At 35.2% G+C, this 57189-nt stretch overlaps 7 protein-coding genes and 2 long non-coding RNA genes across 9 annotated transcripts; 6 read left to right on the top strand and 3 right to left on the bottom strand.

The window, feature by feature from the left end:
- Positions 1-264: 264 nt before the first annotated feature.
- LOC144431997 (uncharacterized) lies at positions 265-3716 on the bottom strand. The gene is made up of 3 exons (XR_013480342.1): positions 2759-3716; positions 1523-1606; positions 265-772 (listed from the first exon to the last, which is right to left on the bottom strand). It is a non-coding gene; the product is annotated as an uncharacterized LOC144431997 (long non-coding RNA).
- A 5657-nt stretch (positions 3717-9373) lies between these two features.
- LOC120341428 (uncharacterized) lies at positions 9374-14649 on the bottom strand. Its single transcript, XM_078119674.1, has 6 exons — positions 14512-14649; positions 14170-14303; positions 13727-13800; positions 13497-13565; positions 12021-12104; positions 9374-9972 (listed from the first exon to the last, which is right to left on the bottom strand). The coding sequence occupies exons 2-6, from the start codon at positions 14187-14189 to the stop codon at positions 9830-9832; spliced, it is 390 nt and encodes a 129-aa protein (XP_077975800.1). The 5' UTR covers positions 14190-14303; positions 14512-14649; the 3' UTR covers positions 9374-9829.
- A 4179-nt stretch (positions 14650-18828) lies between these two features.
- Positions 18829-22870, top strand: LOC120340493 (uncharacterized). The gene is made up of 4 exons (XM_039408769.2): positions 18829-19142; positions 20571-20660; positions 21100-21326; positions 21999-22870. Exons 1-4 carry the CDS (start codon positions 18863-18865, stop codon positions 22185-22187), a joined length of 786 nt encoding a protein of 261 aa, XP_039264703.2. The 5' UTR covers positions 18829-18862; the 3' UTR covers positions 22188-22870.
- Positions 22871-22974: 104 nt separating this feature from the next.
- Positions 22975-25009, bottom strand: LOC120340499 (uncharacterized). Its single transcript, XR_013480273.1, has 3 exons — positions 24853-25009; positions 23936-24049; positions 22975-23440 (listed from the first exon to the last, which is right to left on the bottom strand). It is a non-coding gene; the product is annotated as an uncharacterized LOC120340499 (long non-coding RNA).
- A 5669-nt stretch (positions 25010-30678) lies between these two features.
- LOC144432169 (uncharacterized) lies at positions 30679-32833 on the top strand. Its single transcript, XM_078120314.1, has 4 exons — positions 30679-31005; positions 31314-31403; positions 31599-31825; positions 32375-32833. Exons 1-4 carry the CDS (start codon positions 30726-30728, stop codon positions 32561-32563), a joined length of 786 nt encoding a protein of 261 aa, XP_077976440.1. The 5' UTR covers positions 30679-30725; the 3' UTR covers positions 32564-32833.
- A 4930-nt stretch (positions 32834-37763) lies between these two features.
- Positions 37764-40870, top strand: LOC144432154 (lactadherin-like). Its single transcript, XM_078120265.1, has 5 exons — positions 37764-38867; positions 39049-39090; positions 39441-39596; positions 39968-40137; positions 40649-40870. The coding sequence occupies exons 1-5, from the start codon at positions 38618-38620 to the stop codon at positions 40802-40804; spliced, it is 774 nt and encodes a 257-aa protein (XP_077976391.1). The 5' UTR covers positions 37764-38617; the 3' UTR covers positions 40805-40870.
- A 1066-nt stretch (positions 40871-41936) lies between these two features.
- Positions 41937-46075, top strand: LOC120340494 (lactadherin-like). The gene is made up of 6 exons (XM_039408770.2): positions 41937-41984; positions 42804-43069; positions 43251-43292; positions 43643-43798; positions 44166-44335; positions 44847-46075. The coding sequence occupies exons 2-6, from the start codon at positions 42820-42822 to the stop codon at positions 44940-44942; spliced, it is 714 nt and encodes a 237-aa protein (XP_039264704.2). The 5' UTR covers positions 41937-41984; positions 42804-42819; the 3' UTR covers positions 44943-46075.
- A 6969-nt stretch (positions 46076-53044) lies between these two features.
- LOC120340495 (HAUS augmin-like complex subunit 1) lies at positions 53045-54785 on the top strand. The gene has a single exon (XM_039408771.2). The coding sequence runs from the start codon at positions 53062-53064 to the stop codon at positions 53776-53778; it is 717 nt and encodes a 238-aa protein (XP_039264705.2). The 5' UTR covers positions 53045-53061; the 3' UTR covers positions 53779-54785.
- A 14-nt stretch (positions 54786-54799) lies between these two features.
- On the top strand, positions 54800-56587 carry LOC120340490 (tRNA pseudouridine synthase Pus10-like). Its single transcript, XM_039408767.2, has one exon. It carries the CDS (start codon positions 54805-54807, stop codon positions 56353-56355), a length of 1551 nt encoding a protein of 516 aa, XP_039264701.2. The 5' UTR covers positions 54800-54804; the 3' UTR covers positions 56356-56587.
- The last annotated feature ends 602 nt before the right edge of the window (positions 56588-57189 follow it).

The following is a 57189-nucleotide window of genomic DNA, read 5'->3' as shown; positions in this document are numbered from 1 at the left end:
AGGAATACAATAGGTTCCCTGCTGACAAGCAGCGGGAAGCCTAATAATAATAAATAATAATAATAAAACACAGGAATACAATAGGTTCCCTGCTGACAAGCAGCGGGAAGCCTAATAATAATAATAATAAATAAATAATAATAATAAAACACAGGAATACAATAGGTTCCCTGCTGACAAGCAGCGGGAAGCCTAATAAATAATATTAATAAAACACAGGAATACAATAGGTTCCCTGCTGACAAGCAGCGGGAAGCCTAATAATAAATAAATAATAATAATAATAATAAAACACAGGAATACAATAGGTTCCCTGCTGACAAGCAGCGGGAAGCCTAATAATCAACGATTGAATAAAAATGATTTATGAGAATGATTGATGTGACAAATATTTGCAAGAATGACCAATTATGAAACATGGCCCGCCTTCTACAAGGATGATAACAATAAAAATACATGAAACAGCTACCACGGATTTGAACACTTGTCTATTAATTAGGTCTAGGACATGATAAGGTATTTTAGTTGACAATAATCCAATGAAAACTTTCGATGGAAATAGAAACTGGTTATACGAAATAGAAGAATATATAGATTGTGACGGTATCAAACGTTTGGTCATTTATCTTCTATTTAGTGAAATATTTTTCATTGCAACGAGATGCATGAAAACGAGCAGAAACACCAAGTTCATGAAGTTTGTTGTAGAATTTGATGACGCTATTGAGAGATGGCTTTGGTTGGTTGAAGTAATTCCAGAGGAGCCATTCTCCTGTAAATGAGCCATAAATATGTGTAAAATGTACCAACTTAGAAAGTTTACTCTATCAAGATAAAAATAAAGTAATGTTCCTGATGTTCACAGCAAACCTATATCAATTAAATATGTAGCAGGGGAGATATTCGATCTTTAACTTATAGTAAGTCACACCCAACAATAATAATCTTGAACCATTGTGCATCAAAGACCTAGGTTATTAGTTATTCAAGTGAATTGAAAACCATTGAAACATTTCCAAGGTTCGACGACTCCCTGCACAATGGTTTACTTGTCCTATGCAAAACATCATTTGATTAATAATATTAAAATACTTATGTTCAGATCTTTGTAGAATAAAAATACGAACTAAATAAATTTACATTTATTCTCATATAAATCGATGATAAACTTGAGTCTGTCGTTAATTGCCTTCTTTTAAGATTGGGTCTTGTTTTTGACAGATAGAAGAATTGTACAAACTATAAATATGTATAAAAGCAAGCCAAATACTGGCAGAACAATAGGTATTTGATTATATTCAAATAATGTTCATATGATGATATAAACTCTAGGGTTTGCAAGTAAACTGGTGGGACCCATGGACTACACTGTGTTTGGAAACCCGCTTAATTATCACATTGATTTCTTCACATAATGGATTGCTTATTGGTTAGTATAACTTTTCACATAGAGTTGAATTATAATTCTAGCTCAATGAAAGAATGTTAATAATACTCAAAAATAAAAATACAGTTTACTCACCTTCTGCGGGACATAGCATTACTCCAAAGTAATTGAAATAATCGGTTATAAATAAGTAATCCTTTTTGAGCAAGTTTTCCTCATCTAAGTAGGAACAATATCAAATTATAATAGCACCGGGAAATTGAAATAATACCAATTATAATTTTGAAATGTAGTGGTTATCACTATGAAGTGTTCAAAGTGTAGGATATTCAGCATAAACGTAAATAAAAAAATTTCGCCATTTGCGCTTTTTTATCCATTGTGACATTTTTATTTTACGGCTGCAGTTCAGCAGAAATTAATGTGGATGACGAAATTCCCAATATCATCAAAATCACCTAAATTGACTTTTTTGCAACAAAATTATGCAATGCCTGGAGATAGGAACTTGTGTATATAAGTCGGCTGAAACGAAAAAAAAATCCGTTTTTTAAAGTGTGACCACCTGTATTTGTAAACTTATATTACCGTGTACGTTATTTAATCTACTGTTAAATTTTGTATTTTATTGCTCGGAACACTACTGGCGCTGACGCACTGTCAATCTGTCTTCTGGTATTCTAGGATAGGCTACCAGTTGCAGCTGTGGCTACCAATGCAGCAGTGGTTACTTTGGAGCATTTTATGTCTGTAAAATTATTTTAGGTCCTATGTAGCATACCAACTGTGTTTATTTCTGATTTTATGGTCTTTAGTTTTTGATGGGCATATTTATTTTGTTGTCAGTCAGTAGGATGACATTACTGTAAATACGGGTATTTTGGTGTTTTATTTTTGGTTTTATTACAGAATTAGCTATTGTCCGTACTATTCAAGTGCTATCTATTTAGAGTTAGTTAATTAAAAGATGAAAATGTCATTAACTGAAGTGAATATTGAGAAGACGATTGACATCAGACCATATTAGAAGATATTTCGAACTATTAAAATCCACGCATAGACTGACGGTATGCTACAAAATGGATGGCCATATGTAAATGTAGACTCTAAGTTTTCAATTTTATCTATTTCCACACTCATCAGATATCACTCTTCATAACAGAATGAGTCATTTTAAAGCCAAATTAGGTATTTTTCATCTAGATAGGGGTTGTCATTTTTTTGGAGAGGGTAGGGGACAATTTCATTTTTTGTATAATGTCGTAATACGACGCTTACACGTGCCTTTTGCTCCATACAAGGCTAGACAAATACAGCCACCGGTATTTAACAATATCCTGAAAAATTTGCTGTCGAAGTTTCCCAACTTACTTAGGCTTTAGGATAAGTGTCCTAAATATAACTTGAGTCGGCGTACGAGATCTTTGGTAGCTCTTTAGTCGGAGCACGGGCTCTTGTCTTCTAGACTTGTTCAAATTATTCTTCATCTCGTTGTTCGGTTATGTATGCGCTCGCCCCCAGCAGACAATAGATGATAGCAGACAAACGACAATTGCGACAATTCTTCTTTACTTTATTGTACAGTAAACACAACATCAAGGTTGTACTACAAGACTGGTTACTACAAGACTACATCTTACAAGACTGGATATTACTACAGCGATAGCGACCCTTATATACAGAAAACCAACAATAATCATGTCTCTCCCAGGAGTTTAACCTAATCAGAATTGTAAAGAATAGTATAAGGATTTGATCTATAAATCTATATTCCGAGGATTGGAATGGTGCTATCGATCTCATTAGCCTTATTGATCGAAGTTTTGAATACTAATTACCACCTGGACGTTATTGATCCAGTTGTTTTTCGTTGCCATATGTTGCCTAATTTAAAATGGGTTTTTTATCGATCTAATTTACGAATTCGGAGAATTTCGTCAATACTAATAATTAGCTTTTTTCTATGTATTTAAAAATGTTTGTCCAAATTACTAATCTTTCCCTATAAAATACTCCCTTCTTTTGGAATGGAATTCCGGGTTTTGAGACATAATTATGGTGCCTATACGTTCTAAGAAATTCACTATAAAACATTAAAAAAACGAAAAAAAAAACACAATTGAAAATATACACACTGAAATTCAAAAATATGGGACAAGAGGATTTAAGAATGAGAGGGAAGTATAGGATGAGAGTAAGAGTTAGAGATTAAAAAGAAAAGACGATTTATTGTTTTTTAAATTTGATTTCGACAGATAAAACTGATCTTTCAATCCAATATACTTCGTCACACTGAATTACTGATCGCTCATGTTTTTGAAAAAATAGCGCTTTGAGAATGCCAGCTTCGGGCTTTGAAAAAAAATAAAAAATAGCGCTTTGTTTGTTAAAAAAATTGTCATATACTCGTTTTTTGACGAATATATTGATGAGCTCATTTATGCACCGTTCTTATGACGATGGTATAAACGCTTAAAAAGGTGACTCGTTTGAATCATCTTTTAAAAATAGTTCAGTGTTAATGAAATCTATCTAATCGAAATAGTTTGCATCCGTCAAATTTTAATTATTAAAAATGGCAAGAATTCAACTCTGAATATTCACCTCTATTGCATAATCAATTGGCCATAAGATTAGTTGCAATTTGAGTAAACACCCAAAGTCTTTTATCAAACAATTTATAGAAATTAAGATCCGAATTAATATCGCCACAGAAGTTAAAGAAGGACTATACATTAGGAACAGAAGAAGTACAACGAATGTCCCAGTAAGAAAAAAATAGTATGCAACTAAATCAAACTAATTGATGGATAATAATTTTACGTTAATCGATTTTCGATCATGTATTCTTGCTTTGTTGTTTATAACAATAAGTAAAAACACGCATTTCAACCTTGTCTTTTATAAAGCTCTCTCGTAGTTTTACATCATCAGTTTAATTTAGTTTGATACAATTTTCACCTTGTATTTTTGATTTCGAACAGAAGTTCATATCTTTCATTGTGTGGAGTTGGGTTTATCCGTCGTCAACCTACCCTGGACCAAATTCTTCCACATGAACACTGAATCAAGTAGAAGTCATCGTAAAATTGTTCACACGAGCACAAGTCACAATAGCCGGAACGGCGACGTTAGTTTGAACTCCGAGGTACCAAACTGTGTCTTCTAGCTGTAAGTACAAATTGAAATAAGTTGGACTTTTTATCTTGCGTCAAAGATTTATTTATATTCATAAATATTTATTCTACTTATGAATAATACGTATCTCGATTGCATATTAGGTCATTGATCAAATAATAATATATATATGAAAAATTATTTGAAATATATATAGAAATACGGTGAAGGGTATTCTTTCGTTTCATAAATGAGTGAATGGCTAATCTATACCTTTGAAATATCAAGCTCTTCTTGTGGGATGGGCAGCGCGCATTTCTCCGCAAATACCAAAGAAACTGACCCACACAGAAACACAGCTAACATTAAGCAATTAAAACCCATCATTAGTGATTAATCAATTCCAAATTATAAACACTACTGCTAAAATTAAAAAAAAAAGTTGAATAAATTGGAGGAATGGTTGATAAGAAATGACAATGATGGGTCTAGCTAGATTGATACGGACTCAAGTCTTATCATTAACTTCATGCTTGGGTCCTTATGTACCATAACTCAAACTTCTTGCTTTATCTCCTCTTACTCATTCCCATAACATAAAGGATTAATAATGAAATTTTTGCACCGCCTCCATCTTAATTGGGTCCGCACCTGTTATGTAACAGTTGCTGTAACGCAAGTAGCCTAGCCCATTTATCTCTCTTATTTTCGCATCATACATATTTGCTTAAAATGACGCAATTGCATGAAACTGACAAATTATATTTTAACTAAATCGCAGCGAATCCTAGATATTCTGATGAGGTTTTGCATGAAAATAAAAAATCTTTCGATAACCAACACTTTCACCACGAGCATCCCATGTAGTACTTTACAAGCGTAGAATCTACAATCAAATGCAGCCAGTAAAGACATAATAAAAAGGCCATTTCCTATATGATCTCACTTTTGATGGATTTCACCGTGACCTGTTTTACATAAACACACTTGGAGGGATTTGATTGACAGTATAAACAAAATTTTCGTTCCTGAAGAATCGATTTATTACAAAGCTTTCTTTAGAACTTACTTACTGTGTCCGCACTCCGCAGCGAAGCCATCCGTTCAAACCTGAACTCGAGTCTCATTCTATATTTTATTTAGAAATGTGCATCTGGATGCGGTTAATGAAGTTATATTTAACAGATTAATCATAAACATTCAAAAAATATTTGTTCAATTAAGACTAAACCGCGAAAATGACCAGCAACATCAGATTCAATGTTGGATAGTTTGCAGTGTACTTAAGACTCTATTTGCTTCGCTGATATTGCAAAATACTAAGGGTTTACCCAGCGTTCAGTAGTTTTACCATTCTGTGTTTCCCTAATCTGAGTTTGGTTTGCGGATAGACCAGGTGTCAATTTATTTCAACCCTCAACGGCGAAATACATAGATTTTTAATGCAGTCAATTTACTAAAATTTTCCTCATGAAATTGAGCAACTTCCTACTAAATAATTGATTCTGTAGCAGAATTATCAGCAAAGTGGTATTGTATTTTTCTCACAGAATTTGTTCAAACGAATAAACGTGTCAGTGCGCACTGGATACACAGTTTTTATCACTTAAGTTCTGAGAAAAAGCAGATTTAACTTCTCTGGTGGATCTTATTCCTTTGCTAATACATTGCTTTATATGCAATTGACATCTTGGTTTAGGTCACTCAGGCAGACTGATTAATCAACATAACATATTTCGCTATGTTGTCAAATGTGAAAATTGGATGGAAGATTACTTGCCATAATTATACACTTTTTTTTTATCGAATTCACACTACATGGCGGTGAAGCCCATACCAATTATGAAATGATTGTCTTTCTGAATGCGAGTTCAAAAAATGCGCTTCAAGCCAGTTGCGGGTTTTAACAACTCTGAGATGTTGTTCGGCCTGAGAAACATTAGGATAGATTAAGATTCAAACAATTTATCCCGGGGGAGATGGAAGCTGATAGAACGGCGTGTATTAATATGGCGAGCCGCGGCCCCTCTTCCGATTACCAGTCCATGCATGTCTGGTATGGAAATAGTTATCCAGTTATTTGTTTCCAGATGCATGGACTTGATGGCGAGGAAGCCGTAACCGACCAGCGATTTGATTTTGATTCGAAGGTGTTGTTTGGCTTACAAGGTCTGTCCAAGAAACCTTTAGTCGTTTAGAGCAGTGGTCGGCAACCTTTTTCAAGTGACGGACCGGTAAAGCTTGACCAAACTTTTGGCGGACCACCTTTATACAAACGAACTAAGCCTATGCAATAAATTATACGCATTAGGAAATTTATGTTGACAATATACTAAAAATGACGGTGATGCTATTTAATGTGATGTCTGTATTTGTTTGATGGCCATTAACTGTTCCCACATTCGAGATATGGTCGACATTGACACACGTAACGTGTTTCTTACTTCCAGCCTATTTCGTTTTTGTAGTTATCAATATTGAAAACCAGGCCTCACATTAAGATTTCGGGAAAGTTAACAATGTTTTGTTGGGGAGATCTTAGTCGGACTGATGAGAGACATTCTCATACGGGCGTAGAGAAAACAATTGACCCAGCATTATTGCGACATACTGACATGGCAATTGTTTATGAAATCAGACATGTTGCTCAATAGTGTTATGCAGTGGTCGGCAAACTTAATGTACTTGCGGGCCAAATATAAACATTTCTGGTAGCGCGCGGGCCGCAACATTTCCGCCTTCGAACAATCGCTACCATAATTAAACTTCAAATTATGGCGTATCCGCATTGCTACCCTTCTATTGCTGTGTTGAAAGTCTGTCCCAATGAGATGTATATGTGGCTTTTTTTTATTATCCAACAATACATTGTTTTTATATACTTATTATCAATGTGAAAGATGATGTTTTTATTGCAACTCGTCGTCCAAATGACGAGCGAGTACGAAATTTAATCTAAGTGTAATGTATTTTAGATAAAGCTGCTCAAGGCCATATGTTCTTCCGAACGTGCACATTACACGTTTTGAACTGTCGCACAGATGATCTGTGGCGCAGTCCCGGGTGTCGGGGTCGAATTTTCGACGACTCGTTTCGTAACGAGTTTAACATTGAAACCCTTAACAACTGCGATGCTGACTGGGCATATCGAGCAAACTGGTTTTGGAATGCGCAAGAAAGAAAAATATTTTTCCGTTCAAGCACTTTGGAATGGTCGACCCGCGTCGCTCCGTTTTCCAGACATTTTCAAATTTTAAAAATCAAAATTAACTCGAACAACATACGACCGACACCACTTGTTACATAAGAAGCGGCGTACAGCAGCACTTGTCACCGCATAAATCCGTGTAGAGACAATATTAAATTTGGGATTAATTTTTGTTTTATTTATTGAATGTCGGGTCGTTCAAGGGCCGCAACAAATTAGCTCGCGGGCCGCATTTTTTCCGACCCCTGCTGTTGGGTTTGTCTGGTTTTCTGTTGGGTGCTGTTTTTTAGTCGTAGGGTTTGTGGTGAGATTGTGAAGGGTTTTATTACGGCCTTGTCCGTTTTTGTGTCACCTCTCTGCGGACCGGCAGTAACCTTTCCGCGGACCGGCGATGGGCCGCGGCCCGGTGGTTGCCGACCACTGGTTTAGAGTGTCTGTACTACAGGTATGTATCGATATTAGCTAAATGTACACCGATATATTGAGCTTTCTGGTTTTAGAATGTTTTATGTTAGTATGCGGATGTTGAAATTATTTATTTGCGTGAAGGGCTCATGTTCGCCGTATCTTACTCAGAGCTATCTTTGTATACAGTTGAAAAATGACCAAGCAATTCACGATGCAGTTAATTCAGTATTTTAATAAAAACTCTCGTGACACTCCATGTACTTCATAAACATCAATTTCTTTCTGAAATATTAAATTTTTTAAGCTGAAATATTGTGCACTGTAAATATTGCTCGTATAAACTGTTTTATTCCGTCTGTACCGTACACTTATAATGATAATTACGGGTGTTGTCCGAATACACGGCAGGCGCTGAACGCATCAGATTCGCGACGTCATCACTGATGAAGTCAAAATCACTGATGCGAATTTTCTTGTTAAAGTATATTGGAAGTCTTAGAAAGATGTTGTTCAGGGACGTCATTGCTCATTACGTCAGAATCACAAACGTGATTACTAGAAATATACTGGCGAGCATTATACCGAAACTTTAAGTTTGTGTGTTGTTCTTGTTCTTCATATTATAATTTTTCTACCTATCGTTATGAAAAAGCGCTTTTTTCTTTAATTACTGGACCAATTGCTTTAAAATTTGGTTGAACATGTATTTTTTGCAAGAAGGCTATTACTTTCATTTATTCCTAAATTTTCGATGAATCCAATGAGATCTGATATTTTATCAAAATTTCGCTGTATTATTTTTTTATTCATGGGAACACGATTTTTATTTCGCCAAGCGTCACGACTGTCTTGTGCCTTGATTTGGCAAAATCTAGCTACGCGAAAGTCGAAAGTTTTTCAATGCCGACATGATAAGTTACTGTAAAAAAAGTACTGTAAAGTATTCCAAATTAATAAATAATAATTACTACAGTTGTGAGTCGAATCATTTAGTTTTTTTCATTATCATTGGCACAAGAATCATCAGCACATGTACCATCATTGTTTCAGGGTCTGAAAAAGATAGGGCAGCCCGGGTATCGATACTGGTAAGCTATGATGGTCCACAGGTTAAGTTTCGTACAGTATATGATTTTTGGGAAATTGTGGGTAAAATATTTCGTTTTGACCTTCGTGTTAATGTATTTGAGCAGTGCTATCTTGTTTCAAATATGATATAAACACTTATGCGTCACTGTGCGATTTATTCGGCATCAGAAAAACATTTGGGACGACAAACAATTTAGCGGATAAATTTTATTAATTAGCCTATGTTTCGAATAACATACGCGAACTATAATAACTCTAGATTATACAGTAATATAAGATATATATCCTAAACATTGACCATCACCTGAACAACTAGAATGAACTTTAAAAATATATTTATATCTTTTACAAAGCAAATATTAATCTCTTCGATACCGAACTTTGAGCGAGATGTTATCACAGAGCACTAATTATCGCAATCATCCGAATAGAATTAATCAACGATTGAATAAAAATGGTTTATGAGAATGGTTGATGTGACACATGTTTGTACGATTGCGAAACACGGCTCAACCTCCAGCAACAATGAATATTAAATATCTTAGTGGAGGTAGTAACTGGTTATCCGAAGTAAGAGAATGTATAGGTTGTGACGTATCGAACGTTTGGTTATTTATCTTCTACTCGGTGTAATATTTTTCGTTGCAACGAGATGCATGAAAACGAGCAGAGACACCAAGTTCATGAAGTTTGTTGTAGAATTTGATGACGCTATGTAGAGATGGCTTCGGTTGTCCGAAATAATTCCAGAGGATCCATTCTCCTGTGAATAAGCGTTAATTATGAGTAAGAATGCTAAGTATGATCTACAAGTATTCGAGTCTTATCGGATTCCTAAATTTTCGATTCCGAATCTCGAATCCTCGACATATTTTACCGAGAAAACATACACACTTAAACAATATATACATATATATATGGAATTAAACACGAGAGCTATGTTCAAATATGTGAATAGAAAAAATCGCACAAAACAAGAAAACGAAACCCACAGAGACTTTTGAAATAAAGAAAGGTAAATACTTTCTAACGAAAAATACACACATATATTATATATATAGTGAAGTTTGCGACGTCGTAGCAACTCAGCATAGTAGTGAAGCAGTTTATACATATATATATGTGGAGGAAATGCCAAAAAACGTTACACATTATTTGCAATCCACCTTCTAACCTTAAGAATCGATTCCAATGCATCGGAATCGATTCTAGTCGATTCCGCGGAGAATCGATTCTGTTATCGAATCCAGACTCGATTCCACCATCCCTAATTAGGAGTAAAATGTACAAAGTTAGCTTACTCTGACAAGTGACAACTTAAAAATAAATACGATGTCACTGATGTTTACCGCAAAACTTATCAATCCAATAGTCACAGATATTCGATCTATAGCCTACTTCTCGTTTTAACTCATAGAAACCTAAGTTACAAGCATCAAAAATAATCTTGAATCATTGTGCATCAATGGATAGTTTGATTAATAAAATAAAAATACACATGTTCAAAACTTTTTATATTAAAAACACAAACTGTAAAAAAAAATACATTTATTCTCTACGATTGTATCGTAATTACTTATCGATCTTAAGATCGGTAAGTATATTGATAGGTATTTGTCTGTATGTATGTCTGTATGTATGTCTGTATGTATGTGTGTATGTCTGTCTGTTAGATGCACGCGATATCTCACGAAGGCGTGGTTGAATCTGCTCCAAATTTTGCATGTGCATTCATCATATCTCGGACCAGAAGCCTATTGATTTTGGATGAATTATGTCGTATAATTAGCGAGTTATTAATTAATTAGTGATGAAGAGATTTGGATTTTCACAAATCGAGAGATTTTCGAGACGCGCTGAATGTGTGTGTGCGTATCAGATGCGCAAGTTTTCACGCTAGTGAGTCAGAGCGAAGGATACACACCGCTAGATCGTATCTAGTGATTAATCTTTGAGCCTTGTCCATATCTCTCTTGTAACTTTGACGTCGTCGCGATGCGCAAGTTTCCTTCGAGAAATTTTCCACACTATTGAGTCAGAGCGAAGGATACACGCCGCGAGATCGTATCTCGTTACTTATAATTAAATTACTCCTTAAAGTTTAAGCAATGTCCATATCCCTAAATCAGGTTCGGGGTTCCAGAATTCCTCACCAAAATATCGCTAGGCTGTGTTTGAATAGCCGTCGCAACCTGGGTTAGCGCCGTTGTATTTAACACAAACTATAGGATTGGTAAATACAGAAATAGGCTATTGGCTGGAAACTAATCGAAACAATCCAGTTCGGATTTGCAGAATTCTTCATAAAAGTATTTTCTCGAGTAGTATTTCGACGACATGGGGAGTTGGCTATTGTTTCCTGCATTTCTGATATTGGCTGAAAACTAATCAGAATGCAGAATTTTTCGAATCGAAACCGCAGTTTCTGTTTTGGGGGATCCCCTAACTTTCGATCGATAAGTCTTCGGTCTCTGACCGATATTCTCGTTTGACAGTTAGAAGAATTGTACGAACTATAAATATATATAAAAGCAAACCAAATACTGGAAAAACAATAGCGACAAATTCAATACGCATTTGACGCAATGATAATATAAACTCTAGGATTTGAAAGTAAACTTGCGGAACTCATGGACTGTACTCGGCGGACTGTAGGGTTCGGCGGAACCCCGGTTATGAACCACTGACTTAGTCAATGAATGGCTCGCTTGCTTATTGGATATTGTAACTTTTCATATGAAGATGAATTATAATTCTATCTTAACGGAAGAATGTTAATGATACTCATAAATAAAAATATAGTTTACTCACCTTCTGTGGAACAATATATGATTCCAAAGTAATTGGAATAATCGGTTATGAAAACGAAATCGTCTTCGAGCAAGGTTTCCTCATCTAGGTAGGAACAGTATTAACGTATAATAGCGCCGGAAAATTGGAATAATTTTAATTTTGAAATATATGGTTATCACTATACAATATGAAAAGAAAAGTACGGTATATTCAGCATGAAAATAAAACATATTTGTCCATCGGTTGCGCTCATTTATCGATAGTAAAATTTTAATTTTATGGATGGAATTCAGACTAAATTAATATGGATGACGAAATTCCCAACATCATTAAAATCACCTAAATGGACTTTTCCGCAACAAAATTATGCAATGATTTTCTGGAAATTTAAATTAGTGTTCATAAAATGGCTGGAATCAAAAAAATAAATCCGTGTTTTAAAGTGTGACGACCCGTATTTATAAATTTATAACACCATTATTTGTTATAATGTTAGATTTTGTATTTTATTGTCCGAGACACTACTGGCGCTGTAGCAATGTCAATCTGTGGTAATCAGTTAAGTAGGCTAAGCAAGTTCTTAGAATACCAAGAGTATTTATTTCTGATTTTATAGTCATTAGCTTATGATAGATATTTCGTAGTTCGTCAGTAGGATGACATTACTGTTTGATCATAGTGCAATTACAATTCTGTGGTTTTATTCAAGGTTTTACGACGGAATTCCCTATTGTCAGTGCTGTTCAAGTGTTATGTATCTGAGGAAGTGTTTATTGTCTTTTAAAATATTGAGTTGTTTTCAGCTTATTTTGTGAATAATAAGTTAGTTAGCTGTAATGCGCCAGATTTTAGTTTTTTTCACGATTTTGTACTTTCTTTTTGGTTTTGTCTTCAAAATTCAGGTCTTTTATTGAATATATATATATCTTGTTTTTCTTACGTCGGGATATCAGGTATTTGTTATTTTCATTGCATCATTTTTGTTCTAGTGATTTCATTAGAGTACTTGTTTGTATTGAGATTCTTCAGGAATGTTGAGAATACGATTGACATCAAACCACATTATTTTCACCTTAAGCGAAAATCGTTTTTTATACCAGAATGAGTAATTCTAGAACTAAATGAGGTAATTTTTTATTAGGATTTTTTTATCATGAGGTAATACTAGCCGAACACGGCTAGATAAAAGCATCCAAGTCATTCAAGCTACAAAAGAGCAAGTTTTCATATAGCCTATCTTGGTTGGTTTATTTGCAGAGAGGATTAATGGTAGTAATGTAGGGCTAAGGATTGGACCACTCCCATCTGCCTTCAGTACACAACAACAAAAATATTATTATAAAGGCTATAGTAAGTCAGGAAACGTCGGGTTTTTGGTAAATCGTTCAAGAATAGAGAAAAATGGTGTGGAAAAAGACGTGAGAATTTATGTCTTACTGCAAATGCCGCAGAATTTCATTAGAACATGTTGGTTAAGCCTATGTATAGACATACCTATTTTACGCGCTTCGGCATTAAATTTTCCATTTAACGTGTACTCGTGTGCGGCTTTTAAAGACGGTTCTGTAATATAAAAGTTCTACAGTTAGTTGTATGCTAGAAATTAATATAAATTAATATTATGTTTTAAGCTAAAAGATTGAAAGTATAAAAATTGGAGAGTATCGTGTAACTATCTATATATATACATTGTAAATATATATTAATTAATGCATACGCCGTACCTTCTTCGGGACTTCGGTGGTAAACTCCCAGTCTATGGCGTATAACGTGACTGATAAAATCAGTTCTGTGAGACCTAAAATGCATATATTACTTGATTTGAGGACAAAAAAGTTTGTACTAACACCTATTACAAAAAACTCATTGGGCGTTTTTGGGTTGAATTTTGACAGCTTATTCGACACGAAGTGTAAATATGTTTCGTTCTGTTATGATTTATGATATTATTTTTTTGTTCTTGTTGGTATTCTTCTTCTTATGGTCATGAAAAACCGGTCGAAGATCACCATGTGTCTATCAATCCTCTCTACATATTGGTTGATTAACTTGTATATAACGATTAGTGAAACAGGAAATGTATCGAGCGTTTCACGAGTTAGGTTAAGCTGTTGAGGACGATGAAAGTTATGATATATATGTCCGGAAATGGATACAAGTAACCTACCCAGCACTAAATTCCTCCATATGAGCACTAAATCCCGTAGAAGTTATTGTAAAATTGTTCACTCGAGCACATGTCACGGCAGCCGAAACGGCGTCGTTAGTTTGAACTCCGAGGTACCAAACTGTGTCTTATAGCTGTAAGTAAAATTTGAAATAGGTTGGACTTTTTTTCATCTTGGGTCAAAGATGTATTTATATCCATAAATATTTATTCTACTTATGAATAATACGTACCTCGATTGCATAATAGTTCATTGATGAATTGATAACATTTTAAATAAAGAAATAGGGTAAAGGAAGGATACTCTTTCGTTTTAGAAATGGAATAATAGTAAATGTATACCTTTGAAATATCAAGATCTTTTTGTGGTATGGGAAGCGCGCATTTCTCCGCAAATGCCAAAGAAACTGATCCACACAGAAACACAGCCAACGTTAAGCAATTAAAACCCATTATTGGTGATGAATCTATTTCAAATTAGCAATCCACTACTGCTAAAATTAAAAATCAAATTTAAGTAAAGTTAAGTAACCTTGAGGAATAGTTGATGAGAAATGACAATGATGTGGTAGATTGGTACGGTTCAAGTCTTATCAATATTCAATTACTCAAGATTTGGGTTTTTTGGGTTCACTTCCTGATTTATCTCTTCTTATTCATTACCATAAATGACAATAAAAGTTCTGCACCGCCTTCCTTTTAATCGGGTCCGCCTCGGTTATGTAACAGTTGCATATTGTTGTAACATATTGGCTTACAATGATGCAATTAAATGAATTACGTGATGGCAACATTATTCTTGATCTCAAACTAAGACTGTCAAATGATATTTTAAATAAATCGCAGCCAAGTCCGGATATTCTGATGGGGTTTCGCCTGAGAATAAAAAATCTTTCGAAAACCACGCTTTCACCACGATGATTCCAAAGCACTACTTTACAAGCATAGATGAATCCACAATCAAATGCAGTGAAGACGGAATGAAAGCGACATTTCCTAGGCCCTCTACTTTTGATTGATTCCACCGTAATCTTTGACGTGTTTTACCTAAACACGCTTGGATGGATTTGATTGACAGTATAAACAAAATTTTTGTTTCTGAGGAATCGATTTATTACAGAACTTTCTTTAGAACTTTTGTCTAAAGAATATGCAAAACAAAGCGTCTTCGAAAATCCTTGGCCCAAAGAAGAGATACGTAAACCAATGATATAGGAAGAGCTTCATCATAAGTGGGTATAATATATTATAAGATATAGCTGCAAGGAAAATCACTGTATCCACAGCGAAGCCATCAGTCCAAACTTGTATTTAAACTCAGTCTCATCCTATATTTTATTTAGAATTGCGCATCTGGATGCGGCTGTGAAATTAATGTAATTAAATATTTTACAGTTTATAATGATTTAAAAAATACATATTTATTTAATACTCAAGCGCGAAAATGACCATCGATAGTTTGATTGCAGTGTAATTAAGACACCTCGCTGAAACAAAACTGATAGTGTTTGTAAATATATCTGTAGTTATTACAATTGTTGTAGATAAGGCAGGTCATAATGATGAAAGGTGTTGATGGAACATATGAACCATAAACGTTGTTGTTAAAAAACTTTTCACAATACCTTTGTATTGATCTAAGGGGTTCCTGGCGTTTTGATTTGATGTATCGGGCTGTATATTATGTATTAAGATTTCTATGAGCAATGTTTTGAGCGGTACCGTACCGCTAGCCTACTGTGACAGATTGCATACACGTACTATTTTGTTTTGACTTTCGTGTCCAAATATTTGAGCATTGCTCAAATTGGAGCATCGAGCAGGGTGTAATTTGACAGCTGGGGACGTCTAAAGGTCACAAAAAGGAAGGAAAACCGGTTCCAAGTTGATACGTTGTGAAGATTTGGCTTGAATGCGACCGTAAAATACTTTTTGGACCTGGAAAACCCCCATGCGGGCCGGTATAGACGGGATGAAGTGTTCCCTTTGTAGATTCGGCACGAATGTGTACGTGTGTTGCATTACTGAGTTCTTTAGAGATATGAATTTGGTTAGGAGGCTGCTCTCAAGTTGCTCTGCTCAAAGCTGGCATTTGAATTGTTTTCCACGATCTGTGACGATCTTTTTTGTTGTCCCAAAACGTGATTGGCAACAACGTGAGAAACGGTCTACGCACATCCGAATGTAGTAGTAGTCTCTGCTTAAACCAAATGGACCTAATATATCAACGTTGAACAGTGTTAAAGCATTCATTCTATTCAAATGTATGTGGGATTCGTGTGTGTGGGTTCGGTGGGATTTTTTATGGATTTAACAAGAGAATAGTTATCTATTACTAGCTGAATATTCCTGCATTTCAGTTTTGTGCTAAAATGACGTATCACAGCGTAATCAGCTAAGAGCTCACGATCAACACGAAATAGTTACTTTGTGCTAAATTGAGTGATTTTGAAACGAATCCTAGAGGCGACCATTCGCCGCCAACTCATTCCTGAAGAACGGCTGTAGTGCCAACCGGCTGGAGTCGATTACTAAAGAGCGTCGATTACTGAAGAGCGTTGCAGAATTAATTGGATGTACGTATTACAAGTCCGCATTTTCGAAGGATTAGGAAAAGTTTTCTCCGTGCTTGGCGATGTTGTCCATCAGTTTTGGTTGCAATTAATATATCGTCTAAGAATAGGAATCTAAATTTCAAACCTGAAGTTACTGCCGACAGAAAACGAGAAAATGATGAGAAACAATCATTCCACAGACCAAATGGTAGGATTATTGGTCCAAACAATCCCTCAGGACAGACGAAAGCAGCCTTATTTATATCAAGGTGGGCAGAGGTATTTGGTGATATGCTTTCGAAAGGTCACATTTGCTAAAATATAGTATTTCATTTGCGCATGTGTGTAATCGGTTATATGTCTTAAATACAAAATGTCGTGAATTAAGATGAATCATCTTTTTTTCTGCAACTTTACCGCAAGGCGAGTATTCATGTTATGCTCAGTATACCGCGAAAAACTCGTTCTAACTTAGACCTTTAGTCAGTCTGCTGTGTGCTGCTATGCTGTTACGTTACCCCTAGTTAACTCATCTGTACTTAACGGTGCCCGGAGTCTCTTTTTTGTAACGGATTTGTTTTTTCGGACATTATTGTTTTTATTTATATATATTGTTTGACTTCTTTCTATTCAACCTGTATCAAAGTTAGGTTTTTATCAGGGGTGTCGCTGCCCGATGTTCGCATCAAGACTATTTTCATTTTGGTGAATTGCCTCCTAGGCATATTGGGCTGCAATATTTGATTTGACCTTAGGTTTGATATTTAAGGCGTTTAGACAAAACTTGCACTCAAGTGCAATATACCTGTGAAGACCTGTTTTTCATGTCAATAGGTTTTCACTCTAAATAAAAAATTGTGATTAATATGTCTAAAATGCATGAGTTTTGTTGTGACAAATTTGCAAATTGTTTGGTGATGTGCCATGTCTGGTCCTCGAGGTCCTCGCTAACACCCATAGCAATCGCTAAGTAGCTCATAGATGTTTTATCGTTGTTCCGTATTTTGTATATATTGATTTTTGAGTTGTCTTTTTGTTGCCCCAGTTTACAGTTTGGTATTTTAACGCCACAGACATAAAAAAATGTAGGTCTAACTCAAGCAAAAGTTATGAGACCTCTCCATGGAACCAGACGTACATTCTGATCATTTTTTGTGTATATCAATCAACCAAGCAAAACACACAAATACATCATAACTTCTATATCGTTGAATGATGACATTGTTCAGTTCTGAATTGGCTTTGAAAAAAATCTTTCAAATCATCATATTATAACGAAGTAATGAAATTCTGCCAACTAGGTTTTGTTGAGTTCCAAAAATTAAAAACAATACGAGTTGTTGTTCGGATGAAAAATCTCCAAACGCGGCCTTTTCCTGGGCGTCATTCAGTCTGTATTGTAAACCTATAGAAAGCATTAACGAAACGCACGACTGCCGAAATGGAGCGAAATCTACTGAACCTGAAAAATCTGAAGGAGCGAGGACCTATTATTAACTCGATAGCAAACCATTATTTGGAAATGCATTTTTTTGTAACGTAATTGAGGCTGCAAAAATTTTCGCCTTTGTCATTCGTTGCAGGCAATGAGAGGGTGAATCAAAATCAGCTGAACCTGGAAAATCTGAAGGAGCAAGAACCTATCAATAACTTCACAGGAAACCACTATTTTTAAAACTGCAAAAATTCTCGCGTTTGCCTTACGTTACGGGCAACGAGAAGGTGCATCGCAAATTACCTAAAGTCAATTTTGAAACTTTATTTATATAGTTAAGGATGGTTTTTAAAGTTGAGGTAAATTGTGTAATGTCGAATAATGAACAATTGTGATTGCCCATATAATACTAATATCACTATAGCCTACTATATATATATGTTATTTGCTTAAATGTCAGGCACTAGTTTGGGATATAAATATTCAAAGCTTATCAATACGCAGATGGTGAAATGTAAAAAAGCCTAATGTAAAATATTTCGACCAAGTGTTGTTTTTTGAAATTCACTGCTGACTAGAACTCACGCTGATAAAAGAGTTTTTTGAGGTGTCGTCGCAATTTTACGAGTTATGCTTTCGCACCGAAAATTATTTTTATATTCATAAGTCTATATAAAATAGAATCATTAGATAGCTCTGCATCATGTTAACGATAAAAATGCTGAGACTGCTTTCACTTGTTAGTTGGTCAAATGCATTTGATGATACTCCAGCTTGTGCACAGATTGAAAATTTATTTCAAACACTTTGTGCCCGAGACGGGACACATACATCAATCGGGATGAAAACATCTCAGGGTTCTCCGGGGAAGAGAGGACCAGTTGGAGAAAAAGGTGAAATAGGCCGGCCTGGACCCGTCGGGCCTCCGGCTATTGTGGATTACGAACGCATCGAGACTGAGATAGAAGAGAAGGTTGCGCCAGGTAAGATGATTTTTCAGCTGACGGTACAACTGATATATTGAAAATCACCAAAGACACTGTTCCTAATAGAGATGTACCGATATATCGGTATCGGGTATAGGCATCGGCAATATCGGCCATTTTTCGGTATCGGTCATGTATCGTTATCGGCTAAAATATTACCGATATTTCCGATATATTTACCTTTTTGATATGACCCAGAATGTTTTAAAAGATAGGTTAAAATACTAGTTTTTAATTTATTTTTTGTCTGGAGAGATCTTGCATGTCCCCACCTCCGCGAGTAGTAACGAAAATAGGATTCACCTGTTTTTAGATATTCATAGCCAAACTACCTCAACTAATTTGGCTATTTTCGCTTCCAAATTTTTATATTGACATTTCAACATTACATACTATACATAGTATTTATGAATAAATATATCAAGAAAGCCCAGAAAAATGAGCAACTAGGTGCCCAGTTTTAAATCATACAGTGGAATCGGAGTTCTTTTTTACAGCACATGCACTTTTTGACATGGCTATGAATTCTGACAATTTATCGTCAAGCGCGAGTGTCATTTAGTCCGTCGTCGTCGTTAAACTAAATCCAACACAATTATTCCCCTACGCAGGTATTAAATATTGTGATTTCAGTTATTTTAATTTTGTTTAAAACACAATTTCTTCATAGATTTATTGGCGTGGCCGCCTAAACTGTATCAAAATATACGATAGTAAATATTATATAAATAGTAAAATAGAAAACATTCTCGACGTATTATAGGTACATCTAGTCGGCGCTGATTGAAATCCTTTTACTTTGACTGTAATTTATTGCCGCGACGATTACGATTAAACACAAATAAAATATTTTAAAAATGCTTTAAATTGAAACGTAGGACGGCGGCGCTAGAATGAGCGGGCGATATTCGTTATTCTTTTGAACACGAAAAACGATAATCGAAGGGCGCGATACTAATATTAAATTGGAATTGCACATCCCGGCTTATAAGTTTCCTAATTCAACACCGAGATTACTAGCGTCGGTGCACAATGCTTCTGAATCGATTAATGCATCTGGATACCAAACATCAATTTCTTATCTGATATATCTCTTTTTCAATCTCAAATAATGTGTACTATGAATAACGCTCATAGACCATTGTTTAATCGGTATCGGTATCGGCGACAAAAGTGGTATCGGTACATCTCTAGTTCCTATTCCTATGGTCGAATATGAGGACTCGACTCTTTGAAAATCCGTATTGCTTAACTTGTTATTATTTTTAAAACTGAACTCATAATAATACCGTTTGATTTTCGACATTATACACATCTGCAACAGATCCACTTTATAAAATAATTATATAACACGTGGAGCAATTTTAATTTTTTTTACTAAGCTGTTGACTTCATGCTGTTCAAAAATATTTACATCCTTTTTAGTTATCAGTCAATCAGCTGCGAACAACAACGTCCTCATCTTGGTGATTGAGAAATTGGAAGAACGAATAAATATTCTAGAAAGCAGAGAAGGTATTCAGAAAAATACAACATCAATCTTTAAACCGGTATAGAGCTGCGTTCATGTAGACTTCGGCCAATAAAAAAAGGTCCAAACGAAAATTCATCTCCTGCACAATCTTTGTAGCAATAAACATCGATTCTTTGGTACACCCGTAGTGTGTGTACCAGGTTTGGGTTAAGGCATAATTTTATTCCGATTTGCCTTATTTTATTTCTATTATACGACTGTATGTGTTAGCCAAGTGAATATACCTCCTTCCCATAGGTTTTAGTGCGTACATACAACTCAATGTAAAGTAGGCGAACAAAATTAGTTACCTCCATATTGGTACACATACTTCTGGGACGTTAATTCTTTGACATAAGCTCATGCCCGCTTTTATCTCGCCGAGAGTATATAATTCAACTTGACAGGTAATCACCACATGTATTTTCCTATATTATTCAGGGGCGTGTGAGATAAAGTTCGACGGTAAATGCTACTGGGTGAAGAGACTTGATCATTTTGTCACTGGCTATGAAAGATGGGTCGCAATATGTGCGGAACGGAATGGCTCACCAGCGAATATTTATTCGGAGAAACATTACGAAGTGATCATGCGATACCTTCGAGCGAAAATATTGGCAAAGAGGGATCTGATTGCCCTATGGGTGGGAATGCGAACAAACCCAGCTGTAAATATATTTATACTTTTTTCAATTCAAATTGTTAAAAATGTTTTAACAAAGCCCACATTCTTAACACATTTTAACGTTTCTTGACATATTTTTATTGAAAATGAAGTGATTATTTTGTAATTTTGCATCCTTGTTGTTACCGTATAAAAAAGTCGCCTTTCTCATCAGCTACAAAAGCAATTGCTTTAAAATTTTCAGTGATCAAAGATTGTTGTTGTCGCTAAAAGGCTATCATTGATATTCCATCCAAAATTTCGTTGTATTATTTTTCTTTCTTGAAAACACGCTTTTTAATCCGCCAAGCGTGACGGCTGTTTTCCGTTTTTTTACGAACTGGTACTATGCGAAAGTCGGAGGTTATTTGATACCGGTACCCGCTGTACACTATAGGTACTAAGATGCGGTAAACTATAGACTACTTCGTTTTAAACTTCGTGTCATTATATATTTAATCATCGCTCCCTTGTTGTTCTCTGTTAGTGATATATTAAACGAGCGTTTGCAGAATACCAATTTTATAATTTGTGATCACATTGTAAGAATGTCCAGGATCCCACACGTATACTGAAGCAAAATATTTTGTATTTTCCCTTGTCGCTAATTCTATGTTATGAAACGAAAAAGAGCTTGACTTTGTTGCAGGGAACATATTATATTCTTTTCTTACAGACTGGAATCGTGACACTTTCCGATGGAAGTCGAGCTCCATTTATGAAATGGTATCCTGGATATCCTTCTAAATCTTCTGCTTATACGCACATGACAATTGTTCAAAGAGTTCCATCAAGTTCTGTCAACATTGGTATTCACAACTGGCCACCAACGTCCAGCAGAGAAGGCGTATTATGTGAATTATAGAGCAATAATATTGATCCGGATAATTTTCTTGACATGGACTACTTTGTATTTTTATCTAATTCCCAAAGCATTTTTCTTCAAGGCTTTTTTTGAAATGTCATATGAAATATATCCAAATGTATAAAGGTAACAAATCTATTATTAACGGTGTAGAAAAACAGCACACAGCAAATCATTCAGTTTCGCACATAACGCGAGTTATGAAACTGTTTGTTTATCCCGTTTTTCGTTTTCCCCGTGTCTTATTTCAATTTTCTTTTGAAAAATAACACTAGGGCGCTATAGGTGTGTTTTTATTTTCATATATATATATCAAAAATAAAGTTACCCAGTAGAGTATGATGAGATTTTCAAATATACAAAATTGGTAAGCCGATATCCATTTACTCATGAATAACCTAACATTTTACTCTTCCACGCGTTTTAGATTATTCATTTAAAACGTGTTGGAGAGATTTCTTGCTATCGAGTACGTCGAAAAAAAAATTTGCGCTATCAACATCATTTTAAGGCGAGGTCCCCACATCACCCCAAAGACTATACGTTGAATCAGTACTCGTTTTACTGTAATCTCACTGACTTAACTGGATAATTGACCAGATTTACGCTGGCTTATACTGCTTTGACTTCTGTTTCATGGGAGAAAGCGATGAAATGAAATATAATATTCTATATATAAGTAAATTTACCACTTCTTTAAAAAATACATTCATATTGTTTAAGAATCCCGCCGGTTTTTTTTATTCATATTTTAACAGTTCACTCCGAACAAGGTTCTGAAAAGTAGACAATAAATTCTTCTGAATCAATGAATGTATAGTAGAATATCAGTATAACATTGAGTGAACACATGCAAATTAGGCATATTTCAAACGAATACCCGTTTTCCGTTTTAGAAGGTTAATTCTGGAGTGAGTATAAGGACGGATTCTCATATCTTCGTTGCTGTTATTTTATTAAATAAAATTATAAAGAATTGTCTTTCAAGTGTAGAGAAACTCCATTCTCTCAATATTTTCACCAATGCAATTATGCGGCCCGATTTTCACACAGGATACATATCTTCTGATACATTTTCCAATTCAGATATCATTGAATTGAGTATAGACACACCCGCAGCGTTTTCTTGTATACTGGATTCTGCTATCAAATTTAACTCTTCACCTTATGTTCCGTCATAAGAAAAATTGACTAAAAATAACCACGAATCCCAGATTCAAAAGTATGACGAGAACAATCAAAAATGATCGATTCTGAAATAGAAAATGGACAAAATAATATTAATATCGATTTTCGAATAATGGAATATCGTTTTAGTAAAAAGTTCATTCTAGTGACACATAGGCTCGGCAGCTGTCACGTGGGGAATAATCATATGCGAGGGGATCGCTGTTTCACGAAACCGATGGTAGGGTTAGGGCTTCCTCAACTACCAAGTCCATACATCTGAAACAAAGAGCTGGTTAACATTACCCATATTCGACATGGACTAGTAACCGGACAAGAGGCCGTGGTTTGCCAGATGATTAAGTCGTCTTATAAGTTTTTCTGTCCACCGCGATAAATATGATTCGTATTCTCTATCAGTGACAGCGTTCCTCAATATGCCACTCGTTAGAGGATAAAGTATACCACTTTAAATTAATTATGTAACGTTGCATGATCGTCCAGATATCCATGGGAAAATTTACATGGTTTACGACCTTTGACACAGCTAATCGAACTTCAATATACGTAGAGAAACTCACTGAATCATTTTCCTTGATTGCAGCTGAAATTCGTAGCTGATTCTGTCGAAATTTACTAGGAAGAGGAGAGTAGTTCCTACTGAGATCTTTTCCTGAAATGTGTTCGTTTTCATCCTGTTTATTGTTAAAAAAAATATTAAAATATATTTAGAAAACGAATTAAATGTTTGTTACCTCGCGTAGATCCACTGGAACATAAATCACCGCAATAAATTCATATTGTTTTAGTAGCTCTTGACGTTCAAGTGGTCGCCATAACTGCGATCGCAGATGCGAGTCGTTGCTCTAGTTGTAATCCCAACATGGTGGTACACTAGACACGAAACACATTATATAAACTTGTTTCAGATGTATGGACTTGGTAGTTGAGAGAGGCCTAACCCACCAGCGATTTTGTGATCCAGCGATCCACTCGCATATGATCATTCCTCACGGGCCAGCTGCCGAGCCTATGTGTCACTGGTCGCTGGAAAGTACTTCTTTCTAAAACGATATTCCATTATTCCAAAATCGATATTAATAATATTATTCATTTTCTATTTCAGAATCGATCATTTTTGATTGTTCTCGTCATTCCAGATTAATTAATCTAATAGCTCGTTTCGCGGGTACATCATTCAAAACGTCAGACACTTCTCCGCGGGCCGCTCAATTTTTCTTTGCTGGCCGCATTTGGCCCTCGGTCCGCAGTTTGCCAACCCCTGCTCTACTCAGTAAGAAGTAGATTATTTTTGCTTGTCACCCCGCACTAATTAATTTTAATATGATGGAAACGCTCGCCACCTCGCCGCATGTTACGCAACGCAGGAACTGCGTGTTCGAATTGCACGATTTATATTATTTGCATTAGACACGATTGCTTTATTTGGTTTGTCGCGGTGTCATTCATCACAAGGGTTCTTGTCCACTATAATTACCTGAAATAAGCAACTGATAGGCTATATCATTTCAGCATTCTTAACAACATATTCTAACAGCATTTCTAACAAAATATCGGCTATGTCGATAGTACAGTCCACAATCAAGCGAGTCTCTACCCAGTAGCATTTACCGTCGAACTTTATCTCACACGCCCCTGAATAATATTGGGAAATGCATGTGTTAATTAACTGTTAAGTTGAATTATATACTCTCGGCGAGATAAAAGAGGGCATGAACTTATGTGAAAAAATTTACTACCAAGATTATTCAGAAGACGAATTTTCGATTGGAAGTTTTTTTACGAGGTCTACATGGACGCAGCTCTGTACTGTTTTAAAGATTTCTGTTGCATTTTTCTGCATACCTTCTCTGCTTTCTAGAATCTTTATTCGTACCTCCAATTTCTCAATCACCAAGGTGAGGGCGTTGTTGTTCGCAGTTGATTGACTGATAACTGAAAAGGGTGTAATTATTTTCACTTGTCCCATGTGTCCCTAATTCGCAAAATGGCAAAAATACGGGTTCCTAACGGCGATAAAGAATTAGCAAGATTGCAAACATACCCATCAAAATTAAATATAATTAGACAGTTTATCTCATGTGTTTATGTTCGCATATTACATCTGTTTTTTTTTAGAGTAGCAATGTATTTAAAAGTAGCCACGGCGAGTTACGGTAGACACAATTAAGTTAATTACCACGGATTGACAATTATACGCCACAGAAGAGTCTCACTGAAAAAGTCGTTTTTTTAACGAGCGAACAGTCACGGCGACTGTTTTATGAGGGAAACGAAATATATATAGACAAAATATCTGGTGAATGAAATGTATGTAAACGGGATTCATGTGGACAAAATATTCGGCGAATAAGATACATGTGAACAAAACTCATGGACAAAATGTATGAAGAGAAAACACTTCGCGAATGAGCTGTTGTTTCATCAGGGAAACGAGATATATATGAACAAAAATGTATGGTTAATCAGATGTATGATAAACGACATTCATGTGGGTAAAATATCAGGCGAATGAGATATATGTGGACAAAACCCCTTGGCGAAATGTATGGAGAGAAAACATTCTGCGAATGAGCTGTTGTTTCATCAGGGAAACGAGATTTATACGGACAAAATATCTGGCGAATGAGATATAGGTGGACAAAACCCCTGAATGTATGAAAACAAAACATTTCATGAATGAGCTGTTGGTGGACAAAACATCTGAGTATGTATGATAAATGGGATACATGTGGACAAAATACCGATTGTACATGTGGACAAAACATTTGATGAATAAGATGTAGGTGTAAAAGTCATGTGATTCCAAACCTTATCCGTTAAACTTCTCCCTTATCAAATCTTTCAACCTTTTTATTCTTCCCCCACTATGCACAAAAACAAAAACTGTATTAATTTATTCTTTAGATCTTTGTCTATTGCCCTAGTTGAAAAACCGATTTTGTACAGTTCCAGTATTTTCTAATTGTATGTGTGCATTGTATTATGGTAGGCAGAGCGAACTTTGGGAAACCAGTAATGCTACAGCAAATACAAAGCCGATTCCTCCTCAAAAGGACAAAGTTACTCGCCAGGAATGAATTTTTTTCTAGTTTGGAAAACGTGCCCCCAATGAATGAGATATTTGTAGACAAATTACGTAATAATTAATACTATCTTTACCTATAGTATATGCTCAATCAGTCAATGCTCAATTGAAGCAATTCGTTCATTTTTGTTAGAAAGACGCATTCGTAAAGCAGACTAATTCCATCAAAGACATGACTTTATGTTTTTTGCAGTAAATGCTCCAAAAATATATGATCACAATGATTTAAGAAATTGTGATTGTAGTATTTTTTCAATCGGGCTAATATCATTAAGTACGAATGACTTGAAGATGAAAAAAATAAGGGAACTAAACATAGAAATAAAAAGAAATTGGTATAAAATAGTAAAAGCAATTGATGCTTGCAATAAAATAACAAACATATTGGCAGAAAAAAATATAAGGTATTGCAGTTACATATAAAATCGGAGAGAAAAATGCAATAGAATGATAAAAATATCATAAAATAATATGGTAGTATTCATGTTAGATGGGACAATATTTTATTGGTTCGATAGATAATGTCAACATCTGTTCGGGGCATTAATAACTTTTACATATCATATTAGTCTACAAGCTACCTGAACTATTCTCTTATTGCTCTAAATTAAAGAAAAAAATGACGAAATCGAAAAAAACATGATAAATATTCAGCGAATAACTAGGTTGCAAAGCAATTTAAGTAGTTAAAATCAAGGGTGTGCAACCTTTAATACAGGAGGACCAGATAAAGATAACTGAGTCAAACTGCAGGTCGCACTTTCATTCAACATAGGCTTTCTGGTAATAGCAAGCCCAAAAGTTTTGGTTATCGATGACATGGGTCACAAATTATGACTTGGTTTATCGGTGCCGGAATAAAGCCGGGTACCAACATAGATGCAGCCAAAATTTTCGGTGAAATTAAAACAGACCACCCAAAGTGCAATTCACGACGACGTGAGGCGTTTAATAAACTGAAAAGAATGCGTCGTTCACAGCGAAATTCCACAGTTACGTGTAGCCCGTCTCTTATGTGCCGGGCGGTTTAGGGTGAATATTTTGCAAGTCCTATTTCAAATATCGATCCTTAATCCGTAGTCAGCAGTACCCGCATTCGAAAATAGAACATTAGAAATCGTGTAAAATAATTTTGAGAGAAGTGTAACTCGCGGATGTCAGTAGCGCCAAAATCGTTTATAAGTACAAAAACACGCTCGCATGTAACGCCGATCAAACGCATTAAATGTGAAACTATTACTTGGATTTTAATGTTAAACAAGTTGACTTTTAATTGCCATTCAATGATAATTAACATGCGTCGTGATTAGTGGTGGGCAAATAGTTTTTTTAGTCGAATTATTCGAATATTTTCAACGAACACAACACCAAATATTGAGTATTGTCATTTCAAACAACCGTGTTTGGAATGTCGGCCGCCGAAACGATCGCCGTGACAATTTTATTTTTCGGAATTTACTTGAAGACTGGAAACTTCGCAACAATGCAGCGATTTTTATTTCCTAATTTTGTCATAATCCATGACCGCAGTGAATATTTTTGTCACCGCGATCCTTTCGGCGGCTTGACTTCCCAATTGATGATGATAAACTATATTAAAGTCCTTTTTATTCACTAGTAAATATTAATTCTCGTGCAACGGCGGATATCGCAGTTTGGTTTTTATTTTTTGGGCAGAAATTTGATTTCACATCGGCGACGATGTCAAAGACAACTATTAGGGAGTGCATTCACAACACAAATTAATTTTATGCTGCTTTTAATCTTTTTTGTAGGATTTGTATCACAGTTTGTTAATTATGGTCCCAGTTTTAAGCGAACAGTATTACTGACCCCGGAATGCGATATTTGTGAATGTGATAGGTGACTTTTTTATGCTTTTAATTTTATATCGTGTCCGTGTTACTTTCGTATTCAGTATTAATAATTAAAAACTCCGCAAATTGGTAATCTCTCCAACACTCAGTGTTGAAAATTCACGTAACTCAGCTTTGGAATAAAACACTGATTCTAAATACTTGAATAAATCGGCAATAATGGCATTTATACGTGGTCAAAATAATATTTTCCCCGTCCCCAATATGTCGGAACATTTTCATAGAATACAAAATATACCAGTCGTACCTATCTGGTTCGACAATTCTAAATTTATAAAAACGGTGTTGGCTTTATTCAAAATTAGAAAATGAAAAATATGATAAAACTTACCCGTGAGTGGTGCACGTGGGACAAGTGGGACACGACATTTTGGGGACACCCCTCGGTATACCGCGAAAAACTTGTTCTAATTAAAATCTTCACTCAGTCTGCTGTGTGCTGCTATGCTGTTACGTTACCCGTGGTTACTTCACCGGTACTGGCCGGTGCCCGGAGTCTCTTTTTTTTGTAACAAATTTGTTTGTCTGGACATTAATCTTTTTAAATATATATATAATTTGACTTCTTTCTTTTCAACCTGTATCAAAGTTAGACTTTTATCACGGGTGTCGCTGTCCGAGGTTCGCATCAAGTGTATTTTCATTTTAGTGAATTGCCTCCTAGGCATATTGGACTGCAATATTTGACCGTAGATTTGATATTTTCAATTTGGACAAGACGTGCACATCGAGTGCAATATACATGTAAAGACTGTTCTATGTCAATATGTCTTCACTCTAAATGAAAAATTGTGATTATTATGTTCAAAATGCATGGGTTTTGTTATGACAAATTTGAAAAGTGTGTGGAGGTGTGCCATGTCTGGTCATCGAAGCTTTGCTAACACTCATAGCAATAGCTAAGTAGCTTAGATGTTCATCGTTGTTCGGTATTTTGTATATATAGATTTTTGAGTTGTCTCTTTTTGCCCAAGTTTACAGTTTGGTATTATAATGTCACAGACAAAAAATGTTGGCTTAACTGAAGCAAAAGTTATGAGACCTCTCCAGGAAACCAGAGGTTCATTTTGATCATTTTACGTGTTAATCAATTAACCGAACAAACACACAAATACATCATAACTTCTATATCGCTGAACGATGACGTTGTTCAATCCTGAATTGCTTTGAAATATGTTTTCAAATCCGCACAATATAACGAAGTAATCACATTTTGTCAACTAGGTGTTGTTTGTGTTCCAAGAATTAATACCAATACGATGTTGTTCGAATTAAAAATCTCCAAACGCTGCATTTCCTCGGCGTCAATTACTCTCATTGTATCACCTATAGATTGAAAGCATTAAAGAAACAAACGCATGACTGCCGACACGGAGGAAAATCTGCTGAACTTCTGAAACCATTATTTGAAACTGCATTTTGTAACGTAATTGAGGTTGCAAAAATTTTCGCGTTTTTCATTCGTTATAGGCAATGAGAAGGTGCATCACGAAATTGTTTTAGTCAATTTCGAAACTTTACTTTTAAAGTTGAGTTAAATTGTGTAATTGCGAATAATGAACAACTGTGATTGCTCATAGAATAATATTACCACTATACTGTACTCAATATGCTGTTTTTTCAACGTCGGGCACTACTAGTTTAGGATATAAATAATCAAAGTGCAAATGTTCATAAGTTCAGATGTCCGTGGGTGCAAATGTCTATGGGTGCAAATGTTTATGGGTGCAATCTGTATGTAGGTGCAATTGTTCATGGGTTCAAATGTCCGTGGGTGCAAGAGTATGCAGGTGCAATTGCCCTGAGTGCAAATGTACGTGGGTTCAAAGATAATGGAACCGCAATTAAAATATCGTTTAAACTGGTTTGGGATATGATTAATCAAAGTTTTATAAATACGCACGTGAGTGAAATGTAAAAACTCCTAATGCAAAAGCTTTGGACCAAGCGTTGTTTTTTAGAACCCGATGCTGACTGGAACTGATAAAAGAGTTCTTTGGGATGTCGTCGGAATTATATGAGTTATTTTTTTCGCACCGAAAAAGGATGGGATTGTATGTATTGAACAGTTTCAAATAAAGAGAATAAATCATCTAACTTTCCGCTATATATATTAAATAAAATGTCGCCGAATAGTCAAATTTTCTCTATATATATATTGTCATATATATATATACCACTGAGCACATTGCTGAAAATTTTAAATTAAAAAAAAACAGAAAAAATTTTATATATTGGGTATTCATGCTGAGTTCAGTTTTGTGTTTCTGAAAAAGCTGATTTCAACTACAGCAATATTGGATAAAACTTTATTTTATTATTTTTTTAAAATAGTTTCATATGCATAAGCCTATTGAAAATAGAATCATTAGATAAATCTGCATCATGTTAACGATAAAAACGCTGGGTCTGCTTTTACTTGTTAGCTGGTCAAATGCATTTGATGATACTCCAGCTTGTACGCAAATTGAAAATTTATTTCAAACACTCTGTGCCCGAGACGGGACACATAAATCAATCAGAATCGAAACATCTCAAGGATCTCCTGGGAAGAGAGGACCAGTTGGAGAAAAGGGGGAAATAGGCCGACCGGGACCCGTCGGGCCTCCAGCTATTGTGGATTATGAACGCATCGAAACTGAAATAGAAGAGAAGGTTACGCCAGGTAAGATAATTTTTCAGCTGGCGGTACAATTGAAAACATTAAAAATCATGAAAGACGCTGTCCTTATTCCTATGGTCGAATATGAAAAGGCTCGACTCTTCTTCGAAAATCCTTTTTGCTTAACTTGTTAATATTTTCAAAACTGAACTCATAATAAAGCCGTTTGATTTTTGACATTAAACACATCTGCAACAGATCCACTTTATAAAATAATTTAGCACAATTATATATACGTGGAGCAATTTTAATTTTCTTTATTGTAAGCTGTTGACTTCATCTTGTTCAAAAATACATACACCCTTTTGCAGTTATCAGTCAATCAGCTGCAAACAACAACGCCCTTACTTTGGTGATTGAGAAATTGGAGGAACGAATAAAGATTTTAGAAAGCAAAGTGGGTATGCAAAAAAATACAACAGCAATCTTTAAAACCGTATAGAGCTGCGTTCATGTAGACTCCGGTCAAAAAAAGTCTAATCGAAAATTCATCGTTTAAATAATCTTGATAGTAAACATCTTGGTAGTAAACAAACTTTCATGTAAGCTCATGCCCGCTTTTACCATAAAATTATGTATATTTCTAAATTATTTAGGGGCGTGTGAGATAAAGTTCGACGGTAAATGCTACTGGGTAGAGAGTCTTGATCATGGTGTGACAGGCTATGACAGATGGGAAGCCACATGTGCAGAACGGAATGGCTCACCAGCGAATATTTATTCGGAAAAACATTACAATGTCATCATGCGATACCTTCGAGCGAAAATATTTGCAAAGAGTAATGGGATTTACCTATGGGTGGGAATGCGAACAAACCCAGCTGTAAATATATTTATATATATTTTTTTTCAATTTGAATAGTAAAATATGTTCCAACAAAGTCCGCATTTGTAGCAAATTTTAACGTTTCTTGATAATCTTTACCTGACGATCGTTTGTAATTTCCCAAAGGCTTTGTGATTAAAGACTGTTGTTTTCGCTAGAAGCCTATTACTTGTATTTATTCCAAAATTTTCTATGAATCCCATGAGATCTAATATTTTATTCAACATTTCGCTATCCCATTTTTTTCCTTCACGAGAACGCAATTTTCATGTAGACAAGTTACTAAGATGCGGCAAACTACTTCGTTTTATACTTCGTGTTGATATATATTTGAAATCTTCCACTTGTTGTTTTCATTAGAGATATGTTAAACGAGCGTTTGGAGAATACTAATTTTCTAATCTGTGATCATATTGTAAGAACGTCCAGGATGCCACACGTATACTGAAGCAAAATATTTTGTATTTTCCCTCGTCGCTAATTCTATGTTATGAAACGAAAATAGGCTTGACTTTGTTGCAGGAAACAGTGTTCTTTTCTTTACAGACTGGAATCGTGACACTTTCCGATGGAAGTCGAGCTCCATTTATGAAATGGTATCCTGGATATCCCGCTAAAGATCTTGCTTATACGCACATGACAATTGTTCAAAGAGTTCCATCAAGTTCTGCCAACATTGGTATTCACAACTGTCCACCAACTTCCAGCAGAGAGGGCGTATTATGTGAATTATAGAGCTATAATAATGATTTGGATAATTTTCTTGACATGGACTACTTTGTATTTTTATCTAATTCACGAGGCATTTTTCTTCAAGGCTTTTTTTGAAATGTCATATAAAATATATCCAAATGTATAAAGGTAACAAATCTATCATTAACGGTGTAGAAAAACAGCACACAGCAAATAATTCAGTTTCGCACATAACGCGAGTTTTAAAACTTATTGTTTGTCCCGTTTTCCCTTATCCCCGTGTCTTATTACAATTTTCTTTCGAAAAATAACACTAGGGCTTATTGGGTGTGTCTTTTATTTTCATATATATATCAAAAACAAAGTTACACAGTAGAGAATGATGAGATTTTCAAATATACAAAATTGGTAATCCGATAACCATTTACTCATAAATAACCTAACATTTTCCTCTTCCACGCGTTTCAGATTATTCATTTAAAACGTGTTGGAGAGATTTCTTGCTATCGACTACGTAAAAAAAAAAAATTCGCGCTATCAACTAGGTCTCATTTTAAGGCGAGGTCCCCACATCACCCCAAAGACTATACGTTGAATCAGTACTCGTTTTACTGTACTGTCACTGACTTGACTGTATAATTGACCAGATTTATGCTGGCTTATACTGCTTTGACTTCTGTTTCATGGGGGTAAGCGATGAAATGAAATATAATATATAATATTCTATATATAAGTAAACTTAACACTTCTCTAAAATTTCATATTGTTTCAGAATTTCGCAGGTTTTTTTCATTCATATTTTAACAGTACACTCCGAACAAGGTTCTAACCCAGTAGACAATAAATTCTTCTGAATCAATGAATGTATAGTAGAATATCTGTATAACATTGAGTGAACACATGCAAATTAGGCATATTTCAAACGAATACCCGTTTTCCGTTTTAGAAAGTTAATTCTGGAGTAAGTATATGAACGGATTTTCATATCTTCGTTGCTGTTGTTTTATTAAATAAATTATAAAGAATTGTCTTTCAAGTGTGGAGAAACTCCATTCTCTCAATATTTTCACCAATGCAATTATGCGGCCCGATTTTCACACAGGATACATGTCTTCTGATACATTTTCTGATTCAGATATCATTGAATCGAGTATACCCACGCAGCGTTCCTCGTATACTGAATTCTGCTTTCAAATTTGACTCTTCATCTTATGTTCCGTCATAACAAAAATTGACTAAAAATAGCCGCGAATCCCAGATTTAAAAATATGACGAGAACAATCAAAAATGATCGATTCTGAAATAGAAAATGAATAATATTATTAATATCGATTTTTGAATAATGGAAAACCTATGCGAGGGGATCGCTGGTTCACGAAACCGATGGTAGGGTTAGGGCTTCCTCAACTACAAAGTCCATACATCTGAAACAAATAGCTGGTTAACATTACCGGTACCCGGCATGGACTAGTAACCGGACAAGAGGCCGTGGTTTGCCAAATGATTAAGTCGTCTTATAAGTTTTTCTCTCCACCGCGATAAATATGATTCGTATCCTCTATCAGTGACAGCGTTCCTCAATTTTCAATATGCCACTCGTTAGAGCAGGGGTCTCCAACTCAAAACATGTCGCGGGCCACTTTTTGAAAATTATTGACTACGCCGGCCGTAAACCAATAAATTAGGTACAGAAATGGGTATCTGAATGTATCGTGTTGAATTTACACTTGAATCTTACGGCAAACGAGACATGAAACATATATATATATATTCATTCACTTGTGCTGGTTATTTGGTCTCGATGTTTGGCCTTATTTTGCGTTGGTTTGCTAGTCTCAAGAAAACATACAAATGCTCGTTCATTAGTCGTGTGCGGAGGGCTGACTTGCTAACTTTCATAGTCTAAAAAAACTGCTCGCAAATATAAGAACTGCCAAAAATCGCAGGTATGCAAAGTGAATGTGCAATTAGCTTTGCAAACCTTTCTTCGAGCACAATGGACTGACCGAAACTCTTTTATTTTGTCACAATGAACATGCGAAATGAAATTATGGCATTCAAAATTGCAATATAACACTATAATAAAACATGAACGTGGACAACAAGGGGGGAATTTTGCTTCACTTTTTATAGTTTGTCGGACCGGACTCTTGATGATAAATGATACGATAAAACCTACTAAAAGTTGACATCGTACTAATTTAGTTTTTTGTGGAAAAATCCCAACCATGACGCGGGTCGCAAAAAATTGGATGTAGGTGTAAAAATCATGTGATTCCAAACCTTATCCGTTAAACTTCTCCCTTATCAAATCTTTCAACCTTTTTATTCTTCCCCCACTATGCACAAAAACTGTATTAATTTATTCTTTAGATCTTTGTCTATTGCCCTAGTTGAAAAACCGATTTTGTACAGTTCCAGTATTTTCAAATTGAATTTGTGCATTGTATTATAGTAGGCAGAGCGAACTTTGGGAAATCAGTAATGCTACATCAAATACAAATCCGATTACTCCTCAAAAGGACAAAGTTACTCGCCAGGGATGAATTTTTTTCCAGTTTGGAAAATGTGCCCCCAATGAATGAGATATTTGTAGACAAATTACGTAATAAATAATACTATCTTTACCTATAGTATATGCTCAATCAGTCAATGCTCAATTGAAGCAATTCGTTCATTTTTGTTAAAAAGACGCATTCGTAAAGCAGACCAATTTCATCAAAAACATGACTTTATGTTCTTTGTAGTGACTGCGCCAAAAATATATGATCACAATGATTTGAGAAATTGTGATTGTAGTATTTTTTCAATCGGGCTAATATCATTAAGTACGAATGACTTGAAGATAAAAAAAAATTTGGGAACTTAACATAGAAATAAAAAGAAAATGGTATAAAATAGTAAAAGCAATTGATGCTTGCAATAAAATAACAAACATATTGGCAGAAAAAAATATAAGGTATTGCAGTTACATATAAAATCGGAGAGAAAAATGCAATAGAATGATAAAAATATCATAAAATAATATGGTAGTATTCATGTTGGATGGGGCAATAATTTTTTGGTTCGATAGATAATGTCAACATCTGTTCGGGACATTAATAACTTTTACATATCATATTAGTCTACAAGCTACCTGAACTATTCTCTTATTGCTCTAAATTAAAGAAAAAAAGGACGAAAATCGAAAAAAACATGATAAATATTCAGCGAATAACTAGGTTGCAAAGCAATTTAAGTAGTTAAACTCAAGGGTGTGCAACCTTTAATACAGGAGGACCAGATAAAGATAACTGAGTCAAACTGCAGGTCGCACTTTCATTCAACATAGGCTTTCTGGTAATAGCAAGCCCAAAAGTTTTGGTTATTGATGACATGGATCACAAATTATGACTTGGTTTATCGGTGCCGGAATAAAGCCGGGTACCAACATAGGTGCAGCCAAAATTTTCGGTGAAATTAAAACAGACCACCCAAATGTGCAATTCACGACGACGTGATGCGTTTAATAAACTAAAAAGAATGCGTCGTTCACAGCGACATTCCACAGTTACGTGTAGCCCGTCTCTTATGTGCCTGGCGGTTTATGGTGAATATTTTGCAAGTCCTATTTCAAATATCGATCCTTAAGAACTTCGATCTGTAGTGAATCATGAATTTCAAAACGTTAACAATTGGCGCAAATGATGAAATAGATTCAATATATTTTTGATGAATTATCATTGTTGTAAGGCAGCGTTTCCCAAACTGTGTTCCGCAGAACACTAATGTTCCGCGAGCGTCTTCCGAGTGTTCCGTGAAAAAGAAATCAGAAATATGTCTAAATTAGTCGCCGTGGCGATCTGAGAATCGTGAGGTTGTCCCCCAACTCGCGTCACCGTCGACCTGAAGCGTTCAAACTAAGGTAGGGTAGTGGCATTTTTGGTAACCGTCGGTCCAGCTTTTTGTCTATTGAGTTCATTATAAAATTTACAGCAATCCTTTTGGTTTTGGTATAGGCAAACACGTAGGTCTAAAGAATAAAAGCAAAAGGTCAACAATTCTTTCTCCATCCCAGCCTGGTTTTACTTTGAGATGCTGAAAAACTTACACATGTTTGATAAACTCGATTCGACAGATAAATAAACTACAATTTGCAAAATTGCAGCAAGTACTTCTATCTTAGACGTTGTAGACGTAATATTAGAGGCAAACATTGCGTAATGGAAAGTAAACGACATGGAAAATTGAATACATTTTTTGATTGATATACTCACCATTCAAGTTAAGAAACAATAAAACATTTATAATAAATGCAATATGTGAAATATTCAATAATATTTTAGGTATGTTTAACACAAATCTGTTAGTTTTCGCGGCGCATTTGGCAACTCGCCTCGGCGAACCCACTAGGAAGCACTACCATACACCGTTTTTCATTATTAATTTTACCTTTTCATTTTTTGGTGTTCCGTGAGGCGAGATAAAAAGTGTAAGAGTTCCGTGGCCGAAAAATTTGGGAAACGCTGTTGTAAGGCATGTCAAACATTGTAATTTTACGGAAAAAAAATAAATCACGTAACGAAACTCGACTGAAATATCACAACAGTATTGATTTAATTTTTCCTTCGTTAACTCATCATGACCGATGTAATTGCAGAATGTGGCGTACAACTTCTTCTAATAGTTTATATAGGCGAATGTGTTGACGTGAAAGTCTATATATATTACTGTTCTGCCCTGTTTCGGATTTTATTTGCATATATACAACATCAAAATGCACAATCATTCCTATTCGAGAAAAATAATACATATGTGCGTATTTACAATAAAACTATATGGTGGTTTTTGGTCAATTAACTGCAAAATCTTATGAAATCGGGTCTTTAAAATTAGCAGTAACTATCCGGTTAACCTGATATTTTTGATACGGAATACCCGGATATATCCGTTATCGGATAGTAAAAAATATAGTTATCCGACCCAACCCTAAATTTTGTACTGAATCATAAACTCCTGGAAGTTGACAATTAGCTTGAAGGATGATATGGCTCATATTAAGTGCTCAAATTTGCAAAAACATATTTATTGCCTTTTGCTGCTTCACAATCACAGAGCTGTGGGCTTATGATATCACCGAGAGAGTTCAATTGATGCCATTACCAAGTTAACTAACTGCAGAGGTATAGCTGAAGCTGCCTTTTTGCACGTTTATTGATATAAGAGGGAGTTACAGTAGGCAGTTTTATGAAGTATTTGAAAGTTAGATAGCATTAGGTAAGTAAAGCGTAGCCAGAGAGGCACTAAGTATTAGTTTGTAGCTATCAAATTTAGCCTTTGACACACACTATACACTTATACAGTAACTGCAGGCCTATATTTTTACGTTTTCGGCTCTGTAATATTAATTTCAAGATGCCTTCTAAAACTAAAATTGAGATACGACGAATTTCACGTAAAGTTTGGGTTTATCGTGATAAGTGCAAGTGAAGAGATGTTTTTTACTATACCGTACGGCGCATTTATTTTTTTGTTGTGGTTGTTTAATGTTTTATTTTAGTGCTCAAGATTTTTTTTTTAAAGTTTGGGAACCACCGGGCTATACTATAGGCATGCCAAACATTGGAATTTTACCAAGAATATTGATACGATTTCGCTTTGGCCACGGAAAGAAGAACGCTGATAAAATGAATCATATCAAAACGTGACTTTTCTCCTGTTTATCATCCATGTTTTTTGACCTCATCAATAGCCAATTGAAGAAAATTAATTCAGGGACACGACTAGCTACCGTATCTGAATGAATCCAGTAAACACCTATTCAATCATTGTTTCGATAACGTCATAGGTTATCCTGTGACTCTTAATAATAATCTTCACCCCTCTTTCAACCCAGATAGACTATTGTATGATTCTAGGTAGCCAACTTTGCTGATTAAGCAGACGCCCTCGTTAACTCAGCATGAACCAATGTAATTGCAAAATGTGGCATAAAAATGACTCGTTTAGTATATTCTAGGCGAATGTGTTGATGTCCAAAGTCTGTACAGTGAGCCTATATATTTCTGTAACCGCCCAGTTACGACTTCATTTGCATTTAGGTGTAAGAACGCAAATATGAAATATCTTTTAACTTTTGCTTTTGTCGCCGCTATTGTTTCTGAGATATCTTGCGACATTCCCAATGTTTTTGAGTTTTGCTCTGCGTTAATGTCCGACAGGAGAACATCTTGTGACAGAAGCACATGTCAAGGAATTCCTGGTAAACGAGGTCCAAAAGGACCAAGCGGTTCAAGAGGAATAAAAGGCGATAGCGGTGCGACTGGTTCCCCAAGAGAGCTTGAAGAAAAAGTAAAACGAGTTGAAGGTATTTTATGTTAATGAATTAGAACGAAAACGCAAGATAAAGCATTTATTACAAGTAACAGTATTACAATAGTTTACATCAATGTGGTAAAACAAGCTTGTTAGTAAGTTCTGTTTTTAAATTTTGCTATCAGATCCCGATCATACATGTTAGGATTGGTTTATTTTGTTTTATTTTTCAGCTGCTCTGAAGATCATAACTTCAAGTATACCAAGCGAAATTAGTAAGTGAAAAATACTAACGGATTTATCAAGGAAATTGCGCGCGCACTCACACAAAATTAAGACCGAAGTTTCGCGCGATTACTAAAATGCTATGAGATTGACTATGAAAAATTATAGAGTATATGTAATTCTGTACGTTGATAAATATTGAGTACCTAAGGCAGTTCACGTCACTGCGACCAGGAAAGTGTGATATAAAAGTAGTCAATTGTGCATACCTGGAGTAATTGAAAAAAACTCTAGATTTTATTCGTCTTGTAGGTGACATTAGAGTAAACGGTTGAGAGCTCATATACTTATCAGCATAAACCCCATGTAACACGGAATCATAGTTTTTATTTGTTAACAGTAAATGTTTGCGCTATGGGAATGAAATCACGTGCTATACCCGACTCTGCTATCAGTGTATCGTCTGAATATAGTCCAGAATACAATGGAAGGCATGGTAGATTGGACGAGCAGCAATCGAGCGGATTAATGTATGCGGCATGGCATCCTCAACCAAGTGAGCTACACATGACATAGTTTCAATTTTCCAAATGGACTCAACCATTGAAACGCTATTAATATCAGGCGTTTTTAGAGCAAGATTTTATAGTATATAGTTAAAAACTGAAGCCCGCCATAACCGAATCTAAACATATAAACTTGTTTCCAAACTTAAATTGGGTAGCAACACACGATTAAATTGTTGTTGATTCATACAACCATGGTATTTTCATCTCTATTGGTGTTTATTTAAAAAAAATAAGTCTGACATTCAAATTGCTATGTATACGAGTAGTAGGCACATCAGCTATTACGTATACATATGCAAACGTTTTATTCTGATATAATAATCCTAACCTGCCGTAAACTGTTTGATTTAATATTTAGGTCAAATTGGCGAATGGTTTCAGGTTGATTTAGGTGCCAGAAAATCTGTAGCCGGAGTTGTTTCGCAAGGACGACCACCATGCTGCAATCAATGGACAACGTCTTACAAAGTAAAAGTCGCAAATTCAACAGATTTGTTTCAGTCGGTCACTGAGAATGGGTCAGACAAGGTCAGCTATTGGGGCTTGATTTACATGAAGTGATACACCATGGTAATGAACTACTGACGTGTAATGCCCCACGATATTGCTCACGATTTCAGCATCTTCTGGCCTATAAATGATGTTCGTGTGTTCGCATTGTCCTGAGGTTGATATATTATACTTTCGGGAGAGTGAACGTTATCTTTATTCGAATTCGCATGGAAAACGTAATAAAATGTTGACCAGGTTCGTTGAAACTTCCCTATATTTACAAAAAAGCATATAAACTATAAGTAAATTATTTCTGTACCAGTTATACTGTTTGTGGCCTCACAAATGCCAGATGACACAAAAAAGTTTTTTAAATTGGCATTGGATTCCGAATATTTCTAGTGCAGCAGTTGCTCGATCGAAATGTAGTTAAGCTAGAATAGCAGAAGATTGTACTAAACTCACAATGTGTCACAAAATATAGGGAATTTATAATATATACCTGGAATATTAACGACCACTCCAAATCTAAAATATTTTTATTCAGATATTCAAAGCAAATACAGACGATAACACAAAGGTTACAAACATATTTCCGACTCCAATAACATGTCGATACATCAGGATCTATCCACAAACATGGAATAACGTGGCTGCGATGAGATTGGAATTTATTCGAGGAGAATGTTTTAGTTTATACTGATATCAGAAAGGAGAATTATTACGTCAATATCATTCATATACCAAATAAAATATACACATCAACGTTACAAAAAATACTGCAAATGTTTGTAACTTTGTAGTCCAAATTACAAAAACGCGACGCAACAGCATACAAAAGAAGAACATTAACTTTAAATTGACAATAGGTGTATCAAATTAGAAAATGTAGTAGCATACGACATACGTGCTGGTGCTGATAAATGTATTTTCTATCCATAGGTTTTGAATAAATAAAAAATAGGGAGATTCAATGAAAATCAAATTATTTTACTTATATAAGCGATCTATAGTGAATATTTTCGTTTCTTCTAACGCCTATTCAATGCATTATGATGATTCGATATTTTGGAATCTTCATATATTAGAAACAAGGATGCAGATAACCTGAATACGAATTCAAAATTGTTTAGAAATTTTAGCTTACAACATGAATATACATACATGAATATAACTTCTTCTAATAGTTTATATAGGCGAATGTGTTGACGTGAAAGTCTATATATATTACTGTTCTGCCCTGTTTCGGATTTTATTTGCATATATACAACATCAAAATGCACAATCATTCCTATTCGAGAAAAATAATACATATGTGCGTATTTACAATAAAACTATGTGGTGGTTTTTGGTCAATTAACTGCAAAATCTTGTGAAATCGGGTCTTTAAAATTAGCAGTAACTATCCGGTTAACCTGATATTTTTGATACGGAATACCCGGATATATCCGTTATCCGGATAGTAAAAAATATAGGTATCCGACCCAACCCTAAATTTTGTACTGAATCATAAACTCCTGGAAGTTGACAATTAGCTTGAAGGATGATATAAATTCAATATATATATAATTGTTTAATTAAATAGGCTAGGGTCCGCGGACCTTTTGGGGTCCGTGAAGCACTTTCGGAGGGTCCACAAAAGAAATCTGTTATATGGCTCATATTAAGTGCTCAAATTTGCAAAAACATATTTATTGCCTTTTGCTGCTCCACAATCACAGAGCTGTGGGCTTATGATATCACAGAGAGAGTTCAATTGATGCCATTACCAAGTTAACTAACTGCAGAGGTATAGCTGAAGCTGCCTTATGGCACGTTTATTGATATAAGAGGGAGTTACAGTAGGCAGTTTTATGAAGTATATGAAAGGTAGATAGCATTAGGTAAGTAAAGCGTAGCCAGAGAGGCACTAAGTTTTAGTTTGTAGCTATCAAATTTAGCCTTTGACACACACTATACACTTATACAGTAACTGCAGGCCTATATTTTTACGTTTTCAGCTCTGTAATATTAATTTCAAGATGCCTTCTAAAACTAAAATTGAGATACAACGAATTTCACGTAAAGTTTGGGTTTATCGTGGTAAGTGCAAGTGAAGAGATGTTTTTTACTATACCGTACGGCGCATTTATTTTTTTGTTGTGGTTATTTAATGTTTTATTTTAGTGCTCAAGATTTTTTTTTTAAAGTTTGGGAACCACCGGGCTATACTATAGGCATGCCAAACATTGGAATTTTACCAAGAATATTGATACGATTTCGCTTCGGCCACGGAAAGAAGAACGCTGATAAAATGAATCATATCAAAACGTGACTTTTCTCCTGTTTATCATCCATGTTTTTTGACCTCATCAATATCCAATTGAAGAAAATTAATTCAGGGACACGACTAGCTACCGTATCTGAATGAATCCAGTAAACACCTATTCAATCATTGTTTCGATAACGTCATAGGTTATCCTGTGACTCTTAATAATAATCTTCACCCCTCTTTCAACCCAGATAGACTATTCTATTGTATGATTCTAGGTAGCCAACTTAAGGACGCCCTCGTTAACTCAGCATGAACCGATGTAATTGCAAAATGTGGCATAAAAATGACTCGTTTAGTATATTCTAGGCGAATGTGTTGATGTGCAAAGTCTGTACAGTGAGCCTATATATTTCTGTAACCGCCCAGTTACGACTTCATTTGCATTTAGGTGTAAGAACGCAAATATGAAATATCTTTTAACTTTTGCTATTGTCGCCGCTATTGTTTCTGAGATATCTTGCGACATTCCCAATGTTTTTGAGTTTTGCTCTGCGTTAATGTCCGACAGGAGAACATCTTGTGACAGAAGCACATGTCAAGGAATTCCTGGTAAACGAGGTCCAAAAGGACCAAGCGGTTCAAGAGGAATAAAAGGCGATACCGGTGCGACTGGTTTCCCAATAGAGCTTGAAGAAAAAGTAAAACGAGTTGAAGGTATTTTATGTTAATGAATTAGAACGAAAACGCAAGATAAAGCATTTATTACAAGTAACAGTATTACAATAGTTTACATCAATGTGGTAAAACAAGCTTGTTAGTAAGTTCTGTTTTTAAATTTTGCTATCAGATCCCGATCATACATGTTAGGATTGGTTTATTTTGTTTTATTTTTCAGCTGCTCTGAAGATCATAACTTCAAGTATACCAAGCGAAATTAGTAAGTGAAAAATACTAACGGATTTATCAAGGAAATTGCGCGCGCACTCACACAAAATTAAGACCGAAGTTTCGCGCGATTACTAAAATGCTATGAGATTGACTATGAAAAATTATAGAGTATATGTAATTCTGTACGTTGATAAATATTGAGTACCTAAGGCAGTTCACGTCACTGCGACCAGGAAAGTGTGATATAAAAGTAGTCAATTGTGCATACCTGGAGTAATTGAAAAAAACTCTAGATTTTATTCGTCTTGTAGGTGACATTAGAGTAAACGGTTGAGAGCTCATATACTTATCAGCATAAACCCCATGTAACACGGAATCATAGTTTTTATTTGTTAACAGTAAATGTTTGCGCTATGGGAATGAAATCACGTGCTATACCCGACTCTGCTATCAGTGTATCGTCTGAATATAGTCCAGAATACAATGGAAGGCATGGTAGATTGGACGAGCAGCAATCGAGCGGATTAATGTATGCGGCATGGCATCCTCAACCAAGTGAGTTACACATGACATAGTTTCAATTTTCCAAATGGACTCAACCATTGAAACGCTATTAATATCAGGCGTTTTTAGAGCAAGATTTTATAGTAGTTAAAAACTGAAGCCCGCCATAACCGAATCTAAACATATAAACTTGTTTCCAAACTTAAATTGGGTAGCAACACACGATTAAATTGTTGTTGATTCATACAACCATGGTATTTTCATCTCTATTGGTGTTTATTTAAAAAAAATAAGTCTGACATTCAAATTGCTATGTATACGAGTAGTAGGCACATCAGCTATTACGTATACATATGCAAACGTTTTATTCTGATATAATAATCCTAACCTGCCGTAAACTGTTTGATTTAATATTTAGGTCAAATTGGCGAATGGTTTCAGGTTGATTTAGGTGCCAGAAAATCTGTAGCCGGAGTTGTTTCGCAAGGACGACCACCATGCTGCAATCAATGGACAACGTCTTACAAAGTAAAAGTCGCAAATTCAACAGATTTGTTTCAGTCGGTCACTGAGAATGGGTCAGACAAGGTCAGCTATTGGGGCTTGATTTACATGAAGTGATACACCATGGTAATGAACTACTGACGTGTAATGCCCCACGATATTGCTCACGATTTCAGCATCTTCTGGCATATAAATGATGTTCGTGTGTTCGCATTGTCCTGAGGTTGATATATTATACTTTCGGGGGAGTGAACGTTATCTTTATTCGAATTCGCATGGAAAACGTAATAAAATGTTGACCAGGTTCGTTGAAACTTGCCTATATTTACAAAAAGGCATATAAACTATAAGTAAATTATTTCTGTACCAGTTATACTGTTTGTGGCCTCACAAATGCCAGATGACACAAAAAAGTTTTTTAAATTGGCATTGGATTCCGAATATTTCTAGTGCAGCAGTTGCTCGATCGGAATGTAGTTAAGCTAGAATAGCAGAAGATTGTACTAAACTCACAATGTGTCACAAAATATAGGGAATTTATAATATATACCTGGAATATTAACGACCACTCCAAATCTAAAATATTTTTATTCAGATATTCAAAGCAAATACAGACGATAACACAAGGGTTACAAACATATTTCCGACTCCAATAACATGTCTATACATCAGGATCTATCCACAAACATGAAATAACGTGGCTGCGATGAGATTGGAATTTATTCGAGGAGAATGTTTTAGTTTATACTGATATCAGAAAGGAGAATTATTACGTCAATATCATTCATATACCAAATAAAATATACACATCAACGTTACAAAAAATACTGCAAATGTTTGTAGTCCAAATTACAAAAACGCGACGCAACAGCATACAAAAGAAGAACATTAACTGTAAATTGACAATAGGTGTATCAAATTAGAAAATGTAGTAGCATACGACATACGTGCTGGTGCTGATAAATGTATTTTCTATCCATAGGTTTTGAATAAATAAAAAATAGGGAGATTCAATGAAAATCAAATTATTTTACTTATATAAGCGATCTATAGTGAATATTTTCGTTTCTTCTAACGCCTATTCAATGCATTATGATGATTCGATATTTTGGAATCTTCATATATTAGAAACAAGGATGCAGATACCCTGAATACGAATTCAAAATTGTTTAGAAATTTCAGCTTACAACATGAATATTCTAATACAGTCGTTCTTAAAACTTTTTTGAGCCGCGCCCCCGTTTGAAAAATCTTACAAACTTCGGCTTACCGGAATAGCAAAATAGCTCTTCAATGGAAAAAAGGAAGCATATATTGAAAATCTCATCAATGATGGTATTGACAACTTTGAAGCAAGGGGCGGTAACATTGGTGAATTCAAAATATTTGAATGACAGAAATTATGGCATATCATCGACCCAAGAAGAAATGTTGCAATGGTGGCAACGAAGAAAAAAATCCTACCCAAATATCGCAGTTGCTGTCTAAAAGTACCTCTGTGCCCCATCAACATCCGCTGCTTCAGGAGGAGCATTTAGCTCAGTGGAGCTTACTGTCTCCAAATTGCGATCGAGACTCACAGGAAGGCATGTAAACAAATTGAACTATTAAAATTGCAACATATTTTTCCTACGACATCCAGTTTTCTACAACAGTGATTTTTCGGACTCAAAGTGAACATCCAAATCGTGTTGGTATTATGATATTTTCGTTGTTGTTGTTGTTAGAACTCATTTCCTTATTATTGTTATGAAAAAATATATTTTCTCACTGGAACTATTGCTTTGAAATTTTCAGTGGTTTAAAATTGTCATTTTTTCTCTAGAAGGCTATTACGTTTATTTTTTGTATTTCAAAAACTTCTGTGAGCTCTATGGCATAGGTTCTCAAAGTGCTCCGTACGGAGCCTCAGGGCTCCGCGAGAGAAACCCAGGGGCTCCGCGAGCTATTCGATTACTCTTCGAAATACTGACTCAAAATTTTGTAACTGTTGAAAGAAGCAATAACAGCGTTGATAAAATCTGACAACAATACAGCCTCGAAATATGGTAAAGAGGCTGAATTAAAAATGACATTATTTATAAGCAGGAGCGCAGCCAGGGTTCTTAAGAGGGAGGTGGTTCAAAATTGGAATCGGAAATTTCCGCGCAACATTCTTCGCCATTAAAAAAACGGATAACGAGATTTCTGTTGCGTAAAATATTCAGTCCATGACCGATGCGAGCATTCAACGTGTCCCTTCGTTATAATGTAATTGTGATCATCGTTACTCAAGTTTGATTCGAGATTAGTATTAGTATTACTTAAATGAAAGAATACTATTCTAAATTAACATAAAATATGTAATAAACTGCCAACAATAAATAAAGTGGAGTCGTATTTTCGCGATCTTGGGATTTGTCAAACTTGATTTGTTCTTTCGCACCTGAGATTATTTTTAAGCAGGATATCGCCGTTTAAAAAATCACAATGTCTGGGCAAAATACGAACAATTAGAATTTATTTTATTGCATTCGGCTCCGTCGGTAGTTTCAGAATGAAAAAAGGTACATCGTGGATCGCGTGCACAATTGATTGCGTGCGGCTTCGTCGGTAGTTTCAGAATGGGAAAAAAAGGTACATCGCGCGCACAATTGACTGTGTTTCGATTTCGCAGTTACTACGACGAAAACCTCACATAACACCAAATTTTGTGATTTACAATGTCTATAAAAGCGTTTTCAATCTGAGGTGAGTCTGCTGAAGCCAAACGTGTGATCTTCCATTTTAAGTTTCAGTTCAATATTTTAGAATGCCGTTTTTCAATCAAGAAATTTGAGTTGCGGATTCATCTCTTTATTAATTATAATTTTTAACATTTCGTCGCAGATGACTATTATATGGTAACATGTTTTTCACATTGAACTCATAATGTCCCACGAGAACAAAAAAGGAACTAGAGCTGCGTGCAGCTTTAACAGGCTTCCCGCGTAAAAAAAACTGAAAACGCGTCTTGCTCACTGGAGCGTGAAAGCGTGGTCAGTCATGCATAAAATTTGCAATTTATGATGGGGGACTTATTATCTGCATGTGATGTAAATTTCAAGTCTCTAAGTAGTGTCGTTCTCGAGAAGAAGATGAAAATGTAAAATCCTATATTGCTCACTGGAGCGTATCGCCGAGGTCACTCATGCGTATCCTTGACATATCGTATCCGGAACATGTCCATTAATCATTGTTATGAATTTCAACCCAATAGCATGTATCAATTTTGAGCAATCGCAAAAAAACTGAAAACGCGTTTTGCTCACTGGAGCGTGAAAGCGTGGTCAGTCATGCATAAAATTTGCAAATTATGATGGGGGACTCATTGTCTGCATGCTATGTAAATTTCAAGTCTCTAAGTAGTGTCGTTCTCGAGAAGAAGATGAAAATGTAAAATCCTATATTGCTCACTGGAGCGTATCGCCGAGGTCACTCATGCGTATCCTTGACATATTGTTTCCGGAACATGTCCATTAATCATTGTTATGAATTTCAACCCAATACCATGTATCAATTTTGAGAAATTGCAAAAAAACTGAAAACGCGTTTTGCTCACTGGAGCGTGAAAGCGTGGTCAGTCATGCATAAAATTTGCATTTTATTGCTAGCTGAGAACTTCTGCACATTTGAGGTGAATTTCAAGTTTGTAGGACCAATTTGAAAAAAAAATAATAAAAATAAATAATAACTAGAGCTGCGTGCAGCTTTAACAGGCTTCCCGCGTAAAAAAAACTGAAGACGCGTTTCGTTCACTGGAGCGTGAAAGCGTGGTTAGTCATGCATAAAATTTGCAGTTTACGATGGGGGACTTATTATCTGCATGTGATGTAAATTTCAAGTCTCTAAGTATTGTCGTTCTCGAGAAGAAGATGAAAATGTGAAATCCTATATTGCTCACTGGAGCGTATCGCCGAGGTCTCTCATGCGTATCCTTGACATATTGTATCCGGAACATGTCCATTAATCATTGTTATGAATTTCAACCCAATACCATGTATCAATTTTGAGAAATCGCAAAAAAACTGAAGACGCGTTTTGCTCACTGGAGCGTGAAAGCGTGGTCAGTCATGCATAAAATTTGCAAGTTATGATGGGAGACTCATTATCTGCATGTGATGTAAATTTCAAGTCTTTAAGTATTGTCGTTCTCGAGAAGAAGATGAAAATGTAAAATCCTATATTGCTCACTGGAGCGTATCGCCGAGGTCACTCATGCGTATCCTTGACATATTGTATCCGGAACATGTCCATTAATCATTGTTATGAATTTCAACCCAATACCATGTATCAATTTTGAGAAATTGCAAAAAAACTGAAAACGCGTTTTGCTCACTGGAGCGTGAAAGCGTGGTCAGTCATGCATGAAATTTGCATTTTATTGCTAGCTGAGAACTTCTGCACATTTGAGGTGAATTTAAAGTTTGTAGGACCAATTTGAAAAAAAAAAATAATAATAATAATAATAATAATAATAATAATAATAATAATAATAAATAATAATAATAAAACACAGGAATACAATAGGTTCCCTGCTGACAAGCAGCGGGAAGCCTAATTAACGTCGTCATTGTGTAACAATACATGTATATGCCGAGGGAAATTTTTGATTTAAGGAGAATAAACACCGGCGTAAAGATGTTCAAAACACGCCATGCTGACGAAAAAAATCGGCGATTGTAACAAAATAAAATCGCGCACGTTATTAGCGGCCTGTTAAGTCTTCCAGAAATGTCAAAAGAGAAAAGATTCGACCCCTAATTTATTAATATGTTCGTCAAGTGTCAAATTTACAGCTTTAGTATGAAATTCAGATTCATTTATGGCTTGTGTTAATCCTATTAAAAAAGGTTCAGCATTTTGAATAAGTAAAGTACTTTTAACTTGCCCAGGAATATTAATCTGAAAGTAACAATTTTAACATTTATTTTGGGGCTCCGCAAATAATATTCAACTTTTCAAGGGCTCCGCAACACCAAATGTTTGAGAACCCCTGCTCTATGGGATTATTGGGATACGTTTTTTGTGTGCTGATTTGTCCTCTAAGACATATTGAAAACCCATACTACTTAGTTCTGATCTTCGTGTCCAAATGTTTAAACATCGCGCTCGTGTTTGATTTCATTTGGTATTGTTTAAGTGGGTATATTCTCTCGGTGAGCTATGTCGAGGAATCGAGAATCGGGATCGAAAATTTTAAGAATCGAATACTTGTAAGTAGTCATACTCACGACACAACTTTAACTGATGGGTCAAATTTTATTGCTGAAATGTAATCAGGGTGTGTACAGAATTGAATTATGATAGTAAATTCTGTCATAGGCCTAGGCTTTGTAACAAAAACAAAATGTTTTGTGGGACAACAATTTCAAAAAGCACTCCTGTTCGCGGCTATGGAGCCTTCTTCAAAAAAGTTTTTATTACACTCATTTCATTAATTCTCCATTGTATAGCTGCGAATGACGGCGTTTTGACTTGTCAGCGCGTTATACCAAGATAAGCCACCAGCCTAGGTGGGTTTGTTTATTTTCCGCAATGAAGGCAAATAAGATTGTAATATTTGAAAAATATATCCAGTTTATGATTTTAAAATGTTTTATAACTGTTTTCCTTTTTTGTACAAAAACCACTAAAAAAATCCTGCATCAAAACCTGAACGTAATTTCAGTTCATTGCTCTTACGGGCTCTCAAAATCTAGCAAAAAAAGTTTTTTTTCGAAATGGGGTAGTTAAAGCAAATAAATTATCTCAAATATATTCCAAAACAGAATCTACCGTGTTTCCCGAAAATAAGACCTACCCTGAAAATAAGACCTAGCCTGAATTTTAAAAATGATTTTAATATAAGCCCTCCCCTTAAAAAGAGACCTAGTCAATAAAGTGAATTTATTTTTAGACCTAGTCGATAGCAAGAAATCTCTACTACGCGTTGTAAATAATTGATAATCTATGTTTTAAAGTTATTTTGAATAAAAACTCTTATTTATAAGTAACTGGATATAGGTTTCCATATTTTGTATATTTGAAAATCTCGTAATTCTCCACTTTGTAATTTTGTTTTTGATTAATGAATCCCCAGAAATCAAGCCCTAGTGTTATTATGCGGAAGGAAATTGAAATAAAACCCAGTCTTATTTTCGGGGAAACACGGTATGCTATTTTATATAAAAAAGCATGATAATACTGATTTTGGAGTAAGCTTTGGCAGTAATAGAATTGAATAGAATAAAATCATTAAATATTTGAAGGTTACAATTGATGACGAACTGAGATCAAAACTCGTATATGTAATATTTTACAGATTAAGGCAGATTGGTGGTATATATATATGTTGTTAAGCAACTTTTATTTCAGTTTTTCTAATTGAATGTATAAGGCGCGGCGGTGTGGCTCAACGGGATAAGCGTTAGGAATACGCTCGCCACCGCACCTCTAATTACTCTGCGTGGGTTCGTAGGTTCGAATCCCATGCAGGGATGGTTATGTGCGAGAGGATCGCTGGACTCGACTCCTCGCCGTCTTATCGACTTTCCTCTCCCCCGGGATAAATATGTAAATCCTATCTTAATGCTGAAGTACTGGCAATGCCGAGGTACTGGCATATATTCAGGTCAAGGCCCAGCAACAAAGTCTTTCTTTCAGGCAGTTTGAATTTTGGAAAATTGCGAACACCGACGAGCAGTCAAATACATTTTCTCGAAATCCCACCTTTTACTTCACAATCACATGGCCCGCCAGACTAGGTGGGCAAACTTTTCGGCCCTTGGTTTAAAAACCTTGCCCACCCCTGGACCATAGATGTTACATGAAAACAAATTGTTATGCATTGTCTCTGCCTGAACTCATCGAACAATGTCAGTTGTAGCAAGTACATAAGGATAGTTACTGTGTATTTTAATATTTTCACCACTTATTGTTAGTAGTGCATGTTATTTGCCTGAAACAAGGTCGTTGTCCCAATTCATTTCCTATATGATATATTTTTCTCACTCAGTGTAGCTCGTCTTTGCCGTTCTTTGTTAGTTAGAAATTTGGTTTCATCACATATACTTGCTTTAAGGTTTCAAGTGTAATTCGTTATTTGGATCAATTCGATTGTGCAACTTTACAATTTAACAATTGGCATTCAATACATTGTGTGCTTTTTGACCTCTGGAGGAGTCAAGATCGGAGTTACACTCTGTTAACGCGTGTTCAATAACACAAGTACATAAGGATAGTTACTGTGTATTTTAATATTTTCACCACTTATTGTCAGTAGTGCATGTTATTTGCCTGAAACAAGGTCGTTGTCCCAATTCATTTCCTTTATGATATATTTTTCTCACTCAGTGTAGCTTGTCTTTGCCGTTCTTTGTTAGTTAGAAATTTGGTTTCATCACATATACTTGCTTTAAGGTTTCAAGTGTAATTCGTTATTTGGATCAATTCGATTGTGCAACTTTACAATATAATAATTGGCATTCAATACATTGTGTGCTTTTTGACCTCTGAAGGAATCAAGATCGGAGTTACACTCTGTTAACGTGTGTTCAATAACACGGGAGTGTGGACACGCAGATAGGGTCGAATCTTCGTTACCCTATACAGTGTCTCACTCGATCGTGTCACTTGTCGTCAGTCACCTGGCACACTTTTCAATTTTTTTTCAATGAATAAAAACATCACATTATATAACCACAATAGCATAAATATAATTGCATTTTAAAAAAACGAGCACATAATAGTTTTCCACTTCTTCTTATGGATTGACAGTTTACCATTTTTAGTTGCAATAGTCTTTTCACAGTTTATATTATTTTTTATCCTATATAAAAATTGGCAAAATTGAGGCTTTCCATTACGCAGTTTACATTTGTATATAAAATATCTGACACATAATAAAACACAGTTTATACCCTGGTTTTGCCCTACCCCCAATAACATTTCTCTATGTAACAAATTAAGGTTTAATCCATTCTCAACGGTTAACCAAGCGTTAACTATTTCCCAGAATTGCTGCACAAATTCACAGAGATAAAATAAATGTAACACAGTTTCAACATGAAAATTACAAAATGTACAATTTGGACTTTGTGTTTTATTTATTCTATATAGCAGGTCATTAGTGGGCACTGCTCGCAAAACAAATTTAACATGGAATGAACGAAGTCTGGATTCAATAACGCAATAAAAGACTTTTTCATACAATGTCACCCAATTATCTAAGTTCCTGCACAATTCTTTTGACCATTTTTTCTATTTTTTCAGTTGGCGGCAAAAAATTTTCATTACAAAGTTTATCATAAATATATCGAGAGGTTTTATCATTGCTTTTTACATCTTCGATCAGACTAAGAATAAGATGTGGATTGACTTGTGATGTTTTTGAAAAATTAGTTTTCCATTCCTGGGGTATACATGATATCCATTTATTACTGAATTTCGTATGATATCTCAAATTTCACTGTTGTATTTGCATTCATAGGAACTCGTTATCTACCCTGTCCGATGACGCTGTTTAATGTCATTTCTCTGTCACACGTGGCGGCCTACGTCAAGGCTGTCCTGAATAAACTTCGCTCTGAACGGCAATTTTATTGGGGAACACGGTAATATGACATCTTTGCCACTACTGATATTTCACTAGCATTTTGTTAGATATGAATTTTGCCTTCCTTCCTACAGTCTTGGTAGGAGGTCAGCAAGGATCCGCGTGAGCTGCGTCGAGCGTCGGTTTGCCAGAATTTACCGTATTCAGCTTAGGTTTTATATGTTGAGCGATTGTAAGACTGGGAAACTGTCATGTTATGGAGGAGTCGTCTTCCAATTATGGGTTAATAATTGATCAAATGAAGATGGAGATCGAGGAATATAAAGTTGATTCTAGTCGTTTTCGTTCTATTCTTTCGTCCGTTCATTTGCCATCAGAGTTATCAAACATAGGAAAACTCTTGGCAAAGTCATTACAAACAACTTCTGATGCATTGGATGTTATAACACCCTGTGCATTGAATTTAACTTTGGCTTTAAGCGATCTAAGCCAGGAGTTGCAGGAATCTGAGATAACGCTTGATTCAAGTCAAAAAAGAATACAAAATTATAAAAGTAAATTTTCTGATATACTTAATACAAAGGAGTTTTGGCGACGTGAGCTGTCACGACTTGAATCGTTAGAAGAGCAGCAACAGCAAGAGAGCAGCAACACAAAGAAATCAACTTCATTTCATTCAAAAAAGATCAAACAATATGACGCCGAATTACGGTCAAATAAACAATTACTTTCATCAGCTGGTTATGAAGACAATATATCGCATGAAACATTAGTATCTTTAGGAAATGAAGTTTCCGAAATGGAAATGAAATTGAAGCCGTTAAGACTTCAGTTAAATTCATATAAAGATCTGCAACCAAGTCTTGCTCAAGCTCAAATAAAACTTGAAGAAAAGAAAATTGAGTTTAAACAAGTTGATAAAGAATTTTCTGATAAACTTGGTGAAATTGGTGCAAATGCACCTAGTCTATGATTCCTATATTTTACATGTGGTATTGTTTGCTACCAGGTAGCGCCACATGTCTGCATATATTTTGAGGTAAACTCAAATGCCCATACTTATTCCCTGGTTTAAAAATGAGAAATGCATAAATAATTTTCATGTGAAATTGCATAAATGTAAATGCTGATCAGTTCATAAAATAGTATGAACGTTAATGTCTGAATGTGCACTTTTGAAGATGTAACAAATTGGTATCAGACCAAAGCCATTCACTTTTGTCATATACTTGTGATTTTAGGTGTTACATTGGAGTTGACATTTCAGCTCAGGGTCAGAGTTGTGAATTAGCATAAAACATTCAACATTAAAGTTTCTGTGATAAACATGACAGCTATTTCTGATTCATAGTCTTAAAATAGAAAAATATAGTTGGAGATACCTTTGGGAAGCTTATAGAATAGAGTTGGTACTTCAGCCTGTGATCCCTATGTACACCTTCAAGTTTCTTGAATAGTTTAGATATGAAAAGATGGACTGTTATTTCAAAAATTTGCTCAGCATCACTATTATATAGAAAATGTTTTGTTATAGATGCATTGTTAATAATTGATTTTTGGACTGCCCTGTTAAATTTTTTATGGAAGTGTTGCTGTTTTCACTTGAATAGAAATCAATGTCAATCGGGCATTGGCAGGATGTAAATACATGTTTTCTTCAATTTTGTGTATTGGTGGATTCTCCCAGAAATAAAAAGACTCTGTGCAAACCATGTTTCAATCATATATTTACCTTCCTACTTAGTAAATATTTTGCATCAAATCTTTGAGAATGTTGGATAGAATCAACATATGAACTTTGCATATTCACCACATGGACTTGGAGCTTGTTGAATGCTCATATTAAGCTATTCTAAAATGTATTAACATATTTGCAATCAACATTTCTATAAATCGACCATACTGCGTTTTTTATAAGAGTATACGTTTTTTTAGCATATCACTGCCATTTCCTAATTTATTGTTTTTTTTAATAGATAATCATTTGTCACATGGCATCATGATGGGTAAAAATCTATGCCCCCGATGCATTTTTATGTTTCTTAATGTTAAAGATGATGAAATATTGAGGAAATCAGAGGAAGAAATTGAGGAAAACCTCATGTCAAGATGGCCCAGTATATTCTCCAAAGAACAAATACTAGATTCCAGTGAATGTGGCGAAATAAAACATTTTTGTCATTCATGTCTTGGCATGCTGCAAGATCAGTTTCTTCATTCTTCAGTTGAAAATATAGCACAAAAGATACAAACTGAACAATATATGTTTAGAAATTTCAGATTGATGATATCGCAACCAGTCCAATTTATTCTTTTTCGAGCTTTCGTTCAACATCATTATAAGAGTGTTATTTCGGATCACAAGCGAAATGGAAATGGATTAGATGTTAAAGACATTTTCAAAATTGTTCTTGAACCGAAATTGGAAAAAGCTCTTTGTTCAAAAGCAGTATACAATGATGATGCTGAACTTGAAGTTACTGTGGTAATAAAACATAGTTTTACAGAATCTCACTTGCTCCCGAAAATTGAAAAATGTTTACCTGAATGCTTCAAGCAATCTAAAAAAGTATTGGAAGGGATGACTAGGAAGAGACCAAGAAATGATCTGACAATATTTACGTTATCTGCGGTATGTCAAGCTTCATCAAAATTGAGTCCCAAGGTTTTAGACGACTTGATTGAACAAAGTTATTTTCAAAATTCTGTGTTTTTGGACCAAATTAAAATCTTGCGGACGCCCATTTATGTGGCCGGAAGGTATTGCAAATATTCACGTGAACTTTCGCAAACACCATGGATAATATCTGGTAAAAGAATATCCGAAATGTCAGTTCAAGAATATATTGCAGATCCGATTAAACTATTATTCAAAGCAGATTCTTATAATTTTTCATCTTCTGGACGAGAAGATATTGATGTTCGAATGTTGGGTAATGGAAGACCGTTTTTGCTTGAATTAGTGAATCCACGATTATGTATTGAAGAAAAAAACAGAGTTAAAAAATTGCAAACTGAGATTAATGAGGTCACTGATATAATAAAAGTAAGAGATCTTCAAATTGTAAGTAAAAATGAAACGAAAAACTTGAAAGATGGAGAAGAGGGAAAAACCAAATCATACTCTGCTGTGTGCTACACTAAGATTAGTCATTCACGCCCAAAAGTTAACAAGCTAACGTTGAAAAGTAACATACTCAAATTGTCTGAATTGAAAAATATTAAAATTGAGCAAAAGACTCCACTGAGAGTATTGCATAGAAGAAATCTTGCTGTTCGTTCTCGAACTATTTTTGAACTTGATGTTGAGATGATTGATGTAACCGATGCCGCAAAAATTGTTAAAATGCCAAAGTTCATTCCAAAAGAGTATATATTTTTCAAACTATGTATGACAACACAAGCTGGAACCTATGTGAAGGAATTTGTGCATGGAGATTTTGGCCGAACAATACCACATGTTGGAATTTTGATTGGTGCTGACACTGACATTCTTTCACTAGATGTGGTTTCCGTAAACCTGGAATGGCCGCTATCATTGCCGAATTGATGAATCAAGATTGAATTGTATGGTTGTTTTGAAGAAAATTTGATTTTCCAATTTTTTGCAATTGCATTATTTAACAACCAACAGGTGTGTTGGCCTGTTTAAGCACTGTGGAATAGTTATAATCATTCATATGTTTGTGTGAATCATGTATTGCATTGTCTTCAATACAAGTACCTCGGCATTGCCATATACATTCAATTAGGAAAATTAAAATAAAATTTGGGAAACAATATTGTGAAGCTTATTTCTATATATTTATGTCACCATCTGTGAGTAGGAGAACAAAAAATATCCTGTGGACTGTTAGAAAAGCTGGTAAAGTTACCTGCTTTTGAAGTAGAATACTAAACTACATTTTTAGTGATTATAATTTTTTATCGGCTTCCAGGTATATGGCGTGTCATTTTCAAGTTGTCTTGTAAATCCTTTCCTAATCGAGAAGGGTCCATTGGGCCCGCAGTCGCCAAATAGTTTTTTCAATGGCATACGATGTTATTTCCGTTCTATTCATTTCAATATTTCGTCGGCTAGCCGTTAGGTTCCTCTTTATTTGATCTCGCCTGTCTGTGGTGCAGAAAAGTAGAACCACTGCTGTATTTTATATCATCGGCCAATGGACTTCTTCGTGTGCCTCAAAAAGCACTCGCAAATCTGAATTCCGACGTATTCTAAATATCGCTGGAACGTATCAAAGGTTGGCAGGCGCAACTGTGACGGGGTCGCAAAATTGTTACTGTTAGGTTTTCTGCAAGGAGTTGATATCGTTTTTATCCCGGGATAGAGGAAGCCGATAAGATGTGATCTTTGAGTTGGAAAAGGGGGTTTGTTACTGAT

Source organism: Styela clava, chromosome 14, assembly GCF_964204865.1.
Source record: "Styela clava chromosome 14, kaStyClav1.hap1.2, whole genome shotgun sequence".
NCBI lineage: Eukaryota > Metazoa > Chordata > Ascidiacea > Stolidobranchia > Styelidae > Styela > Styela clava.
Note: the sequence above shows the minus strand (reverse complement) of the source record. Positions and strands in the feature narration are given on the sequence as shown.

Bases quoted from the DNA above. Each gene is read 5' to 3' on its own strand.
- LOC120341428 (XM_078119674.1), bottom strand. From the start codon at position 14,189: ATGGAGGAATTTAGTGCTGG. The intron at 13,566-13,726 runs GTACGGCGTATG...TTTATATTACAG, and splicing joins CCACCGAAGTCCCGAAGAAG to AACCGTCTTTAAAAGCCGCA. The intron at 12,105-13,496 runs GTATGTCTATAC...GTTCCTACCTAG, and splicing joins TGCCGAAGCGCGTAAAATAG to ATGAGGAAACCTTGCTCGAA.
- LOC120340493 (XM_039408769.2), top strand. From the start codon at position 18,863: ATGTTAACGATAAAAATGCTGAGACTGCTTTCACTTGTTAGTTGGTCA. The intron at 20,661-21,099 runs GTATTCAGAAAA...TATATTATTCAG, and splicing joins TATTCTAGAAAGCAGAGAAG to GGGCGTGTGAGATAAAGTTC. The intron at 21,327-21,998 runs GTAAATATATTT...CTTTTCTTACAG, and splicing joins GAATGCGAACAAACCCAGCT to ACTGGAATCGTGACACTTTC.
- LOC144432169 (XM_078120314.1), top strand. From the start codon at position 30,726: ATGTTAACGATAAAAACGCTGGGTCTGCTTTTACTTGTTAGCTGGTCA. The intron at 31,006-31,313 runs GTAAGATAATTT...ACCCTTTTGCAG, and splicing joins AGAAGAGAAGGTTACGCCAG to TTATCAGTCAATCAGCTGCA. The intron at 31,404-31,598 runs GTATGCAAAAAA...TAAATTATTTAG, and splicing joins GATTTTAGAAAGCAAAGTGG to GGGCGTGTGAGATAAAGTTC.
- LOC144432154 (XM_078120265.1), top strand. From the start codon at position 38,618: ATGAAATATCTTTTAACTTTTGCTTTTGTCGCCGCTATTGTTTCTGAG. The intron at 38,868-39,048 runs GTATTTTATGTT...TTTATTTTTCAG, and splicing joins AAAAGTAAAACGAGTTGAAG to CTGCTCTGAAGATCATAACT. The intron at 40,138-40,648 runs GTCAGCTATTGG...ATTTTTATTCAG, and splicing joins CTGAGAATGGGTCAGACAAG to ATATTCAAAGCAAATACAGA.
- LOC120340494 (XM_039408770.2), top strand. From the start codon at position 42,820: ATGAAATATCTTTTAACTTTTGCTATTGTCGCCGCTATTGTTTCTGAG. The intron at 43,293-43,642 runs GTAAGTGAAAAA...ATTTGTTAACAG, and splicing joins AAGTATACCAAGCGAAATTA to TAAATGTTTGCGCTATGGGA. The intron at 43,799-44,165 runs GTGAGTTACACA...TTTAATATTTAG, and splicing joins GGCATGGCATCCTCAACCAA to GTCAAATTGGCGAATGGTTT.
- LOC120340495 (XM_039408771.2), top strand. From the start codon at position 53,062: ATGGAGGAGTCGTCTTCCAATTATGGGTTAATAATTGATCAAATGAAG.
- LOC120340490 (XM_039408767.2), top strand. From the start codon at position 54,805: ATGATGGGTAAAAATCTATGCCCCCGATGCATTTTTATGTTTCTTAAT.